The 72,089-nt window shown below is 35.0% G+C and overlaps 4 protein-coding genes across 6 annotated transcripts; 3 read left to right on the top strand and 1 right to left on the bottom strand.

The window, feature by feature from the left end:
* Positions 1 to 7,704: 7,704 nt before the first annotated feature.
* Positions 7,705 to 9,043, top strand: LOC108995450 (transcription factor PRE3-like). The gene is made up of 2 exons (XM_018971025.2): positions 7,705 to 8,127; positions 8,679 to 9,043. The coding sequence occupies exons 1-2, from the start codon at positions 7,999 to 8,001 to the stop codon at positions 8,826 to 8,828; spliced, it is 279 nt and encodes a 92-aa protein (XP_018826570.1). The 5' UTR covers positions 7,705 to 7,998; the 3' UTR covers positions 8,829 to 9,043.
* A 13,045-nt stretch (positions 9,044 to 22,088) lies between these two features.
* LOC108995487 (probable serine/threonine-protein kinase PBL3) lies at positions 22,089 to 30,736 on the top strand. 2 transcript variants are annotated; one of them, XM_018971066.2, is made up of 6 exons: positions 22,089 to 22,630; positions 27,883 to 28,223; positions 28,304 to 28,439; positions 28,769 to 28,905; positions 29,186 to 29,309; positions 30,020 to 30,736. In XM_018971066.2, the coding sequence occupies exons 1-6, from the start codon at positions 22,567 to 22,569 to the stop codon at positions 30,262 to 30,264; spliced, it is 1,047 nt and encodes a 348-aa protein (XP_018826611.1). In that variant the 5' UTR covers positions 22,089 to 22,566; the 3' UTR covers positions 30,265 to 30,736. The 2 variants fall into 2 exon arrangements, with proteins under 2 accessions (XP_018826611.1, XP_018826610.1); XM_018971065.2 differs by having other exon boundaries at positions 22,191 to 22,630; positions 29,989 to 30,736.
* A 2,111-nt stretch (positions 30,737 to 32,847) lies between these two features.
* Positions 32,848 to 37,959, top strand: LOC108995472 (vacuolar protein sorting-associated protein 29). Of its 2 annotated transcripts, none has more exons than XM_018971046.2 (4): positions 32,848 to 33,038; positions 33,215 to 33,369; positions 35,555 to 35,692; positions 37,346 to 37,959. In XM_018971046.2, the coding sequence occupies exons 2-4, from the start codon at positions 33,238 to 33,240 to the stop codon at positions 37,649 to 37,651; spliced, it is 576 nt and encodes a 191-aa protein (XP_018826591.1). In that variant the 5' UTR covers positions 32,848 to 33,038; positions 33,215 to 33,237; the 3' UTR covers positions 37,652 to 37,959. The 2 variants fall into 2 exon arrangements, with proteins under 2 accessions (XP_018826591.1, XP_018826592.1); XM_018971047.2 differs by having other exon boundaries at positions 33,026 to 33,076.
* A 2,609-nt stretch (positions 37,960 to 40,568) lies between these two features.
* Positions 40,569 to 42,569, bottom strand: LOC108995425 (galactose mutarotase). The gene is made up of 5 exons (XM_018971002.2): positions 42,314 to 42,569; positions 42,165 to 42,214; positions 41,855 to 41,978; positions 41,604 to 41,702; positions 40,569 to 41,384 (listed from the first exon to the last, which is right to left on the bottom strand). Exons 1-5 carry the CDS (start codon positions 42,504 to 42,506, stop codon positions 40,765 to 40,767), a joined length of 1,086 nt encoding a protein of 361 aa, XP_018826547.1. The 5' UTR covers positions 42,507 to 42,569; the 3' UTR covers positions 40,569 to 40,764.
* Positions 42,570 to 72,089: the final 29,520 nt, after the last annotated feature.

Raw genomic sequence — 72,089 nt, 5'->3', positions numbered from 1 at the left:
TTTATTCCATATTTTATTATTCGGTCATAGTTGTAATTTTGTCTCTTTTTCCTTAGCTGTGTAAGCCCAGTTTTTGGGCTTCAAAAGATATATTCAATTTTTATAAAGAAGCTCTAACTTGATAATTTATCTTAAAGTTTTCTCTCTGTTTGCATTTTTCTCAATCTCAACAATTTCTACAAATAGTGATTCCTTAGTTTAGGACACACAATTTTGACAAGAATTTTAGGGAACCTAATCCAACTCTTTTAACTTCCCGTTTGGATTCGAAACTCACCTTAACTCATCTCATCCCATGATCATTACAACTAATTTTCTTAATTCTCATGCAAAATATAATAAACAATTCAGCTTTTTCAAATTCTAAAATAATAATAATATTAAAAATAATATTCTAACAATATTTTATTCAACTCATCTAAAACTATCTCAACTCATCTCTGAATGCAAACATGAAACTTTATCACCTAGCTATATAGCTACAAACTGCTAGCTGTTCGTGTTCCAGCATAACTAGAGACTTACACCTACCGATCGAGCTAGCTCCATTTACACCATGATCACCGATATATCTATGGTGGAGATCAGTTACGTTAATGTATAAATGGTGTTTGTTCAAATAAATTGCTAACATGAAGGAAGAAGTTATGATGCTGTCATAAAAAGCTGGATGTTGAGGATCAACTAGAGAGAGAGTCTAATTAAGAACTATTTTAAATGCAAATCATTGATCAGAATGATCAATGATATATATCGATCTCTCGTTCTTAAAAATATACCCTACATTACGTCATGAGATACGATAATTGGTCCTGTCGATCATCGTTTGATCAATACCCTACATATATCTACACAACTTGGTCGGTGCTTCGTCAGTTAACTTTGACCGTTAGCCTTTTTTATTATAAAGCTATCCTTTCTATTATCTAAGCTCTCATCCTTCAGTACCGACGACGTAGGTGTGTATATGTGTGTGTATATATACATACATATATATATATAGGTATATATACGGGGATTCGACGATTAAATAAAGAATGCATGAAATTAAACACGAAGATATATAGTACTTTGGGTTATTATAATATACTGATTTTGAAGTACAGAGAGCAAGCATGAGTTATGAAGATCACTGTGTATGATGATCTTTCTTGGAGGACTCTCAAAAGTTACAAACTCTTCCCATTCCAAGCTCTAGTTCTGAAGAAACAGCCCCCACTTGATCTCAAATAAAAATAAACAAATAGGGTTTCCTCGTGACATTGAGCACAGTTCTCGCTGTCCATCCGATCCAAAGTTCATGTGCCCCGAGATTCACGCTGCTGCGCTGCATGCGCAACGTACAAGTACTACTACTTAATTACTACTCGATCCGTCAGTACGACTGCATATATGGGTTAAAACCCTCGTGACCAATCTATATGGAGCGGTGCTATGCTATTGTAACCAAAATTGTGTTCTGAATAGGGTTAGTATTGAATAGTATATTTCAGTTTTTTATTTTTTTCATATATTTTTTTAATCATCATAAATATTTAAAAAAAAAATAAAAAATTCACAACATCATTAAAAAATATTTTATTAATTACTAAGTACAAAAGAAAAAAAAAACCTCATACAGGACACTACTACTTATAATTCGAGACCCAAAACATTTCCGATCTATATATTCAAGCATATATATTATTAATTTGTTTCTGCCTCCCACCTTCACACGACTGGCTGTTTAATTAGTGCTTTTTTGAGCTTAAGCGCCAGAGATTTGCCTATCAATACTCGATCATCATGTGAAGTATCTCAGGAAACTTTCAGGAGCTTCTGCAAAGCCACGTGAGAACATTTGGTAGCTTCATAAAACAATGGCAAATGGATCAAGGTCGATCTGCTTTTTTTATTTATTTATTTAAAAAATGGGTCTTCGATCTTGTAATTATTTACTTCTAGGCTTAATTTGTAGCTAGCGATCGATGGTCTATTTTGCCTTCTCATTCATAACATGCTCAAGAGGAAAGAGATTCTAGAATTGAGCTAGATGTATTTTTTTATGTTTTATTAAATATTGGAATTTCTTCAACGATCTGTTTTTGGTTTTCAATATTATGCGGACTTTTCTTTTTGGAGTATCACTATAAGAAAAAAGAGTATTTGCGACGAATTATTTACTACGAGAATAACTATTTACGATAAAAATAAGCTCAATTTAATAGAAAGTAGTCATTTTCATAGAAAATACTTAGCCACAAATAAATAGTTTTTTTGTAGCGGGTCATGAGTCACCACGAAAACTGGGGATTAGATTTTCTTTTCTTTAGGATGATATATAACTACTTCAATCATGTGCGCTATTTTACTAGGATGTGATAGTCAAGATCACATCTCTCTTTCCTTTTCTTTTCAACTTTTTTCCTGTTGAAGAATTTAGGGCTAGCTAGCTTCGATCTGTTATAAGTGGAGATCGAATCAAAGATTCGTGGGATAAAGATCCCTTCTATGTTTAAACAATCTACAACAACAACAAGAAGATCAGATCAGTAATAATACACAATATAATAATATTTCTTTTACAACTTTTTGATGAAATGGCACTATGACGTACATTGGTTAGTCGTTGTAAAATATTATATGAATACATGATGATTGTTAGAGAGAGAGAGAGAGAGAGAGAGAGAGAGAGATCAGATGATTGAAATTGATCTGCCTCAGAAAGATTTTGTTTGTGCATGCATGCAATTGACATGCACAAAAGGGGATCCCTATTGTCAATTAAGATATTGTACATTGTTCTATTTTTGCCCATTAATAGTGGTACTAATCAAGTATTGTAAAGGGAAAAAAAAAAAAAGCCATGCTTTAAATGAATCCATTTATAATACTTATTAGAAGCAACTCATGCATATAGGTGATCGGATTTTCTACATATCTTTTGCCTTAAAAAATGGAACCGACTAATTAATTTGAAGTTTCTCATAAGCATTTGTGACGAATTATTTACGGCGAGAATAACTATTTGTGGCAGAAACAAACTCATTTTAATAAGAAATAATTATTTTCTCAAAAAATAACTGACCACAAATAAACAGTTTTATTGTAGTGTGTTAAAATCTAATTGTCAATGCAGGCAGTTGATAGCTAGCTTGATCAGTACTTATAGTTAGCCAGGGGACCACTTTTTTTAAAAAAAAAAATTCTGGCTTATATATAATTTGAGCCCTCTTCGACCTAATTTAAGCTTCAAATACATATATATTTAATGAGATTCCCATGCAGTACTGATCTTCCGGCCATTGAAAGGCCAAAAGTGCACTTATTTATAGATAATGATCATCATGTTCGGTGCCCGGCCAGGGCGTCTCTGGAAAAATATCAGAAGTACTACTTACTCTTGATTTAAAATTAGGTCAATCACGTACAAGAATATTATAGGTTGTAAATTCCATGTTAACATGCGTGGCTAGCTTGTTGGTTACCTTCCAACTTATTTTAATTAGTTAATTCATATGCTATATATATATATATATATATATATATATATATATATATATATATATATATATTAGTAAATTAAAGCTAAGAAACATTGGATTCCAAATGGGGTACGTGCGCATGAGCTAGCTATCTCTTACCTCGAAGGAGGGAATATATATATACATATATGTATATATATATATATATATATATCATCAAGACGATCGATCAAAAAATGATTTGGATGCTATTATTTTAAATAGGTTGTATATATATATAAATATATATATATATATATATTATGATTTTAATATAATATGCATACACATAATTAACAGGTCGGCACACAACTAATTAGAAAACAATTAAGAATCATGTGCACAGTACTCTTATATATATACGTATATTCCAGTACTCAGATTAAGCAAAACCTACAATATTTGCCCTACAATATTATTTGCAGCCATGTTGTTGCAAATTAGTTAATGAACATACATGAATAACCAAGAAATCTAATCATTGTGGTGAATCGTTTCACTATAAAGCTGCAAACTCTAGAAAGGGATTATATCCCATTTTGGGGAATTCAGATTAGCTATATATATATTTGCATACAATGAATGTAACATCCCGTACTTGGAGGGTCTGGAAGTTACTTCCTGTCACTTAAAAAGCATCATCTAACAATACATATATATACTCCAAAGACTCCATAAAGCATAATCACATTTTTTCAAACTAAACATACATGTTCCTCTACAAGGACATCAAGGGAACATTCTGACAAAATAAATCAACAACTCCAAAGTCTCAAATAAAAGTATCAACATCCAAAATATCAACTCAATGAAAATCAAATCTACTATGCCATTTGGTACTTAATCAAACAATCTTTAGTACCCTTTGGTACTTAATCTACTATGCCTAATTACTCTTGCCCATACTTCTTATTCTTGATTCCTGGCTAAACCATCCAAATCATTTGCAATATCAAATGAAAGTGGGTGAGTTATCAACAACTAGTAAGCAATGAACATATACCAGTATATAAACATGGACCGGTTATAGAATGCAGAACAAATCATATTATTAAAATATCAGAGCGATAGTTCAGAAATATTCATATATAAAAGTCATTTGACATAACATAAATTAGCATAGTTCAAAAATATTCATATATAAAAGTCATTTGACATAACATAAATGAGCATCATCATATCAAAACATATTACATGTTTAACCCCCACGGTAGGGTTGTGCTATCCGAGTGTGCATAAAGGAAAGTCTAGGCAGAAAAACACTTCATTTCCAAAGTGGGTGTACTAAAAATCAGAGATGCTGGTACCAACAAAATAACAGAGGCCACAGTTTTACACCCGCGGTAAGTTTGTAATGGAACTAAAATAGAAATAGAATGTCATGATAGTGGTTTTCAGATACAACATTTCATATCCTAACAGAGTACTAAATAGATACAAATCACATTCATATCATCACGTATAAAACTTTCGGATTTCATATTTACTCTATACAGTTGAGAAAAAAAGTGCCAAAGATGCTCATGTCTGTACTAGTGATGACAAAAAAGATCTTTTTTTTTTTACTCGGATACAACGAGTTATGCAGAAAAATAATCAAGATTGTTTTCAAATGTTTCATACCAAAATATGCACGTTTTTCATAAAATCAACCTTAGTCTGTGTAGGCAAAGTCTAGCATAGGAGCATTGCTTGCCTAACTCTCGTAGTGTATTCTCTACATTTTAAGGCCGTATTCTAGCCATGTCACAATAATCTAAATCAAAAAAATATTTGCTTATACGTCAATAATCCATACCAGCACATAAACCTAACTAACAAAAATTCTACCATCCTAACGATATAATAGTACAAGCCCATAACCAGTTAAGTTAAAAAACAGCTCAAAAACCGATATATCGAACAATCAACTAGTGCCCTACTTACTCTTGGCATTTCAATCAAACAGACATAGCCCACAATCACAAGATGTCCAACACAACAGCCACACGTATCAACCCCAAATAGCCTCACATGTCAACCTCAAATAGCCAACATCAACCTAAATAACCACACATATTAACCCCAAACAACCAACATTAGCCCAAACAACCTCCTCATAAATTCCTCTATCCACCTCACACAACCAAGAGACTCCCAAAATAGCAACCCAAAAAGAAACCCTATCAGTTTTACCATTCAAACATAATTCATTAAGAATTCCAACAATCACTAATCATTCATAGCACACACATAACAGTGCAAAATGGGCCTAATACTTTGGGTTCTATACCTAATCTCGTGTGGTGGCCTATGGAATTAGAGAGCAAAGCGATGTCGTGCAGGGACGTAACTACTAGTCTGTGAACTAGCAGCAACACCAATATTTAAGTTTTGAATTTAGGGATGTCAAGCAATGGAACAACTCAAACCGAACAAGCGGAAGGGAGAAACTAACTTTGCGGGGAAAGGTCTCCAGTGCCTTTTGTCCGTTACAATTCAAGACAAATCGAGAGGGGTGTATTTGTGGAAGTGAGGACTTGAGAGGTTAGAGAGAAAGAACATGTTAAATAGAAAAATGGAATAGAGAGAAGGAATGTGGGAGACTCGAACAGAGACTATAGAGAGGCACTTACCAGTGTCATCTATGGGAACCAAGGGCGACAACAAAACCCACGGACTATGGTGTTGATACTCTGTGTATAGTGAAGGAAAATTAAATCTTGGGCTAGGGAGAGAGAGCGAGAGAGAGAGAGCCACGAACAAGGGTAGCAAGGCTTACCCACTTGATGAGGGTAACCATTGACGACTTCTTGATAACGGCGAGACACGAGGGGGAAAAGGGTGGAGATGCCATCTTTTTTCATATAAGTCATAGATTTGCCTATTTTTTAAAAAAAAAATGTGTGGGGCTTACACACCCTATAGCTAGGACTGTACGTACAAATAATTCACCTTGGTCTTTTAACACCATTGTGGTGGATAAAACTTGTAAGTATCAAAATTGTTCAAGGTTCATGTGGTAAGACTATGGACTATGGTCCTAGGATTTACTTAGGCTGAATTTTGACCTAGGCCGTCCAATCTTTGTTCTTTTCCGCAATTCTGAATTAGTAACCATTCATTCTTATTCTGGTGTATAATCAAAGGAATTTGCAAGATCATGGACATCTAAAAACAGAAAACTGAAACAATCCGATATATCCAATTTTTTCCTTCAAACTTAGGTAAGTCTTTAATGCCTCATCATGATTGAAGTGTATTCACAATGATTGATTTACACTCAAACTATGTTGATACGATCCAAAAAACTAGTACCAGGTGCATATATACATTTTTAGACTATAGAATTTTAAAAAGTAATATTGATATTATTCATGAGGAATTATAACCTTAATTTGTTCTAAATTAACTCGTTTTAATAATTAGTATACCGGCCTAGTGAGATATTTCCATCTTGAATATATCCATCATTGAAGCTCGAGATCAATAATTAAATAGATTATAATTAAAAATAAAAATAAAAAACTAACTAGCACCCAATGCATGGCTCAGAATTTCATGTGATACTTCAAAAAATAATCATGAATGTGAAACATTAGATTTTCGATTTTAGCGTTAGCAGGCCAGTAACCTCGTGGAACCTATTATTAAATAAAATTAAAAATTAAAAAACAAGATGATAGATCGAGTAGGCCGTGTAACGTTTGGACCTTAAGAGGCCATGTGGCAAATCCTTGCATCTAGCTTAAGGTAGAACATGGGGTGATAGCTATCTAGTCTTGACTGGTCAAAATAATTCAACAACTCATCATGATCGGGTAATATCTCTAGCTCTGGCTAGCTAGTCCTTATACAATTAGATCAAGAGGCACTATATATATATATATATAGTTAACGTACAAATTAATTAAAAAGCTTAATCAATTCCAGTTTGATGCTTTGCAAGAAAAGCAATTTAAGATTGATAGGAATAAGAAAACAACATGATATTGCTTTGTGGAGACTGACACATATACACACACAGACAGAAAGAATCAAGTTTCTAGAGATCTGCCATACTGTCTTCTCACTGTGCTTTCCCAAGTTCAGTTTCATGATCTTATATTGGACTCTGGACTCTCTCTATCTCTCTCTCTCTCTCTCTCTCTCTCAAAACCCTATTTAAATAGAGCTTCAGCCCACTTCTTTCTCCCATGCAATTGTCTTCCCCACTCCCCACACCCACTACTTGTGTTCTTGTGCACATCTCTCTCTCTCTCTCTCTCTACTTCATATTCAGAGCTCCATTATCTCTATTGCCATAACTTGTCTCTAGAAATTGTTCTGATATCATTTGTCTTCGAAGTTCTACTACGTTTTGTTTTGCTGATATATACACATTTATAAATTCCTTCTTATTTGTCTCCAGATTGAGTTTCGATCGTTTTTCAGTACCTCTTAATTTTTAAGAACTTCCTCGATCTCAATTATTCATTCACCTTTTTGTCGTAGTACTACTGCATTATTAATCAACATGTCAAGCAGAAGGTCTCGATCGAGGCAATCAGGTGGCTCCAGGCCGATCACTGATGATCAAATCAATGATCTTGTTTCAAAGTTGCAACAGCTTCTTCCTGAGATTCGTGAAAGGCGCTCTGACAAGGTACACATGACATATATATTTTCATCATTCTCAATTTCTTTCTTCATATTCCTTCAGGTTAAATTTCTAGCTAGTTAGCTATATATATATATAGAGGAAATATTACACATATCATGTTACAATGCAGGTACTATACTGTTGATAAATAATCTCATATTTCTTATGGTCAAGATTTTGAACATATTTATAAGGAATGAACAATCATCTTTTATAGAACCGGTTTTATGAGATAAGTTAGGCCTATAAATTTCTTCATATAGTTAGTTTGTACCCAGGATTTGGGTTCGGTCTCCATATTGATCAGCACGCCGGATCCTTAACAAAAATAAGGGGATAAATTTGATTTGGGCATGCTTAGTATCAAGCAACTTATATTGTTTTACATATATAGGGCGCTGCATGCACTAGAAGATATATCAATTGAATAAAGAGACGTAGGTTTAGGTAGCTGAAGGTTTTTTGCGAATATGTTTATTGCATGATCAATGGATTCTTATATACATATAAATAAAAATTAATTAAGCATTGTGCATTATGATGATCATGTGCAGGTTTCAGCAGCCAATGTGTTACAGGAGACATGCAACTATATCAGAAGCTTGCATAGAGAGGTTGACGATCTGAGTGAGCGACTGTCTGGGCTATTGGAAAGTAGTGACACTGCCCAAGCTGCGATTATTAGGAATTTACTTATGCAGTAGTAGTACGTATGAATAAGTATGTAATTAGCTAGGGAGTTCCCAGCTTATGCCCACAGATCGATTGGCCTGCCAGCCGGCTCCCAGCTTTCTCTTTTGTAGTAGTACTCCTAGTCTCCTCAAAAAGATCGCTGAACTGATCATCATCATCATCATCGAACGATTAATCTCTTTGCAGCAAAGTCCTGCTAAAGAGTAATAAATTATAAAGAACTCCAGCATTCACATTGCTCTAGCTGATTTTTAATTTTCTGATCTGTCAGTAGCTAGCTAGGTTAAATTATCACAGACGGACTTACGTACGTATATACCCATAATCAAGTTAAATTGGAAACAAGAGAAATTAATAATAATTGAACCTTCTACTGTAATAGATTTATAAGCTTTGCTCTCGCAGCTGCTAGCTGCTTGTATTCATATAAAACGGCAATCTTCTAAACCACATTTTCTAATGTCTAAAGATAACTAAATAATTATGCAAACAAGATAAAAGAAATATATAATTAATATGCATATACATATATTAGTCGCAAGCATACAGTCCAGACAAACAGAATGTATCACACATTAATTCACTGCGACTTTAAGTCATAGACTTAGAGTCTATTTATCAAACTATATATATTAAAATCGCTTCAAACGGTTTCTCCTCGATAGAAAATGGGTGGGAGTCAATTTTTGACTCCGAATTCCTATTTATTTACTTCACTTATATTACATTTGTTTTTATATGATTGTTGGTCATCCTATAATTAAATCTAGAATCATATAATCACTTAATTTATATATGAAATCACTTGCATATACATATATATAGAAGCCGATCGAAGCCATTGATATATCATTCGTATTTATGATCGTAATAATTATTTGCAGATACACCCGACATGAACATTGGCCTTCGAAAGTAGTTTACAGATAGAAATTAATTAGCAGACAAAGGTGGGTACTTGATGATGATGAACTATGCATCATGCAATTCATGATCAATTGAACATTATTAATGTACTTCTTCATCAACTGCCCTCCATTAACTAGCTAGCTCACTCCACATAATTATTACCAAAATCACTGTTCTTGTGTCCTTGACCAGTACTACAGCCTTTAAATGCATGCAGTAAGAAATTATTGCCATATATCCCAAGAGAAAAGTACAATTTGATTAAGCAAACGTCCAAAACAGGGAAAAAAAAAAAAAAAAAAAAAAACAGAACTGAAAATATAATTTATTGATCATGATCAATTAGTATTTATTCCAAATAATTACTTATCATTTCAGTCATTATGTAACACATTAATTATGTTCCAGTAGTACTATATATATTTGCATGCATATAGTACATGATTATAATCAAGAGTTTGTTAATAGAAAAATTTTAGACATAAGTCTCACACCTTACTCACCACTTAAAAAGTATATAATTTTACTTTTTTACCATCATATTTTATATTTCAATTCAATATAAAATATGAGAATAAAAAAATAAAATTATATATTTTTAAGTGGTGTGTAAGAGTATGAGACTTATGTATAACGCAACTCTAATTAATAAGATCAGGATCGGCATTTTGAACTAAAACATGAGTGAAACCACAAAATATCCAGAAAATATGGGATTTGGCCAACACTTATATATTGCAATTGTTTCTTCTTCTCAATTCAATATTGTGTTTCAAATGCTTACAATGGGCCGGCGGGCTAAGCCCACATTATTTCAATTAAAAAATGGTACATTGTGGGCTCTGATATTGACCATTTATTTGGAATCTGATAATCATAAGTGTACTCAATCATTATATATAGATGCATGCAATTAGGGGATGAGTCGCTTTATTTTTTACTTTTTAAAATAAATAAATAAAATGCAAGGAGTTGATCGTAACTTGTCATGACATGTCGATCATCACAAATTAATTTTTTTCTTATATTTATTTCCAGTGATTGACACCCAATATCAATATATAATATATAGAATAATTCTTTTTATCAATTATTATTCATTATTTCACACCACATACTTTATGAAAAAAAAAATTACAGGCGTGGGGTGTGGGGCCGATGAATAGTGGCTGATGTATAGCAAAACCCTAATATATATTGTTCCAGGATTTTTGCTATACATTAGCCAATTTCACCATCACACCCCACATTTGACAGTTTTTTTTTTTCATAAAGTGTGGAGTGTGGGATATGGAATAGTAAATAGTGACTGATGAGAAGAATTATAAATTGTTCTATATCCATCCATATACCTTTCACTTTAGATTCTACCCTTGTGATTTTTTTTAGATTTGTTTTACATGAAAAGAAAGTTATTAAAGGGAGGAGATCAACTAGTACTCAAGTTTTCATTAATAGAATTTTGTAAAAAAAAAATAAAAGACTTTAGAAATTAATGCATGTCATGATCCTTTTTAAGTTTAATTTTTTTAATTTATAAACTCTACTTAAAAAAAAAAAAAAACCTACGTTTTTCCTCGATCGATTGGCAAACACATCTTTCTTAGAGCTATATGTAGAGATGGAACAAGAATTTAATTAGTAGGGCCAGATCATTTGATTACTGTCAAATTTAATGGTAGAGGTTTAGCCACGAGGTCAATACATATTGAGAATCAATTGGCAAGAAGCTGTCAACAACCATTACGTGAATTGCTCGAACAATCTATATATAATCCAAATTACTAGATATTATATAAATGTTTTTCAAAGATTAGAAATTCATCAAAGATTGCAGCCCGGCCATGCTGTCAATAATTGGATTGTAAAGATCAGCTTATTATAACATGCATGTGCGTGCATGTTTCCTTGAAATCTATATCGATATATCATGACAAGATGAAAGTTTTTACCAAAGTCTTGTTTCTTTTAACTCTTTTCTCCCTCTATTTTCAACAATATATTAAGACAATAATCCTTTTTTTCTTATTAGTGGAACTAATAATTAAGAGATATAGAGTCAAAAGTGCATGGTTTGAATCGAGTGCTATATATATATATATATGTATCTTTCACTAATTTTCATGCAACAAGAGGGTATTATTATATTTCTCATTTGAAGTGCGGATTCTACATCCATAAGACTTAAAGCGAAATTTCAACTAAAGAAATATTAATCTTTGCCTTAGGAAATAGGGTTGGTCGGCAAGCTGGTTCTCAAGCTCGACATCCGTGTAAGATTTGGAAGAAAATTAAATAATAAAATGATTGTTAGAACAGTACTTACCTAGCTTCGGTCTATTAAAGATACACAAGGAAACTTGTCCACGGCTGGCTAGGAAAATTCATATATGGCAACTCTACAAACAGCAACTATCCACAAATGCCCAGCGGCTACAAAATGCAAATATGGCAATTGCATACTAAGCCTCATATTTTCTTCCTATATATCCCAAAAATCGCTCTTTGTAGTGTTTACTACACTCTGTAAATGTCCCGAGCATTGTAAATATATTGATCAAAGACTCTCAATGGACTCACAGTGTGTGAGCCTTTTTCACAAATACCTCCTGTGCAATTCCATTTACAGTCATCATTGATCAAGTATTTATAGAGCCAAAGTTATTTGACTGTAAATCACTGCATTGTTGAAGTCCATGCCAAGTGGTCCACAATGGCTTCTCAACATGTAACTGCATTTGCAATTACAAATTGAATGCATTCATATAGGTGAGGAGATAGTATGTTCACCTATAAATTGAGGATCCCAGCGAGAGCCTAGATACACCAAGGAAGAAGAAAAAAGAGAGAGAGCCAAGAGAGCTCTGAGAGAAAAAAAAAAAGAGTTGAATTGAGTGGAGTGTGATTCTCCTCTTGTGTAATATTTTCTTGTATTCCACTATTTATTAGTGAAACACTTTTCTGTGCACGTAGGTAGTTGCCAAACCACATTAAATTCTTGGTGTCACTGTGTGCATGAGTGTGCTCTTTTATTTCTGTTTTTATTCATTCTGCTGTGTTTTGATTTCTCTAACAAGTGGTATCAGAGCCCTCGTTGGAAGGAGTTTTTATAGAAAACTCATTTTTAGTGCGTTGCTCAGTTTACAATTCTGAGCATACCACTGTCTTCGTCCTAGCAAGACAAGAAAAGCGGAGAAAATCAGAGGCCTAACGGACATTGCACGCACTTCCACGCACCGCCTGAAGATCGGAGAGTGAGCCCACTCTCGGCACGTGCTACACGTGCCCAGGGAGAGTCAAGCATGTGAGACACACGCGCTCGAGAGAGGTTTTGTTGCGTGACGCACACGCGCCTACACGTTTTTTGCGCCCCAAGCCCTGCACGCGCGACAGATTTCCTGTTTTTGGTCCTTTTGGTCATCCTTGTGCTATTTGAGGCTGATTTTTAAGAAACAAGACTCGTTTCTAACAAAATCAGGCATTCTGGACACAACGGTATTGTCCATTTTGCGATATTCCACCTCGAAGATCCTATAATTGCATTTTATACTTAGAATCAGTCTAAATCCATGGAGGATTCAGCATCAGGCGCCATGATAAAGCTGACTGCCTCAAACTAAAGTCTTTGGAGACCTCGGATGAAGAATCTCTTGAACTGTAAAGATCTGTCTGACCCCTTGAAAAAGGAAGGGAAGAAGTCAGATGAATTTATGGATCAAGTATGGAAAAAGATGCACAAGAAGACATCGGTCAGATCAGGTAATGGATCGACTATAGTGTCTTTCAGCACATAGCCTAAGAGACAGATGCATATAACCTCTGAAAAAAGTTTGAGGATATGTATCAAGCTAAGACTGCTCGAAATAAACCCCACTTGATGAGACGGCTTGTTAACTTGAAGTTGAAGAGCGACACCTCTGTTGCCGAGCACACTAACGAGTTTCAAAACCTAGTTAACCAGCTCGAGTCCGTTAAGTTGAATCTTGGTGATGAAGAACAAGCCCTGCTACTTCTCAATTCATTACTAGACAGTTGGGAGACGCTGATAGTCACCTTAAGTAACTCTACTCCAGATGGTAAATTTACCATGACGATGGTTAAGGATGCCTTGTTCAATGAGGAGGCTAGACCAAAGGAGACGAGCATGAAGCAATCTCATGTCCTTGTCACCGAGAGTAGAGAAAAGCCTTAAAGTAATGATAGAGAGAGAAATAGAGGCAGAAACAGAGAGAAGTCTCAATCATGTGGAAAGTCTAGCAGTAGTAGGAACCAGCAAATGAGTAACATGAAGTGTTACCATTGTGGCAAAGAAGGCCACATGAGGAAAAATTGCCGCAAGTTTTTAAGGGAGCAAGGTCAAAGCAGTAAGCTGAAGAAAGAAGATGGTGAAATTCTTGTCACTCTTTTGGGAGATGTGGAAATACTCTCCACCAATGACGAGACGTGTCTGCACATTGCAAGCCATGATGTTGAGTAGGAGTAGACACAGCAGCATCATACCACCCCACTTCCCATAGTGAAGTTTTCACTACGTACAAAGCAGGAGACTTTGGTACGGTAAGAATGGAGAATGCCAGTTCCTCGAAGATCGTGGGAGTTGGAAAAGTGCAAATAAAAACCAACATTGGTTGCACCATGGTGTTGAAAGATGTTCGACACATTCCTGACCTTCGGCTTAACCTGATTTCTGGAACAACTCTTGGTCGACAGGGCAATGATAGTTACTTCAGCAAAGGCACTTAGAAGCTGTCACAAGGTGCCATAGTTGTCGCTCGAGGATATATTTGCGGTATGTTGTACAAAATCTATGTAAAGATCTGTTCTGATAGCCTCAATGCAGTGGAAGACGAGGCATCATCGAATCTGTGGCACAAAAGACTCGAACACATGGGTGAGAAAGGGTTGGATACACCTGTGAAGAAGACACTTATCAAAGTTGCTAAAGGAACAACGTTAAATCCTTGTGAGTACTGTTTGTTTGGCAAACAACGCAAAGTCTCGTTTAATTCCTCTACGAAGAGAAGATAAGAGTTGTTGAGTTTGGTATACTCTGATGTATGTGGTCCCATGGAAGAATAGTCATTGGGAGGTAACAGAAATTTCGTGACATTCATTCATGATGCTTCACGAAATGTCTGGGTATATGTTTTGAAATCAAATGATTAAGTCTTCAAGTACTTCAAGAGTTTCCACGCCTTAGTGGAAAGAGAGATGAGAAATAAGTTGAAGTGCCTGCAAACGGACAATAGAGGAGAATATATTTCCAAAAGGTTCGCTGCATACTGCACCGATCGCAATATTTAACATGAGAAGACGATTCCATATACCCCTTAGCACAATGGTGTAGCCGAAAGAATGAACAGGACCATTATGGAAAGAACAAAATGCATGCTCAGTATGACCAAGTTACCAAAACTATTCTGGGGTGAAGCTGTTATTGCTGCCTGTTACTTGATCAACAGATCAACTTCTGCGCTATTGGAATTTGAAGTTCCTGAGAAGGTTTGGTCTTGAAAAGATGTCTTTTACTCTCACCTAAGAGTGTTTGGGTGCAAAGCCTTTGCACATGTATCAAAGGAGTTGAGATAAAAGCTCGATGTCAAGTCAACTTCATGTATTTTTGTTGGATATGGAGATGAAGAATTCAGATACAAGTTATGAGATCCAATGACAAAGAATTTTCAGAAGTATGGACGTTATGTTCCATAAAAACCAACACATAGGAACTGAAGCTTCCTCAACATCAAGAGAGCTTAATTCCTATATTCAAAATCCTGCACTATTACAGTTTGTCACAGATAATTAGGATATGCAGGATCTAGATCCAGAAGCAAAAGAAGAAGCTCAGGGTGTCAAACAGGGGGAGCAAGAACCCTCTCCACCAGAAGCTGGTGTACCACCACAAGAGTTAGATGGTGATGAACTTTCTTCGGTTGATGAAACTCAACCAAAAAGATTGGCAAGAGGCCGCTTATTGATTTTGTCAAGGAGATATACAAAATCAGACTATATTCTACTTACTGATGAGGAGGAGCTAGAGAGCTTTCAGAAAGTTCAAACTCATGCTGTCAGACCTATGAGTTGGTGAAACTTTTTGAAGGAAAGAAAGCCCTAAAGAACAAATGGGTGTTCAAGCTGAAGAAAGATAGCCAATAAAAGCTGATAAAGCATAAGGCTAGATTGGTTGTCAAAGGATTCCAACAGAAGAAGGATGAGATATTTTCTCCGATGGTGAAGATGATGCCAATCCGAGTCATAGTCAGCTTGAATTTGGAACTCAAACAAATTGATGTGAAGACAACCTTTCTCCATGAAGATTTGGAGGAGAAAATCTATATGGAGCAACCGGAAGGATTTGAAGGGTTTGAAACTCCAGGAAAATATCACTTAGTCTGCATGCTAAAGAGGAGTCTCTATGGCCTTAAGTAAGCACCGACGCAATGGTACAAGAAGTTCGACTCATTCATGATGAACTATAGTTACAAGAGATTTGTTGCAGATCAGTGTGTCTATATTCGAAAATTCCAGGATGACAAGTTTGTCATACTCCTTCTTTACGTTGATGATATGTTAATCATTGGTGATGATAGGTCCATGATTAAGAAATTAAAGAAGGAACTATCCAAGTCCTTTGGCATGAATGACTTAGGCCCAGCATAGTAAATTTTGGGTATGAAGATTGTTCGTGATAGGAAAGTCAAAAAGTTGTGGCTATCACAACAAAAATATGTTGAACAGATAATTAAGCGTTTCAATATAGGAGATGCAAAGCCAGTCAATACTCCATTAGCTAACCACTTCAAGTTGAGCAAGAGCTCATGTCCCTCTTCAAAGAAAGAGATTGAAGAGATGGAAGCAGTCTCCTACTCTTCAGCAATAGGAAGCTTGATGTATGCAATGGTTTATACCAAACCAGATATTGCTCATGCTGTAAGCATGGTGAGCAGATTTCTTTCAAATCCAGGAAATAATCATTGGAAAGTAGTCAAGTGGATTCTCAGGTACCTGAAAGATACATCGAATATGTGTTTGTGTTTTGGAGGAGCTAAATTAGTTTTGGAAGGCTATGCTGATTCAAATATGACAAGAGATCTGGATAACAGGAAATTGCTTTATCTAGAACAAAGGCAGAGTACATTGCCGAAGCAGAAGCTGAGAAATAGATGTTATGGATGACGCATTTTCTCCAATAACTAGTGGTTAGTCAAGAAGACTACAAGGTACATTGTGATAGTCAAAGTGCTCTAGACTTGAGCAAGAATTCAATGTGTCATTCTCGCACCAAGCATATTGATATCCGCTATCATTGGATATGCGAAGCCATGAAACAATAGTTGTTGAAGTTTGTGAAGATCCATACGAACGAAAATCTAGTGGATATGCTGATGAATGTGGTTACAAGTGAGAAGCTTAAGCTATGCAGAGACATAGCTGGAATGGATTTAGGTAAATGGGCATGGAGAGGGAGAATTGTCGAAGTCCATACCAAGCAATCCACAATGACTGCTCAGCAGATAATTGCATTTGCAGTTACAAATTGAATGTATTCATACAGGTGAGAAGATAGTATGTTCACCTATAAATTGAGACTCCCAGGGAGAGCCTCAGATACACCAAGGGAGAAGAGAAAAGAGAGAGAGCCAAGAGAGCTCTGAGAGAAAAAAAGAGATTTGAGTTGAGTGGAGTGTAATCCTCATCCTCTGTAATATTTTTTTGTGTTCCAGTATTTATTAGTGATGCTCTTTTTTGTGGACGTAGACAGTTGCCGAGCCACGTTAAATTCTTGGTATCACTGTGTGCGTGGGTGTGCTCTTTTTTTTTCGCTTTTATTCATTTCGCTGTGTTGATTTCCCCAACATGCATGTGGTCTACTTTTTTATAAAATGACTATGCACGACTTGTATATTTGAGACTTGTACTTAACATTCTATTCTTTTTAAGAATAAGTGCATTAGAATAAAATTAGATTGAAATCTAAATTTCAGAAAAGTATAACTTGGAGATTTGATGTTGTGTAGTACTTCAAACTTTGTGCCACGATATATAAACTCAAATCATAACAAATAATATGATTAATTTAGAAAAAAAAAGAGAAAAATATATTTATGGGTGATGTAAAAAAGAAGAGAAGCTAGAAAAACTATTGTGATTGGATTTAAATTGTGAGAAAAAAAAATAATGAATGGTATATAATATTTAAGACTTGTACATTTAGCACTATTTTTTTTAAACCCTTTCTTGTGACCCTTTTTATTATAACGTTTATTGCAATTTGTATAGACAATAATTTTGCACTTTTTTTATTTTTAATAAAACTTACACAGTTTTTTTGTTCTTAATCTTAGAAAAACTTTATTTCCAAGTAGCACAACTCCTTTTCTTATATTCGCCAGCTTTTACCATTTTATAAAAGTGATTTTATTTTATGCAAGAAATTCAATATCTTTTGTACGTGCTGATCTAAACTTATTATTATTATTATTATTATTATTATTATTATTATTTTGCATCTTGGGATCTTTAACATATTGCGCTGTCAGCTAGGGACCTTCTCATGGCCAAGGCCTTGGACTACACCCATAGTCGCACCTCTAGTAGATGTAGTACTGCCTTGAGGATCTCACAATAAGAATGTATATATGCATGGGGACAGACTATGTTGACAATCTCTCCTTTTTGTATCATTATTAGATGGAGAAACATTAGCTGACTTTAGCTCTTAGCCAAAATTAGGTAGACCATCTCCCCCACTTTCAAAGGGTGCAATGTAATAGAGAACATCAAGATTCATATTCAAACATTGAGTTGAGTTACAACTTATATTCACTAATAGTTTATTTATCATTATTCCAACTTATTTCATGCAACATGCATAATTCTTGAAACATGATTTTTTAATATTCTACAAATTTGAAGAAATAAATTTTGATTTTTTTGTAAATATTTTCATAAAGTTATAAAATCATAAGAGAAACGCAATTGTTCATGATGTCGTGTTTCGTGGCCTTGGCAACTCCACACTGTTAGGGTTGGGACTGGTTCCTGCTAAGATGAGGAATTGTGAGTTTGCGGTCCGTGGTACCTCCGACTCTCAAATTAGTTTCAGTGAGGTAGATGAAGAGGGAATATCAAGAGAGAATATTTTAAGGAGAATGATAATAAGAATGTATATCAGTGTCAACCCCTTCACTGGTTGCGGGAGGAGGTTATTTATACCCGACTGGCTGACCTTCATGGTAGTGGGCGTGCCAATCCGTATGGGATCGGGTGTCCCTGCCACCAGGATGACTATTGTTCCTAACACTAGGCCTGATGACGATTGTTCCTGACACCAGAATTAATTCACGCTATGGCGTACTAAGCCCGGCCCGAGACGCATTAAATGTGGCATTGCTGCTCTTCATGGCTTTCTTCGTCTCATTAAAGATGCGTGGCCTCAGCCAAACATCCCACCTCTCTGACTCGTTTGGGCGTCGAGATTCAGGGTCAGAGGATATCTGTACCTGTCGGCTAGTATGTGTGTCAGGCTGTCTCTTCTGCTATCCTTCTGTCAGTATAACCTACCTAACCATTCTTTCTCTTGGGCCTCCTGGGCCTGCTCAGCCCAGCCCAGACCTTATCCTTGGGCTAGAGCATGAGCCCTTCTCCTGGTCTGGCCCAAGGGATAACTCCTCTCACAGAAATAATAAATATAAAATTATTTGACAGCTTATAGAAACTTATATCAGTCGAGTAGACTTTTAACGAGTTGTATATACCATTTAATATTCGATCATGATTTTATATTCATAAACAACTCATTCAATGAATAATATAAGTCAAATTCAAATTTGATTGAATCGATCACGAACATCTTGTCAAGTAAGTAAACTTATTTACAATCCTACACAGAGATACATGCAGGCACCTTAGGCCAATGTCTTGAGCTAACTTAATGCTTTGAAGCCCATTTAATACGGCTGAGTAGTCACTTCCTACTAGACATGAGTACACATGATCACGTACATATTAAGCAAAACCATAAAAATAATGTGAAAAAGTCAAGAATGAGTTAGCTCGCTCGCTCGCTCTGCATGCACTTTGGATTTGCTTTCAAGAAATTCTTGTCCCCAGCTTCCTTTTTCTTTTGACCAAATCCACTTCCATCGATCATATCTAAAACTAAAAGCAGCATTTGGACCTTTTCTTTAATCAATTCCCCTGAAGAAACCTAAAGAGAACTGAAAAAGTATAGCCATCGTTGAAACAGGCAACGCCATTAATGCATGAATACACTAACCTCTTCTTTGACTTGTGGGATTAGTACTACATGCACCAGGCCGTCAAACTATCTCACCATTTTAAATGCAACATCAAGTGCAGTTGACTTCTTCCGCCTGCTAATTTATTCTCACATGAAATTGTTGTATGCATGCTCTATTCATCCAAAACTTATATATACAAGAAAAATAAATATTTGTGACGGATTATTTACGACGATAACGATTATTTATAATAAAAAAAATTATTTTAACAGAAAATAATTATTTTTATTAAAAATAACTCGTTATAAATAAGTAATTTTCTTATAATATTTATAAAAAAAATAATAATATTTTTCACATATATTAAAAAGAAATTGTATTTATTGACATCATCTTGGCATCATGCAGCATTCTTGTAAATTTGGGTGCATTGACATCAGGTTCTCCTTACATGTACAATAGAAATTATCTGCCCATAGTCTAAGTAAAATGGGGGGAGTAGGCCCATTAGGTAGACTTTTTATTATAAGATGTATTGTTTTCAAGGAGTAATTATGGTACGGAGGTTGAGTTGGAGTAGTTCCAATTGATGATACCAATGAAACCCCATTTAATTCCATTTGTGGGGGAGCTTAGAATTTTTTTTATAAGCCAATAAACAATTCAAATTTCAAACAATACTATTTATATTATTCTCAGGTACCTCAATTTCCTGCTTGAGAATTTGAGACGTAAGTTGGAAGGATAATCTTTGTTGAAACATATATGCATTTGCTTTGACTTAAATTACATTTTTATGAGCAAATGTATTATTTGAGGTATTTTCAAGTATTTTGTAAATAATAATAAAAAATTAATTATAGAATATTAAATAGTAGTGAATATTAGTAATGACAAATAGGTAAAAAAAAAAATAAATATTAATGAGGTATTCTGAGAGTACCTTAGTATCCAAACTAAGTTAATAAATGGGACACCTTAGACCCAATTTCAAACAGTTCAGATGAGATGAGATATTTTGAATAGTAGTTGAATAAAATATTATTAGATATTATTTTTTAATATTATTTTTATTTTAGAATTTGAAAAAGTTAAATTGTTTATTATATTTTTATATAGAAATTTAAAAAAATTATAATGATGAGATGAGATAAGAATTTTTATATATCCAAACTCAGCCAGAATTTATTTATTTTATGGAACAGGTGTTGCTCAAATTGGCCCAAAGTCAACAATTTCATGTCTTCTCTTGCATCATTTCCAACATTTAACATAAAATTTGAGCTCTCGTAGGTGTGTTTATCAATCTGTATAAGGTTTTAATACCATATAAAAAAAAATTGTGAAAATATTAATGTTAGTTTTATTTGAAGGTACGCATGAAATAGATTTTTTTTTTTTTTTGGGCAAGAAATTAATAACGTTCAGGTACTATTCTTGAGAGAGGAGTAATTTTATGTACAGTACTATTAAACCTACCCACCCACAATCCCAACATTTATTGGTTGTAAATTTTCATTTTTGCCTATTTAAGGCTATGTTTGGTAATAAAGATTAATGTCCCGTTTGATTTTACAGATAATCTCATTTTATCTCATATCATCTTAACATTTAAATATTATTAAAATATCATTCAAATATTAATTAAAATACAAGCACTTTTTAATTTTTAATTTTTAATTTTCAATTGTTAAATTTTTTTATCTAATCATTATAATTTTTTTAAATTTCTATACAAAATATAAAAAAATAATTCAACTTTTTTAAATCTCAAAATAAAAATTATATTCTAACAATATTTTAAATTTATAATATTTTTATTTAATTTTTTCTTTCATTTTTTAAAATGTCATGAAACATTATATATCAAATTATTTTAAAATTTTTCCGTTTAACCAAACGAAAAGTTTCTAATTGCTCCGTGTGCGCCCCTGCTTCTTTCTGCCAACCTGCTGGAAAATCCTATTCTCTCTTTTATAATTGGACGGTGACGAAGGAGCACAACCGTCGTGTGAACTGTGAGGATAACATCAGCCACTAACGGAAATTTGAAAACGAGGATGACATAGCAGAGTTATCGAATACTTCGTACTTGGTCGGGGCACTCGTAGGTGAAAATACAATTCTGACGCTACTTTCGGGTCATGGTATGAGGGCATCGAGGTCAATGATGTATCGGGAGGTGCTCCCCGCTATCTGAGCACGTCCTAACACGTTGGCCTCTTGTCGTTTTTCGTAATTCTCTATCAAGAATTCTCTCTCCGTCTGTCTGTTTTCACTTTATTTTATGCTATTGAGTTTTGCTGTTTTCAACTTTTCATTGCTTTCTCAACGTCGCTCTCTGGTAATCCGTGTTTGTTTTCCCACTCGAATCTAATAAAAAGACCTGGTTTTTCTCTGTCTTCATGTTCTTCTCTGGAAGCTCTGGGGAGGAACAAGAAGCCAGAGAAAGAGACATAAAAGTACCAAAAAAAATTGAAAGTTGGAGAGGGAGTCTTTGGGTTCTGAGATTTCTATATAGAAATTCGGATACCGTACTGTATGCAGTTTTTCTTATTTGGGTCTGGTTTTGACAAGTGTGTCTGTGCGTGTGTCTATGGGCAATTGCTTGGAACGTCGTTCCATGGTCGATAACTCTCCGAGCTCTCAGGCAACTTCCGGTAATGTTTCTGTGCCTTCTTCGTCTTTATTCCATTACATGCAAGTAAATAATCTATATGCTATGTTTATTGAGTTTCGTATTAGTCTGGGAATGAGAAGCTTGTTGCCAATCCGTATACACATCAATTTTGTTGTGGTTATTGTTTTGCTTTTGGTTCAATCCTGTTTTTCAGGAATGTAGAGCAGAATGGGGTCCGTTAAATCGTTTAATTGGACTTACAAGTGGGTTGCTTTCTTTGGTTTGTTGAGGTTGGCTGTGTTTAAGTTTGTACCTTTATTTATTTATTTAAATTTCTGTCGATTTGTTTCGACCTTTTCTTTATGACCGAGTCATAGCAAAATGTAAAGCTGTGGTTTTTCAACGTCTGATTGAATAATCTACTTGTTTACCTATCAAAAAAAAAAAAAAAAAAAAAAAAACGTCTGATTGAATAATTTGGAAAATGGTGAATATATCAGGGTTTGATTACTACAATGTAAGTTTTATCTGGTCTATGTTAGGTTTTAAGCAGAACCTTTAATGGGTTTCCAAGAAAGCGTCCATGTTCCTGGAATAGACAGTCTCTCATTGTATTGAGCTTCGTATGCTCTGTATCTGAAGTTTGCTGGATATAGCTTTCTGATGTTCATTCCGGCGGTCACAAGTGTGACTTTCTATTGGTGGTTCTGCTGATTATGCCCTTGGTTGTCATTTTGGGCCCTTTGGCGTTTGCATCTCAAAATTGTGTGGCCAAGCGTTTAAAGGATTTTCACACTGAGCATATACTGTACATTTTATTTGTGCTTTCTCTCGATTGCTATTATGGTTTTTAATGTTGTAACCAAAGTAAAAGAAAAACTAGTTTTTTTATTCCATATAACACTCAAACGGGTAACTTTTTTATGTGCTTTTTCTATTAATTGCAACAGACGATTCTTGCCTTTTTTTATGTGCTTTCATGGATGCATTTGTTGCATGTAGCAAATATTTACACTTTTTGGTAGATTCATTTTTATCTTCTTATGTATCATATGCTGGGACTAATCTTATTTTTTCAAGTTTGGTGAGGATGTCGATCCAAATTCTCTTAGTATGGATCTGAATAATAATTATATTATATGGCCAGTGATGCTCAGAAGAGTTTAATGTTAAAGACCAATTGGTGCTAAAAAAAATTAATTAAATGTATCATCTCAACTCATTGCAACCTTCACACTCTTTATGATTCATCAAAGCCTATGCAATGCTTCAGAATTGCCGTAGGGCACACATTCACCAGTGCTTTCTTCAATTGTCAGCCTAATCTAGTTAGCCATAATCTTAATCGATTGAATAAGTAATTGTTCTTATTTAGGAAATAATGAAGTTCTGATCTAAATCCTCTCTCTCTCTAGATATATATATATATGTATATAAATAGATAGACAGGAAAATATACTTTCCACCCTCAAACTAACAGGGGCTTTATACTTTGCATTTTGTACTAGTTGGTCTGATACATTGCACTCTTCAACTACCACTGATTGTCATATAAGACATTGTTCAATTTTGACCATTAAGATGGGTCAAAAAAATAGGTGGTGTGAGACAATCTCAATAGTTTCTAGTTGGATTGTAAAAGATGACGCACTTCGCAATTGTTTGGTAGCTTGAGAGTTTAAGGTGTTACTGTGTGTCAGTCTTTGTAGTTTAGGGTGCAAAGTGTAGGACTGCCATTAGTTGGAAGGTGAACAGTGTATTCCCCACCCCTCTGCCTAACATTATTCCATTTTATATAGTAAAATACTTCATTCCTATGGAAAAAATTATAGCTAAGTTGATTGTTACATTATGAAAGATAAATGGACAAGAGTCTGACCATACTATCATATCCTTCATGTACCATGCATATAAAGCTGACTTATGTGCAGGCTCATTTCCAATTCTTCCAATATGGCTCACCTTAGAACTCTTGAATATTTTAAAGCATTGATCGAATCTCCTCCACACCATTGCCCTGCAGTGACAAGTCTAGTCTCTGTGAGTTGATCTCTGTTACCATCCTCAATGAATCACTTTCAAGGATAATATCGGCTATCCCCCCATATAACACCAGTTGCAAGCTCCTTAGCCTTGCTAGTGATTCAATGTCGTCAGCTTCGTTAACCTTATGTTCCTTCCTACTTACTGCATTAGGATCATCCATTACTTCCACTAATTCAAATAACACATTGCTATATCAAGTCGATTATTGTAATCAAGTTAAAATGTTTTGATGAATGCTGTTTTATAGGTTGTTTTGGTGTAAAGATGTTTAGATAGAGAGTAAGAAAATTTTAAGAGAATTATTTTTTTTAAAGAAATCCTTATACCCAAACATGTCCTTAAGAATAGGGGTTCATTGTAACTACTGCAGCAACATAGCCTGCACAGCATGATGGCAATGGTTGTGAGGTGGCAGTAGCAACCCCAATGGTGGTTCTTAAATGAAATAGGTTACTGCTTTCAGCTTATTGTCCATAATGGTGCTAGTCATTGTTCTACTATAAGCCTATGGGGCAAATACAGAAATTTGATTGATGGTTTGGGATGATCAGAAGACGTTGAGAACTTATAAATTCATACAACTAATCTAGAAGCAAACTAAACCAGCTACGTAAAAATGGTTTAATACAAATTCCCAATTCTATATAAACACCACAACCAACAGAAAAACAAAGTAAAATTGTTTTACATTTGAAAAAAAACGGACATTTCAAATCCCATCCATGCTTGGGGCAGATTTTGAGGTCTTAAGAAAGGTCATATATGTATAAAGATTAACATCGGGACTAAACTTCCAGGTTTTAGGAAAAAAACTTAGATAAATGTTTCAGATCTGGAGAAGACTTGGAGTGTTTTTTATTTTCAGAAGTTTAGGGGACAAAGGACGGTTCTTACAAATTCTTTAGGAGGCCGAAGAAGGGGACGAGGGGGAGAAGATGTGAGGGAAGGCATTGATGACTGCTACTGTACTAACTTCTAAATTAAGGGCACGAGCCAAGAGGCAAGGAATTAGAAGTTGGCTACTTGATTTGATTTGTGAGTTAGAATGACATTTTAGCATGGGAAACATTAGTTTCCTTTTGAAAATGGTAAGTTTTGATGGATGTAAATTTTTAAAAGGGAATTTAATTAGTGTGAGAACCCACAAAATTTGAAATGACATACTTGGGATAAAACTGGCATTGGACATGCATGTTGACTATTGCAACTTGATATAGTGGTGAAACATAATTATTGACTTCAATTCCAACCCTACTACTTTCACCATACATTGGATTTGCAAAGAAGCTGAATGCTCAAGAAAACAATGGTAAGCTGCTTGTGTGATAGATTATTAGGAATCTTGCTGAGCACAATTCTAGAATCACTGTTTTATTTTATGATTGGACCCAATGGGCATACTGTCTTTTAGAACCCAAGAGAAGGGTGATTGGAATACATACATCACAGAATCCAATCCTACGAAGTATAAACATCAACCTTTGTTTCTTTTTTTGATAAGTAAACAAGTATAAACATTAAACATATACGTAAAATGTTCATGTCAAGTGCAAGTTTGAGGGATCAGCTTGTTGCAACCTTTTTTCTTTTTCCTATACATTGATTGAAAGGTCTCTATCAAGTTATCCCATTGGAGAACCTAGCATAATACTAAGAGATCAATGGAAAGCCATGAGGGTCGGTTTCAGTAATTATGGCCTAGTTTATACACCTGACACTTATTGAAACATGACCAGATTTGTCAAGTTTGTAATACTTTCAATCTACTCAATAATTTGAACAAGCTACTTTAGCAGGATACTGAAGAGATCAAAATGGAAAGCCATGAGGGTCGGTTTCAGAAATTATGGCTTAGTTTATGCACCTGACATATATTGAAACAAAACCAACTTTGCCAAGCTTGTAGTGCTTTCAATCCACTCAACAATTTGAACCAAGTGATGATCCAAGCAGGAGTGTGGAGGTGGTTCTCAGGTTTGATGTCTAGTTAGAGGGACATATTATCTAGGGATGCTTGTATTTTGTATTGAAAACTTGGTTTAGGCATCCATTTAGATCTATATTAAAGGTTACTTAAACGGAACTTGGTATATCATTCAATCTTAGCTTCAAAGAGCCATTAAATGTCTTAATGGACACACTAAAATACAAGCTCTCCTGTCAAATAAAAATATGGCGATAGTCTTGAGATGCATGGGTCATACTATAATTGGTCTCTTGTCGACATATAAAAAAATATTGATCTCTTGTATGTAACAAGCTTCTAGCATATTGACTAGCAGATTCCTTGTTTACTACAATTTCCATCTGAACTTAACTGTTCTTATAGGTGATGTTTAGATTTAGCATATCATTTTTAAAACAGAAGTTCAGATATTTGAAAGTTAGATGTGTCTGTGTCTTTAAATTGGAGATGGATGATTAATTTTGGTTCTAAGACTTGTCCTGTAAAAGCACAAGCACAAGAAAAATAAGCATAAGATCTGAGTAACCTCAGATCAACATCAGCTGTAAACATCCAGGGGATAAATATAGTGAATTTTAGTGATATTGGTCCCACTTTAGTACTGTTATATGAAGCTGATTAGCAGTTTATATTTGTAAAGTGGAAATATGACCAAATGGCAAGGGTTCTACATGATAATTTGATTCTCCATCTCACATTCCATCATTAGTTTTATGAATATTTTTTATGAATGAAACATCATATGATGATAAGTTGTCTTCATCATAACCGAACTTTAAACAACATTGATGAGTGAAACAAAGAGGCACTCTAAGAATAGAAGATTATTCACTGCATTTGCATTAATAAACTAAACTTCAGAAATATTTGAGTGTATAATCTTTTAAGAGTTGATTATTTCCTATAAATATTTGGATTTTGGATCCCCCTTTCATTGGCATGTTATGCATCTTTGTCTGAGGGTATGTTGAAGATGGTCTGTAACACTGATGTCACCTATTAATTGGGGTTTATGTTCAAAAGCTGACAGCCAATCATTAGAAAGTGGAAGTGCTCTGCTTGTTATAGAAAGTGGTAAATAATGTGTGCATGTGTTTGTATCAGACTAGAACTTGTGCTATTTGTTTTACACTACAGTTCCTAATCAAATAAATCATGCTTTCGGAACTAATTATATCCATTGCTGGGCTTCTGATTGTGTTTGTGCTTATATGCACTCTATTTTCTATTGGTGCATACTTTTTAGTGTCACAAATCATCAGACTACCCTTCCCTTTCAGGAGTCACAAAAGTTACCAGTAGAAGCAGCCGTTCTTTTGTTCCTTTGAGCCCATCAGTCCCAGCACATAGTGAAAAGTATAAATCTGGAACTCTTCCTACTCCAAGATCTGAAGGTGACATATTGGCATCCCCAAATTTGAAAGCCTTCACATATAATGAGCTTAGGAATGCTACTCAAAACTTCCGTCCTGACAATCTCCTTGGGGAAGGAGGATTTGGTTATGTTTACAAGGGATGGATTGATGAGCATACCCTTAGTGCTGGAAGGCCTGGAAGTGGAATGGTTGTTGCTGTCAAGAAGCTCAAACCTGAAGGTTTCCAAGGCCATAAGGAGTGGTTGGTAGGATCTTTGTTTCAACTGAATACTCCTTCTGTTTATATGTTTGCCTTGGTCCATCTATTAATTTCTGTTGGTTGCAGTCTGAAGTGGAACATCTTGGTCAACTTCATCATCCAAATCTTGTCAAACTTATTGGATACTGCCTGGAAGGGAATAATCGGCTTTTGGTGTACGAGTATATGCACAAAGGAAGTTTGGAGAATCACCTATTTAGAAGTACATCAACACTTCCGGTCAAGATAATCTTTAAAGCATTTTTTTATCCAGCATGATATACTATGCTTGTATTCCATCATTAAATTCGCTAATATCAATTAACAAGCTACCAAGAAATTGTTTGGAATCATTGAATTACTGGTTTTTACCCTACAAGGTATATGTACGTTTGTTAATAAATAAGTTAATATCTATTAATAATCAGGGAAAGGGTATTTCCTTGGTAAAAAGGAAGTATATATGAGAAACACCAAACCAGTAAAGGGAAAAAAATTAGATGCAAGAAATATGTACCTTGTATTGATAACATCTTACCTGCGTTATTTCAGGGGGTGCCCGACCTCTTTCTTGGACAATTAGGATCAAAGTTGCCATAGATACTGCTCGTGGGCTCTCCTTCCTGCATGACTCTGAACAACAAGTCATCTACCGTGATTTCAAGGCTTCTAATATTCTACTCGATTCAGTATGTTGATTAAAAACGGTAGTATTTTGGTGTGGTAACAGTAGGCTTAAGATCACATGGGTGTGAGATCTTGTTAAATATTACGGAAAAAATGGTGGAAAAAGAGGAAGTGAAGAAAGATGCAAATGATCAAAGTTTTGTTCCTTTCATCCAACTCAGTTTATGGAAATTCAAATTTACATACATCATTTATGCTTGACCCACTTGTATCACCAGCTGCCATAATTTTCTTATTGTTCCAAGTTTTGTTGCATTTCTAATTCCTTTTGTATCTATGCAGGAATTCAATGCAAAACTTTCAGACTTTGGTCTTGCAAAAGCAGGCCCCACTGGTGATCATACTCATGTTTCCACTCAAGTCATGGGTACTCGAGGCTATGCTGCTCCTGAATACATGGCCACAGGTCTGCTCTTTTCTGCCTTTTTCTTAACTATATTGTAGCATGCTTAAAGCAGTTGGACCCTATGTATGACTGGTTGCTGTCTAAGCGGCCAATGCTGTCCATTTACTAATCAAAGAATTGTAATTCCACATGTATGTCGATCAGAATTTGCACTAGAACTTGTCTTGTGCTCTAAACTCTACAGGTCTTGTGCATGATTAACATGCAAGTCGACTGGAAAATTGAGTGCTGCATCTTAAAGTTCCTATATTGTGATTTTATTTTCTACATATGTATTATAAACACACACAAACCCTAAATCCATCCCTCTACAGAGTTTAAACTACCACTCCTCCTACAAAAACCTGTTGCTGGTGAATGACTAGCTGTTTCTAGTTTTGATTCTCGAAAATAATCGCTGGAGCACTACAACAAGCTTTTATGGTATAAAAGCCATTAATAGTGTTGTTTATAATAACTGCACTCTCTCTTCACCAAGCTTATTATATGATTTCCCATAATAATGATGACCTTAATAGCTCCATGGCAAAAATCTGGGGGTTACGTCAATTTTCTGAGATTACTCTACTTTACAATATGTATTCTTTTAAAGAAAGAAATGTACCTACTTCATTACTTGGGAATGTCATAGCATCACCTTCTTGATACTGTACCCTAAATAATCCTTCTCTGTGATCAGGTCGGCTAACTGCAAAGTGTGATGTCTACAGCTTTGGGGTTGTGCTACTGGAGCTGCTGTCTGGAAGACGTGCTATCGATAAAACAAAAGTTGGTGTGGATCAGAATCTGGTGGATTGGGCAAAACCCTATTTGGGTGATAGGAGAAAGTTATTTCGGATTATGGACACCAAGTTGGAGGGCCAGTACCCTCAGAAAGCAGCTTATGCAACTGCTGTCGTTGCATCTCAGTGTATTAGTGAGGCCAAACTCCGTCCACAAATGTCAGAGGTTTTAGCTATCCTAGAACAGCTCCCAGTTGCCAAATACGCAAACAGCCCTACTTCTAGTCCTTTGCCAAAGTCCCCTCTGAGAAAGAGTCACCTTTCACCTCTTAATATGAGCCCCAGAGGATCCCTGCTGCCATCATCACATATACAATCCCCAGTTTTGAAATCCCCACGGGGACGATGAGCAGGAGCAGATTTTCCAACCGACTTCCTTAATGTAAATCCATTTATTTTTGGGCGCTCTTTAGTTGGTAGTTCAACGAGGACATTTTATGAGCTTCTTTTGTTACCGAGAGTATCTAAGATAGAATCTTTTCAGTAAGAGAGATTGTCCTCCTCATTTTCATCTCTGCCAAGCACTCAATAGCAATGTCATTATCGACATGTCTTGCTTTTCCATGCTCGATCTCACCTACACTGTCATGAAACTTAACTAGTTTAGAGAAATGATGTTACCATACTAGCATGGGGACTGCTGTTTTTTTCTAACATGCATGAAATGATAATTTTGCTTCCAATTGGCTTGTGTCATGTGTCCTATATCTTCAGTGTTCCAGTGCATTGCTAATTTGTTGCATTCCCATAATGTAAATTTTCCTGCATTTTCTTTTTCACCTTGATTGGCTTTTATTTTCTTCGTTGGAAGATTATGGGAGAAAAATCCTATCAGGCTGCTTGGTTTCCCAGTAAATGGAAGCCCTCCCTTAAAACAGTGTTTTCTCTGTCGGTTTTATAGAGAAACCATGTTACTAAAGCTGTACGATACTTCAATTGTTCGTGTTCAATGGGGGCAATACTTTTCTTACTCGTTGCCTGAATTTGTTAGCCATGCATTCAAATTGCAGGTAAAAATCATATATGCATTTGGTTTTCTTTGTCACAGAGCAAAAGGAAACAGAATAAGATCAAGTTAAGTACCTGTTAATCCACCTACATATCATATCAAAGTATTTAACCTTGCATGTAACCATGAAAGAACAAGTTATTCTCTTTAATTGAATGTAGTAGCTAGCAATTTTCATTTACCTAATGAAAACTCATTTAACAATAACGTTTGGTTTCGAATGAACTTTTACAAAGTTATATTATACATGTAAAATGAAATTGTTCTTTTGGCTAACCATCTTTAGATTGAGCATTCCCATCTAGCTCATCAAAAGGTGAGTAATTTGGTTAAGTTTGAACCAAACCATAACCAAATGCTTCAAAAGATCCTCACTTTGGTTGAATGCTTATCACTCGACACTTCAACACAGGATGTTTGCTGTTGCTGGGAGCCTTCAACTAGGATTGCTGACTTGAACTGGGAGTCTTCAACTGAGGTTCCTGGCGTGAGTTGAGTTGGTATGCTAACATCCCCTTCAAGCTGAGGGGCAGTACAGTGACTTGAAGCTTGGTTTTGAACTGGGAGTCTTCTACACAAAAAGATGAACATCTAAATGATGAAAAGAAAATAGAGAGTAGTCAATCGGAGATTCCTCAAAGTCAAGACCAATTAGAGCTTGGGACAATTTGTAAAAACCATACTCGTGGGGCCTGTCTAAGGCCATAGATAGCCTCGTAAAGCCTACAAATATGAGTAGCTTGGGTGGTGAGAATCGACAAATCCAGCTAGTTGTTCCATGAATACCCATTCTTCTAGCCTTCCATGTAAAAGAGGCATTTGATACATACAACTATCTAAGAGGCAAGTTGAAGTGAACAACAAGAGCAAGAATAACTCTTATGGTGCCTGGTTTAATAACAGAATCAAAAGTTTCAGCAGAATCCAAACCATCCTGTTGTTGGAATTCTTTAGGCACTAATCTAGCTTTAAACCTGTCTATAGACCTCTATTATTCCTTTTAAACTTGCGAATCTATTTTTATTTTTAATGATATTTCAATTAAAGGGTCAAGGATAGAGGCCAGATGTCATTGGTACGAAGTGCCTCAAACTCCTCTCGCACAGCTTACTGCTAGTCAGTAGACTTTACTGCTTGTGAAAATGATGTTGGTTCAGTGGGGATAACATGCAGTAGAAAGCACATAATAGACGTTATTTGTATTCACAGTCTATCTCAACTCATCTCACTACTATTCACAACTCATTTTACTACTATTTACAACTCATATTAACTCATCTCAACTCATATTCGAATCCAAACAACAGCGAGTTAGAAAGGTTTTTGGCTTGAGAGAGTTGGTCTGGGACCTGGTTATTAGTGAGTGAGTGGGCCTTCTAGACAGGTTGGGGAGAAGGAATTTGCCATTTGGTAGTTCAGGTGAGGCACTGATCATGGTGGAAGGTGCAGTACTTGGAGAAGGATGCACATTTACATAGAAATTATAGAATGTACATTTCCGAACACTTCCTTTTATTGTTGTAGTTTTGGCTTTTGTACGTTCTAAAATTATAAATATTATTATTTTTTTTACTCAGATGAAAATAAAATTGGACACGTCACACCATTCTAATAATTTAGGATATAAATTAAAATATTATGGCTTTGGAACGCAAAGTAAAATAAATAGGCGTGGATGAAAATTGTAATTAAGAAAAAAAAGAGGATTAAAAATTAAATATTAGCGGATCGATGCGGGTGAGTCATGAAAGCTAGGATATGGTTCCAAACTAGACCCATCAAAACGAGGCCTATGACCCGGATATCACAGAACATACCCGACCCAACACGCCCCATTCCGGTGCACTGGAACAAGTTACCGTTTCGATTGTCCTTAATACACCGAAGGACTTGTATTTTAATTTCCATGCCAGTTTCTTCAAATCAGTCAATCCCCCGGTAACGATCTCTTGCTCCCCCGATCTTTAACTACTTCAGTTTAAGTATTTGATCCATTCTAATAATTTTAGTTTCTTATCTGATCGCGGACTGTTTTCTTTTTGGGGTAAATTTTTTAGGTAATCAGGCATTAAATTATATGTTCGAGGATGATTAAACTTCTCTGTCTTTTGCAGATTTCCGAAGTGGCTTTTTGAGGATGGTTCTGGTGTTGGCCTTGGGGGATTTACATGTACCCCACAGGGCACCTGATCTGCCTGCAAAGTTCAAGTCCATGCTTGTCCCTGGCAAGATCCAGCATATCATTTGCACTGGAAATCTTTGTATCAAGGTTTGAATTCATGCCTTTGATCCATCTAATGGTTTTCTGGGCTTGTTTTATTATTTATTACAATGGGTTCCTGAGCTAGTTTGACTGGGTCGTTCTTTCTGTTTGGTTCCTCAGAAAATTTTCGGGGTGGGGGAAGAAAAAGAATTGTCTTCCGGGTTTTGTTAGTTTATTGTAGTCCTCTTTGTTAACTGGGCCTGGAAAACAATGGGTGAGCACAATCGAGGCTTATATAATTAATCGAATTTTTTTCCCTTTCCTTCTCTTTTATGCTTCTGCATGTTTAGAAACCGGAATGAGACGGACGATTAGGCTCAAAATAATTTTTGTTTTCTTTTTATATTTTCTCAGGAGCCAGAAAGATGGCAAGATTTTCTATAGAATTATAGGTCGTTGAATCCTTTGCAGCATTTTCTTAATTTGTAAGACGTATTCTGGGTATGCTTAGTGGGAGTTTTTATTTGTTTTGGAAGTAGTAGAGTCACTCCTTGGATCTTCACTTACGGTTCTGTCTGCTTGCTTTTCGTTATTGTTTGCGCCTAGATGTGTCTTTATTTGTTTTGTCAACAGTAGTTTAATGTAAGGGCAGCTCTAGATAGGTGGGGATGGCTTCAAATGATGGGAGGTTTGGGTGATACTTTACAATTGCGGTATTGGATTTTGCTAAAATGTTACAGAAAACAAAATGGCTCATTCAATCTCCCATGAAATGTTCAGAAACTCTGTTAATGAATCGCTTATGGGTATGGAGAAATGAAATTTGAAATTTCTTCTTTGCACCTACCCGAATATCTTTATTTAACAAATGGCTGTGAACCTCATCTTTGCAAATAAAGTCTGTATTCACCTCGATTCTGTGATATATGATGTTTTTTTCCCCTCTAAACGAATTGACGTTTTCTTTACTTTAAAGCAGTTCACCATTAGATCTCTTTGTAAAAGACATATCAAGTATTAACATTTTTCCTGTACATATTGTTCTAAAAGACGCCAACAGTTAGATTATGTTTTGGACCTTGCAAATTAAAAAACAGTCTTAGTAGAGCTGCCCAGTTTTTCTTGTAACCTGGTGCCAATTTTGCTATTTGCAAAAGTTGGTTCCTGCCAGGCTGTGGCAATTTCCCCAAATGGATTAGCGTATTACTCCCACAATATATTACTCTCACTTTAGATTTTATCCCCTGAGTTCTATTATTCTTTTTTGTTTACAAGTTTTTTCTGCACATTTTGGCATGAAGCCCTCTCTCTTTTTTAATTTTCTTTTCATAGTTCTTCAACAGTTCGAAGTTCTTCTATGGTCCAAATTTCCAAAGCTGAAATTCAGAATAAAATGGGTGATTTTTTATTAACTAGACAACCTTGTTTGTGTTTCTAAAGAGTTTTCAATCAGCAGCTATTATGTGATTCTGGTGTTGCACGTGTGTCATCTGGGAAATAGAATTGTTCCTAATTATATTAATGACACTCTGGTTAAACTGATTGAAATGTCTGGAAAGAGTTTGCTATGGGGTTCAACTTTTGGAGCTTTATATTTTGAAGTATAACTTGTTGCTTTGTTTTCTTTATTGGGGATTCAGATTCCTTCCATATGTGCTCTGTTTGTGGGTGTGTCATACATGCTTGTAGTCCCCCATCTGTGATTGATAGGTGATCAACCATCTGAAATAGGAATTCTGTTCCTAAAGGTGATTAATCAGGAGATGCCATTTGACATGGCATAGTTTGTTTTCCTCTTGATTTTGCTTATTGAATAATTTATTTTGGTTGCTTTGTGATTCTGATTTATGCTGTCCTGTATTTTTTTTTTTCAAGCATATGTAATTTTTTTGGCCCTTATGATTATTGTTGACTGAACAATGACTTTTTGCACCTGATTTGTAGATTGTCTCTAACATTTATTACTTAAACTAAGTTCTTGATTCTGTTGTGTATCTCATGCTATTCATTACATATTTAGTCTTACTGTTAAACTAAGTTCTTGCTTCTGTTGTGTATCTCAAGCTATTCATTACATATTTAGTCTTACTGTCCCGTACACTTTTAAGTATTTGTGCATGTTTCCCGACTATTTTTTCCAAACTACACAACTATAGTGAATGTGATCGTTTAGTTCATTTTGGCAATACTTATTAATTCCTGATTATGAATAATTAGGAACTTCCTTGTAATTTTCTACTGATACTTCCAGGAAGTTCATGACTACTTGAAGACTCTTTGTCCTGACTTGCATATTACCAGAGGTGAATATGATGAAGAAACACGCTATCCAGAGACCAAAACACTAACCATTGGCCAGTTTAAGCTGGGACTTTGTCATGGTCATCAGGTTTGGTTCCCTTTGCCTCTATATTGTTTTATAAATTCTTTGTTTCTTCATTGTCTCAAAGAATGGTGACAATTCAGATAATTGATATGCATTTCTTTATTGCTTTCAATCATTTTTTACCTTAAAGCATAATCTAATTTCGTTTTTCTTATAAAGAAGTGCAAGTTATTGTTTTTTTCTGTTAATTTTACGAGATATTACTTCCCATCTTTGAATCTTTGAATCAACTTAGGTATAAGGAAAATTAAGTTTAAGAGACCGTCGATTCAACATGAGGATGCTTATGATGATGGGTAAAAGTGATAGAAATTATAAGCCTGACATCATTTGTTCTGGTCAGATGCCTTGGAAAATTGTTTGTGGAAAAATAATAGTAAATGTTTTTGAGTTTATATTGTATGCAAGAAAACAGAGCTTATACTGGTGACCTCTTTGCGGTACTACCATGGTTGTTTCAAAGCTGATCTTGGTTGTAATATATGGATATTGATTAAATGTGCTGAGGTCTAGAATGAAAAAAATTGCACTTCCATGATGGTTAGATTCCTGAATTTTTCAATCACTGCATGATGCATTTTAAATGTGTTTTCGTTTTCAATTTGTTTTCTTCTTTCTGCACCGAGGGAACATTCTCTTGCCCATTCGTTGAAATTCACAATCTGTTGTAAAGAATAAGGTAGCATTTGGTAAACTGGCCAGGAATAATGGATTAGGCTAAATGAAATTTTCATGAATAAACTTTTGCTGAATGTATCCCAAAGGGTGGCATGTTGGTTTGGGGGCGAGCTGTATAAATTGGATGTTTTTTTTTTTATTGATAAGTAAACGTATAAATTGGATGTGTTGGGTTTGAAACTTCGCATTCACACTCTTGAGGCTATAAGACTTGGGACTTCCACTTAAATTACCCGAGAAGCACTTGCGGGAACTTCTTGTTGAGGGCCTGGGCACCCAAAAGTGCACCCCCAGGATTAGTCGAGACTTTGCCCTGGACACTGGGTGCCAATAAAAAACAGACTTTTGCTGTGTGCTATTCTGAAAAGTGGCATTTGGTATTATGCCGAAAAATATAGTCCTAAAGTTAAAAAGTAATGGGGGCCCATTGTCCACAGGTGGCTGGATTATTACTTTTTTTTTAAGTAAATGTGGGTGGGGGTGGCGGGTTCAGGGAAAAGTCTGCTTGTAGAAACCTGCCTGTCTCCCTATGTATATAAATATTATAATTTAGTTTTTATGAAAAATTGAAATGAAATTAAAAAAAAAAAAAAAAAATCTAAAGGACGCTGTAGTAGTTAGTTTAATTATTAGGGTTTGTTTCTTGTTCCATTTTCATTCTCACTTCCGTTCTTCTGTTGTTGTTGAGGGATCTGCTTCGATGATGATGGGGCCATGTAAAATGCATGTAAAACCTTGTCATTTCCTAAACTGTGAGAGGTTAGGTAGAATGACTATGAAACGCCTACTATAAACTAGAGTTATCAAACACACCAAAAGAAAGAAAAACAGACCTGCCTTAAAAATTGGTAAATAAATATTTGTAGAGATGCAAAAGGGCCCTGAGTCAAGAGTTTGCTATGAAAGTATATGATTATTCCTTGAAGTATTTGTATTTAAGCTAGTTGTGATGACATAATTATTTTGATTTATCTGAAGGTTATTCCTTGGGGTGACCTAGACTCGCTAGCCATGCTCCAGAGGCAGCTGGATGTAGATATCCTTGTAACAGGTCACACGCATCAATTCACGGCTTATAAACATGAGGGAGGTGTCGTGATAAACCCAGGGTCTGCAACGGGTGCCTACAGCAGCATCACCTATGATGTTAACCCTAGTTTTGTCCTCATGGATATTGATGGCCTACGCGTCGTGGTCTATGTGTACGAACTCATTGATGGAGAGGTTAAGGTCGACAAGATCGATTTTAAGAAGACAACCACTGCAAGTCACACTGCTCATTGAAAACAGCTTCTTTTGTAGTCAGTCATATAGACATTTTTCTTCATTTCTTTCTTTTATTTTTATGTCTTGTTGGGATTTCGGTAAATCTGGTACTGCTTCTGTGATGCATGGTGATCACATCATTTGTGTATGTGCAAAGATAGTGGAAACTCTCACCTTTTTTAACGATTTGGACACAGGATAGGCTTGTATGATTTCTCTGGAATCCGTTTGAATTTGCGATTCATTAGTGAACAAACTTAAAGCTTCTGGTTTTATATACAGAAAGTGAAGCTGAATAGTACTTGGCAACTGGGTATTGGATCCAACTATCGCATGGAGTCCTGGACTTACGTTTAACCCTGATTAGCCTCTGATTTTTGTATTGAATTCTATTCGTGTATGTAAGATGAGTGATGATCTACAGCTAGGCTAAGGATAATACAGGGCTCAAGGATAATAAGAGCATCATCCACTTCTAGACAGTCAGTCATCCACCGTTAATTCCAAAGTGACTATCACGAACAGAACGACAAGACAGTGTGATTTAGCCATCAGTTTTTGCAAAATGTAATAGTCGGAGGTTGAAACAATTCAGCCACCATGAGCTTGGTGGTGCTAATTGTAGATATGAAAAGGTCTTGACAACTTGCTCCATCGATGATTCCAATCAAATCTTAGAATGAAAATAATTAATACTCTATATGCATGTATTTTCGTTTTCTGCTGGTTGAAAACGTAATCTAGATACGCTCTTTTTATGCTGATATCTATACAAAACCACTTTTTTTTTTTTGAAGAAAAAAAACGTAATTTAGATGCTCAAAGTAGCCGAAGAGTTCCCTAGGTGCCAGCTAGGCACACATCCCCACTATGTACGCCTAGTCTTTGATAATCAAGAGAAATGTTATTTACAGTCGTGAGTATGCAAGCGTCGTGCAGTCGCTTTGAAAAAAGTGAATAAATATGGGATCCACATGAAAATAAATTAATTTTTTAATAGTAGATCTCACTCTTTTTCAAAACGACTGTACGGTATTTACGCATTTCACGACTGTATGTAGTATTACTTGATAATCAAATGGTAACTCATCAAAATCACCGTTAGTAAATCCACAAAGCCTAATTAAACCAAGAGTTGTGATATTCCCAGAGAGTATAATTTAATAAATTCTCCCGATAAGAGTACTAATATTGGCTTAGTCAAATACAATTCAGTTTCAAAATTTGAAGAAATAGAGATGGAATTATTTGCATTCGAGTAATCAAATACTAATGGCTTCAACTATGAGGTACAGTAATTTCTAAGTGTTTGTTTATATTTGAAGATATACTATTAATCTTCAAAAGTAATATTTTATTTTAAAATATTAGACCCAACTATTTTAATATTTCTCACGTTTTATTCTAAAATGTGTTTGTTGAATAATTGGGTTGAGGAAAAAAATTAGTTGGAAAATAATAATTTAAGTAATATTTAGTAATTATTAATTAACATATGGTTAGTGTAGGAAAAAAATTAAAAAAATATATTATTAAAAAAATTAACATTATATTATTATTTTGACTAATCCAATATGGGGTTATGGCTTGTATGGTTTTAAAATTATGGAAAATATATTAGTTTAGCTAAATTTTAGAGATAATTTTGATAAAGCCAATGCTAATGCTATGGTCATTTGGCTCTTTTTTCTTTTTTAAATTTTTTTCATACATTTTTTTTATATCCTTAAATATTTAAAAAAATTTACAATATCATTAAAAAAAAAAAACTTCTTTAATCACTATGTAAAAAAAAAAAAACCGTCGGTGACTTTTATCGGGACCCAACTCTCGGTTGCTGTATCATTTTCCCTCTACAAAATGTGATTATTTTATCATTTTTGAATTTTTTTAAAAGAAAGATTCAGAAGTTAAAAGAAAAATATCTACTCATCGATCTAAGATTGGAATGTGATATATATTATAATATAGTTTTAATTGCAAAAGGTTAAATCACAATTCAGTTGATTTTTACTCGCCTACATATAATGTTTTTGTTGAGACTATTCCTCACATAGAGATCAATTCAAACTCTACAACTATCCCGGATATCTCTCAGTCAAGTCTCTCCCAGGATAAACTCAAACTTAATTAGTTTGAATTTTCAAATATTATATATTATATATATTATCTTTTGAATATTTCGGTAATCATGAGTATTGCTATTATATATAAAACTTCGATACCATATATTATTTACATGGTATAATTTGATTTATTAAATTCAAATTTAAAATTTAACTTTTAAATCAAATTATATCATGAGGTTTACCAGCTTTAAATTATCGTTATCCATATTTGTTACCTTTTAACTTCGTAAACAAATTGGCTTAGTGGATAATTGCCGGTGAAACCCGGTTACAATATAAATAATGTTATAATGTAACAAATCACATCAAATACACTCATATCAATTTGTATGATTGTTTTTATATAATCTCTTTGTAGTTAGAGTATTTTCTTATATAGACTGACATGAAATCCATGCATGAAAATACCCTATCGCTCGGCCTTGTTCTTGGTTGTTTTGGTTGCCAACCACATCGATCAGCAATTCTTTTTTTGATATAAAGCACATACTCATTTCATTAAATTGAACTCAAGAAATAGAAGCTATATCATGTGTTGCAAGACTTTGAATCTCAAAAGGTCCATCTTCAATCCAGCGTTGCTCCCCATCCTCATCTTGTTGTACGTCGTAGAGCCAGTTTTGCTAAACAATCAGCTACTTTATAATCGCTTGCTCTATAGACAAAGTGATTGCTCTATATATAGACATCGATCAGCACTTCTAAATGGCTATCACAAGATGTTCAAATGGCTTAACATATATACGAAGAACGAGAGAAATAAAATGACTCGAAGAGAGCCATCGTGTTCAATGTCTTCTTGCTTTCTCCGAAAGTAAAATAAACAACACTTTTAGAAGTTATATGAGTCCTGTGAGGGACATTAAAAAAAAAAAAAAAAAAACTTATTTCTAAACATCATTAATATAACCTTTTTATTAACACGATTGGACAATGAATAACCAAAGTTCATGAATATTCGCACTATATACTTTACCCTTGAACTTTTTGCCCAAAAAATTCCTAATTAGCTGTGAATCTGTAAACCATGATATGCTTATAGGTCTCTCCGGGATTTACAATCTGTGAAGGGAAATTTGGGTGATTCACAGAATCAGGGAATCCCTGTGTTTCCAAGCAAAGACCGGCATATTCCTTATAAATGAAACCACCTTTCCCCTTCTCATCGTGCAGCATGTTACTCGTATAAAACTGCACACCAGGTGCACTTGTCCACAACTCCAGTTTCCTGCCCGAAACACTTTCCTGCACAACTGCTACCTTCCTCAAGTGAAAGGGACTTGCAGCATCTAGCACATAGTTTATGTCGTATCCATTGGGTAACTCTTTGAACCTGCTACCAATCGGTCTGGGTTCGAGAAAATCATATGCTGTTCCTTTGACGGAGAGGATTTCACCGGTGGGAATGAGTTGGTTATTAACTGGAGTGATATGTGACCCAAAAAGCTGGAGATTGTGGGATAAGATGTCCCCACTTGTGTGGCCACCCAGATTCCAGTAAGTGTGCTGTGCTAAATTCACCGGTGTAGCCTTGTTGAGAGCCTTAGCTTCCATCTTTAGGGCTAATTTGTTTGCATCAATGAGCATGTATGTTGCTGAGACAGAAACATTTCCAGGAAAGCCTGCATAAATTCATGACACATTATCCCTGGCAATGATGAGTATCATTCATGTTTCAAAACAATTTCGCGTCGATTTTACGAGCAAAACAACGATATGCTTTCACTTCATATATATATAGGTCATGTAACTTTTTTTTCCCCCTAAAAAGTTAAAAGAAACAATAAATACAAGCAATGAAGATCAAAACTGAAGAAAGGAGAGAGAGAGAGAGAGTATACCTTCCTCACCATCAAAACTGTCATACGTGAATGTTATATGACTATCTTTGCTGTAACTCTTTACTGTCCATATAACATCACCAAATCCCTTAGGGCCACCTGATATTAAACAGGTCAACTACTTTACTTATTCCAATATTTATAAATAATTCAGATTCCCAAATCGAAGTACAAACTATATATATATATATATATACACACACACACACACACACATTCACACACATATATTAGAGATTGAATATATATACCGTGGAGTGTGTTGTTTCCATCATTAGCAACTAATTTATATTTGGTTCCATTCAAAGTGAATTCAGCCCCTCCAATTCTGTTAGCAACTCGTCCAACAATGGCTCCGAAGTGGGTTGTATCATTCTTCGAATGTCAGACAGAAATTTAGTATTAAGGCTAGCTAGCAAAATATATATATATATACACGTACAAGCAACTGAAAAGGACATGAACATTTCAAATGATCTAAAGCTATATATATATATGTGATTAATAAGGAAGGAATTAAAGGGGAAAAATAAGAGAAAGCTGGAATCTGAGGAATCGCACCTTGTACTCCTTTACTGAATCGTATCCAAGAACGACATCATCTAGTTTCCCTAATCAAAGAAAATAAAACGGATTTATATACATGGAAACAAAAATCATGATGTTTTCACTCAAAACATAAAAGATCGATCGAGGGGAAAGCAACGAACCGTTTTTATCAGGGAGAATTACAGAGATCACAGTTGCACCATAGTTGGTGAGCTTCACAGAAAAATCTCCCCTCTTCAACTCGTACACTCCAACTTCTTCATTCGACTCGGTACCATTAATAATCTTAGCAAAGAAAAAGAACAGCAGAAAGAAGACATATGACAAGGTCGATACAGCTTTAGCCATGATCATAAACAGCCGCAATAATAATAACTAAAAGGAAAAATACACAAAACCAATGGTTACAACGTCAAAGAGCAGACAGCTGCTAGGTCAGCATTTATACAGAGAAGAGGAAGGAAATTTGTTTACGGTGTTTTCAGATAAGGATCACGTGCTTTTGAAAAATTTTCTGTTGGCGGAATTTTAGGATAACTGTTTGACTAATCAGTTAAGATAAACTACTTAGTTATCGAATATAAAATTATTTTTATTAATATTTATTTTTTAAAATCTTATTTATACACAAATTCCTCGTATTCTAGATATATAGTAATTAAAATATCATGAAGAATGAATATTAATGCATGATATAACTCCATGACCTCTTATCGTGACCTGATTTTCTCAGCTTCAGTCACCCAATGAATAGAAGGCCGCGTACTCGGTCACACAGCCCGTACGTACGTAACATAACTTTTCTATCTGGAGAATGCTGATCCAGAAATGTCTTGGATAAATTTTAAATAGATAAATTTTATATATAAATTTTTGTAAAAAAATAGACTATCTAAAAAATAATATTAAAAAAACTTTTTATTATTAGTAGAACCTTTTTTTTTTTTAAGAGACTTATCTGTGCCGTTGGATACGTGTTTTCGTAGTTGAATTTGAGATTCCGTACGTACGCACCTCGTACTTGTCGGACGCGAAGGCTTCTATTTTCCGGTACCTGTTGAACAGCTCCAGAACGGATGGGTGTGGAAGGCCATTTAACACCCACCAATAGAAACACACCACGTCATCACATTACAAATTAAAGAAATGAGACAGGTCGGATTCCTACACGGGCGAAGCAGAACCTACTAAATTTTGCTACCTTCGACACATTTTTCCCTTCCCTCCTCTAGGGCTGAGAGCCTCACCATGACCGCCGAGCTAGGACTTTGCAGTCGGATCTGGATTTAGATATTTGGATAAATTCGGATTCGAATCCGAATTTTAAAAAGCGAGCAGTTATCCACCCGGATGGATTAAAACCCGAGCGGATATCTAAATTTAAATCCGGATATTGAGATTTTATACTTTTTTTTTTCCTGAGTTTTTGTTTTTAAAAAACAATATGTTTTTACCACTTTTAAAATGTTTTTTTTTTAAAAGAACTTTTTAACACTTTCTAAAAGGCTTTTTCATCTAAATTTGCACCAATATCCGGATTTTATACCATGTTTTTTTTTTTAAAAAAATAAATATGTTTTTAACACTTTTAAAACGTTTTTTTCTTTTAAAATAAAAACTTTTTAACACTTTTTAAAAGGCTTCTTTATAGGCTTTTATGTTTATTATTTTTCATAGGCATTTTTTTATATAATAAATATTTTTTAATCATTTTTTTTAACCTTTTGTCACTACAAGGTTCAACAATTTTGCCAGCGATACATAATCGCTGGCAAAACACTACAAATCGCTGGCATATATCTACCCCAGTGATTTTTTAATCGTCGGAAATTCGCCGGTATTAACTCCCCACTTTAGTTCAGTACTCAGTATCAAACTTTTTTACACTAGAAGAAAAAAGGGTTAATCCAGAGCAATGATAATGTGAGCAAGATTCTTAGATTCTACCAAAAGAACTAATCAAAGTTATAATCAAAAATCCTAGTTAAAGTGTCTCATTATCTGATCAAACTTAATTAAGGCTGACAAATGAGATAGGTCTGATTAATTTAGAAATAATTAGATATATCTCAAATGCTAGAAATATATATAGTGTAATTTATTAAATCACATCTTAACAAGCACTTGGTATCCCTATTCTTGATCATTAGTAGCATTAGGACTACATGCACTCAAACCAGTAAAAAGAACTCATTCTAGCACACAAGATGTATATGAAGTCTATTGTGGGTAAATGAGGCATTTTCTATCTACATTTGGGCAGCAAAGTTTGCCCAAGAGGATTAAAGAAAAAAGGCCCTAGCTAGCACAAATCCAATTTCAAGAGCACAGAAAAATGAGAATATGTTCAATCTATCAAGACAACATTTTTATCAGTTCATGAGAATTGGAAACTTGCTGAAAAAAGAACCAAATTCGTACAGGGTCATGCTTGGGGATCATACTTCTGAAAAATTTCCTCAAGCCTTGTCACTTATCCTTAAAAATGATAAAACTTATGAACTATAATAAAACTTCATAGCATTCTGCCATCTCAGGCACCTGGCCTATTGTAAACTTGCCATAACTTCTTCTAAAAAACTCCAAATCGCAAATTCTTTAATGCATCGGAAACAACAGACTTAGAATGTTGATGGTACTGGCATGTATATATATAGGCTAATTATTTCGAAATTATCCTAAACTAATTTTGGAATACCCTAAGAAATACATATTGATATATTTTTTAGCTTACCTATATTGATTCTCAATTTTCACAAAGCAATTTGATTGACCTTAGAACACTTTTTTTTTTCAGTACCTTAATGAGGTGTTAAGTAAGATGATTTTAGATTCTATGGAAGGCATTTTTGTCATGCCCCAATTTTATAGATGACACGTATTTCCTAGCTCTCATTCTAACCCTCCTATGTGTCCTCTAAGCTTCTTTATTTGCATGCTCCTCTTTAATATCTGTAAAATAAGAAATTTTACAGGTGGAAGGTAAGTCCACGACTCGATAAGTATGATTGATTAAACTGGGTGTAATATATGAGCCTCATTTATTAAATAAAAAATAAGATTAAAATAAAAACGAAAACTAAAATCATAGTATTGAATGTAAATTAAAAATCTTGTACTATGTAGGGAAGCACTTCAAAAAATTTATCTACATAGGGAACTTTTCCTTCAAGGATAGCTGTCATTCCCACAAACTCTTCTCTATTTGAAATCTACACTTTCTCAATGTTATTTGGTATAATTATCCTTCCCATTTACTTCTCTGTTTAGGGTTTACACATTTTTAGTATCCTCTGGTATCGTTATCATTTCCAATATAACATAGTAATGGTTCCATACTAATATAAGACTCATATATCATATCCCACGATTAATTCCATAAAAAGAACGTGGCACATGTTTTTCATATAAATGTAATTGTACCATAAATCACATGAAGTTTCCAAATAAGAATATTCTTTGAATACGTCATGATAACATATATAAATGTCCACGCTATGAAACCACTATTTTCTTTTAGGCTCAGCCACACTTCAATACTATTTTGTCATGAGATGTCCCAATAAATTATTATGCAATGCAAATAAATTTTACTCTAATGTCACTCTCTTGGTGACTGCACCAGGGAATAGTCCCAGAAGAATACAGATTTCCTACTAATTACCGAAACACTAATCAATTAATATCTGTACATTCTGTTATGAGAACAGGTTCATAGCTCAAAACAAGTAGGACTATAAACTTGAGATTATCTATAATTTAGTAACAACTAATTAGTATAAGATGTATTGGCAAAATAGCAATATTTTACTGGGTCATTCAATGTTCGAGCCACGGACATGAGTTCTGTGAAACACAAAATGCAGATATTGAACGCAAAATTCGTGAAAAGAAACCCTAATTACTGGTACATTTCACAACTGCACAGATAGAAATTAGTCTAGCAAAAAAGAACTCCTAATTTTGTAAAGAAACCCGGGCGCAAAATCGATTCATTACCAAACTCCAACTGAGTAGCAGCCATACCTGTGGTGACAGAAGGACCCATGCTATCCCTCAATTGAATCTCGACCAAGCTCAGTTGGAAGCAGCTAACCCAAATCCCACAGGTTCAAAGAGACGAATCGCACGACTCCTAATCAGCTTCGGGGATACTATCTCGACCGTAGCTTCCGCGGGAGGAAAATGTGGTAAAGGAGCAAGCTTTGGGTGGTCGGGCGAAAGTGAAGATGAAATTGTTCGGGGGACGTGGGTGGAGTAGCAGCTGATCTCTCGGAAAGGCAAATGGAGATGGAATATTGCGGAAGAACAAAGAGAAGTGGAGGGGGAAAGAAATCGGGGGGAAAAACAAAATATCTTTAGGGGAATGGCGCCACTTACTATATTACGGCGAAATCGAGCGTTGCAACAGGTTTTTTCATTTACCGGCGAAATAAATCGCTGTTAAAAAGACTATTGTCGCTGCAACTCGATAAGTAACTTCATGAATCAGTTTTCTCAACGGAATTAAGCGGCGATTAAAAAATCGCCGCAAAAAACACTCTAATGCGGCGTTCTATATTGCAACACTAGAAAAATCGCCGGTAAAACCCTTTTTTCTTGTAGTGTGTATTGCCTATTCAAATTTTTATAAAACAAAATAAATAATAATAGACATCAACATACACAATACATTACATTACATTGTTGTTTACAAGGAACAAATAGTAAAAAATTTAAAAGCAGCAGCAAAGAACTATGGAAGAACATTTGATGTCGAGCTCCCTATCCCTTTTCATTGTGAGCTGTGGGAAAAGAACATGAAATCAAGAAATTAGTAAAAGAATCATATCCCAACTGATATGCATATATATTAGAGAAAAAATGAGATAGTGAGAAAGCATAATAAGCACAATGGCAGGCCATGGAAGATGCATAACACAATCTTTCTCTTCATCTTTCACATCCCACTATTGTCTTCTCTAAAGCTCATCTCAGAGAAACAGAAAAATAAATAATGGTGTGAAGAAATGAAGTTCATAGTTTGAGTCATGTGGACAGTTTTCTCATGAACTTCACACAAAATAATCATCTAAGTAGGTCATGAAGTTCACTTCTTGAGAACAGACAAGAGAAATGAGAGATACCTAAATGAGACTAGAGACAAAGTGAGGCCTAATAAACTGGAGTATGCATTGGGATTTCTTATCATATTTCTCCAGACTCAGATCCAAACCAAAAGGAAGGAAAAAAAAGTTTAATGCACGCAGTGGAGAAATAGAGAACTTCAGATTCTTGACATACAATATCTAAAGAAATGAATAGCAAGAAAAAAATTGAAATAAACTATAGATTAGGAAAAAAAATACAAACCCAGATCCAAACCAAAAAGGGAAAAAAAGTTTGATGAACATAGCCCAACATCCAGAGATCAGAAAAAAAAAATAGAAAAAAACCCCGAAATAGATCCAAACCAAAAGATTATCGAGAAATAGAAAGAACAGAACAAACAACCAAGAACAGATTCAAATCATTCACTATCAGCTATCTGAACGAGTCCAATATACAAGAGATCTATGAGAACTTCAAAACCAAGACAAACCAAATCTATACTATCAAATTTCAAAAACCCCATAAAACGTTCAAATCTATAATAGCAACCAAGATTCACAAACCAAATGGTTATGGAGTCAAAACAAAAACGAAAACCCAGATCTAATCAATCCATATATACAAAAATGAACTCTCCCAGCAACCAAACACAAAGAACATGGAGAAATTTGAAGTGCATACAGACCTGCCAGAGAATGACAGGGTTGGAAGTCTTCGCAAAAGACTCTTTGCGAGAAGAGGCTTTTGGGTCTTCTTTGCAAAATCAGATCTTGTCTTCTTGTTCTAGGATACAAAATTTGTAAATAAAAAACATAATGTATTTTCACTAGAAAAAACAAAACAAACACAGATACAAATCCAAACCCAAAGGGAGGAAAAAAGAAAAGAAAAAGAAAACAGAAAAACATAGATAAGCCGACATAAATTTAGATCTACAAGCATAGGAACTCAGATCTACAGAAACGTATTTGCTGGAAGATTTAAAAAAAAAACAAACGCAAAAAGCAGATCTATAAACACAGAATCTCAAATCTACAAATACAAACTTAGAGAGAGAGAGAGAGAGAGAGAGGAAACTATCGAGTAGAGAGAAGAAAGTGACGTTAATAGACGACGGCCACTGCTAGTCACCAGCGATGATGAATTTGATGAAGGATGCTTCGGTTTCGTTGGGGGGAGAGAGAGAGAGAGAGAGAGAGAGAGAGAGAGAGAGAGGAAGTGAGCGTCTACTGTGAGACCGACGACCCAAACGGGGAAAGGGGAAACGTATGGGTTAAATACTACGGGTTATGCATTTTAAGTTTTAACGTTAAAGCCGGTTATGGATAAAACACCGGTTAAATACCGGATCCGTAACCGATCCGGGCGGATATAATAATTTTGTATTCGCCCGGATCATCCAGATTTTCGGATATTTAACCAGACCGGAAACAAATCCTGTCTGGATGCACACCCTTATGCCTAGCTGCTACTGGACCCCCACATGCCGTTGAATCCTTTAATTTGCTTCATTTGCTTATTTCGCTTCATCACATTGTGTAAGAATAATGTGACATGAATGTTGAAGATGTAGTCAATGTAGACAATGCAGTGGATGTAGTGAATGTGGAAGATGTAGTGTGTTAATGCCTTAATTTGCACAACAGACCAGAAAGGAGAAAATAATCATCCCCAGCTCACGAAATGACTTGGACTTCGATACGGTATTCTTCGCATTCATCCATAAAATATGTATATAATAAATAAACTAAATAAAAATAAATATAGAGAGACACATAGATTTACATAGTTCGGCATAAAAGCCTACGTCCAAGGGTTGTTTGGGGCCGAAATCCATTATAATGAGTGATTTTAGAATCCCTAATGGCTTACACATCTCACAATACAATTGAGAAATTTAGGGGAGATCATTTGGAGTTGCTATCTGTGGTGGAGTTTGGGTGTAGGGAGCTTCTGTGGAGATATTTTGTATAAAGAGCTTGTCATATTTGTGGGGGACCTATTCCTTATATAGAGACCTATTTTCGTGGGGTGATTGAATCCAATTTGTCTTGCGAAGCATTTTCCTTTTAGAAGTTTGAGTCTCTTTCTTTTTAGGAGTATGAGTCTCATTCCTTTTAGGAATCTGAGTCAACTTGTATTATCTCTTTTTGGCTTTATCTCTTAACTTGATTTTCGACCTTATCTTGCGGCTAAATTATATACTGCTGATTTGATCCCTATAGATGCCCGCAATTCTTAAGGATGATTTACTAGACTAGAAAGCCTTGAAAATCTTCAAGTCAATAATCAGTAGAATAAACTTTGAAATTTGGTCACTGATTTCCTATTTGGTCCTTGGTTTTCTCTTTGTTTAGTGCTAAGTGGTCAGGAGCTTAGCTTGGAGAGATATGCGAGAGATGTACTTGACTGCCTTAGGTGTGAGCATGGAGCTCTGCTTGGGCGAGAGATGTAGTGGACCGTGTTAGGGCCGAGCACGGAGCTTGATTTTGGCGAAAGATGTACTCGACTATATTAGGGGCGAGCACATAGCTCGATTTTGGCTGGAGATGTACTCGACCCTATCAGGGCGAGCGCGGAGCTCAATTTTGGCGGGAGATGTACTTGACCCCAATAGGTGTGAGTGTGAAACTTGATTTTGAGTTTGTTTATTTGTGTAGATGTTTGTCATGACAGATTGTTTATTGTCGGCAATGAGTGCATATTTCCATAATTTATTTTTTGTGTGTATTTTTGTGAATGTTTTTACTTTTGTTGGTAGTAGTGAATTTTTTGTCCCCTTGGTGTAAATTATTGTTGTTGTTCTCGTTTTGTTGTTTGTTGGTAGTAACCCGCACTTAAGTGGTCATTAAGCTAGTTGAATCCATGGGTCCACATTAGGCAGTTGTCGAGTCCGTTGACTCGTTCTAGAAAGAAATCCGCGCGATGCGGTTGTGGAGCTCAGTGGTTCGTTCTCGAAGGTAGCTTGCAGATGGTGGTTTTGGCGCGAGCATAAACACTTGGTGTTTTCTGGAGAAGATGTTATGCTTATATTGTTGTCCATGTGAGAGAGGTCGGGTAGTCGAGAGAGTTTTCTGCCTGTTAGGCACATCGGAGATTGGGTGGTCTTTGACCTTTCCCTCCTGTTGGCTCGTCACGAGGGAGATCTGTCAGTCTGATAACTTGTCTCGCCTATTGACCCTCGACTAGAGATGAGTAGGGTCTAGCGGTCCTTGACCTTTCCCTTTTCCATGGGCATTACGAGTCTTTGGACTTATTATTGGTGTTTAAGGGTCACATGGTCTCTTGACCTTCGTGCTATTTTTCATGGGCACCTCGAGTCTTTTGACTCACCATTAGTGTTTAAGGATTGCATTGTCTTTTGATCTCCGCACCTTTTTTCTTGGGGCATTGCGACTTTTTTTACTCGTCACGGTGTTTAAGGGTCGCGTGGCCTTTTGACCTCCGCGCCCTTTCTCGTGGGCACTGTGAGTTTTTGGACTCATCATTAGTATTTAGGGGGATACTTGACCGCATTGTTGTGGCGGGAGGTTGAGTTCGACCACCTTGAGAGGATTTTACCAAAAACGAAATAAGTTGGTGTAATATAAATTACAAGTTTGAGATTTGTAAATCTAAGTCATTCCCCTAGAGTGTTATGAAGGTTGGCGATGCCTGTGCATAGCCCATGCATAGCCATGCTTTGGCATTGATGAAGGCCCACAATACCAAGCGGTCTATTATGATGAAAATATATTAAGATGCCTGTGCGGTGCTCGGGAAGGGCTTTGCGTGGGCGATTTCTCAAGAAATATATTTCTCGAGTGTGTAGCAATTCAGATTCTCTTGGAATCTCGAGGAGTTTGGGTGGGGAAAATCTCCAAAAACCAAATTTATTAGTAAAAAAATGAAATTCAAATAGCAAGTTTGAGAGAAACAAACCAGAGCAATTTTTGCCCTTGTTTTCCATTTTTTTTTTTATTGGAAGCTGTTTATTTCTAACTCGTCTGGAGTACATGGCAAAAAACACTGACGGTCTGAATGGTTGGCACTGGTGGCTTCACTCGGTCGTGGGGCGAGGAGCACTTGAGGGCGAGGAAGTTCTCCATGGGTGAGGAAATTCTTCATGGTCTAGTGTGTTGAAGGTCGATGAGGGTGGCAGGGAGCTGCCGTGGTGTGAAACCTTAGTCGCCATGGGGTGGCGAGGAGCTTCATGGCGTGGAACCTTGGTCGCCTTGGCTTGAAACTTAAACGCACTGCATGCTCGTTGCTCGCTAGAGGTGTTACCTTCTCGGTGAGGTCGTTATCTGCCACTGGTGTGGCGAGGACCATGGGAATGCTCAAATTTTTGGTGTTGTTCCGCACCTTTGTAGAAGCTCACCGGTGTCATAAATGATCGCCATTAGTCTTTGTTGCTTCTTATGGTGGGAATGTGGGTGCCTGCAAGAATACAGCATGCGGGTGGTTTGCCCGTTGGCTTTCAACCCTTGTGGTTTGCTTGTTGCCCACCACTATGGCGAGCAGATTTGCAGCAGGTGGAGTGTCTGTTGTTTAGGATAGCCATGATAACGATAGAGTGCACTAGCGAGTTGGGTGAAGGTCGTTGGGGGCCTCACTAGTTCGTAATCGGTTGGCAATGTCTTCCTTGTATGCTTTTGGGCTCCTAGCGGCAAGAATCTCTGCAGGGACAACTTCTGTGCTCGGGTTCCTTCTTGTCAGTGGCAGAAAAAAATGGCTGGACAGGTGGCAACTGTTGGTGGTCTGCCAGCTCAAGGCCATCTGGCTGGGTTGGGTAGTGAGAATACTTGAGAAGTGTTGAGGATGTTTGTGAATAGTAGTGAAAAAGTAATAATAGAATATTGAATAGTAGTAAAAAGTAGGTAAAAAGTAATGAATAGTAAAAAAGTAAGTGAAAAATAATAATAAAATAAAGAATAATAGTGAGAGTACTTGAGGTACTCTCACTACCCAAATGTAGCCACTAGTGTGGCTCTTCTCGGTATTCTAGACACATGTCGATGGTGACACCATTCCTACTGGTAGTCTGGAAGCTCAAACCATCTTGGTGTGGCTCTTCCCGATACTCCAGTTATCGTCAATGGTGACTCCATTCCATCACGAACAAGCTAGATCTCCTCGCACCAGTGACAGAAAATGGTGCGAGCGATGGTCAACGCCGAGCAAGTTGGTGTTCATTGGTGAGAACGTCGAGGGACAGTCGACGAGCAGTACCTTGTGGGTGGTGACTTCCTTGCTGGCGATAGAAATTTTCGGCAGCTCAGGTGGTGGCTGGTGGCGGTTTTACCGGTGCACGAATGCCTAGTTTTTGTTGATCTTCAACAGCATGAGTCCTCTGCCTACACTGATCCTAGCGTGAATTGCTTTCGTGGTTGAGGACCATCTTGCTGGCGACAAGGAGCTTCTGTTGTATGGGTGGTGGCTAGAGGTGGTAGAGGACCATTATGCTGGTGACAAAGGTCCGTGGTTGTTGCTGTCTAGCGAGTTGCTGGTGGGTGAAGCTGCCCGCAGCTTGCATCATGCACGAGTCCTCTGCCCTCCTTCGTTCATTGGATCCGTGCATGCCAACGAGAGGGAAGCACCTCGCCGGCAGTAGACAATGCCGGCAAGCCCAGTTGTGGCTATTGGCAGTCTTAACAGCCCCTAGGTAGCTAATGGGTGATCTCCCGCTAGTTGCTGGGTTCTTGGCATTGAGATATCGATGGGGAAACCCCATCGCCTCAGTTTTGATTCCTGGCGGGATTGTGCTGCACCACACAGGAGGTGGTGGACAGCAAGTCTACCATGCAAGGTGATGCTTGAAGGGGTCGTGCAAGTGCATCGGGCCGTGCAAGAGCACGTAACGTGCATGGCATACATCGCTATATGTGGTGGAGTTTGGGCGTAAGGAGCTTCTGTGGAGATATTGTGTAGAGAGCTTGTCAGATTTGTGGAAGACCTGCTCCTTATATAGAGGTCTATTTCTTTGGAGTGATTGCGTCCAACTTATCTTGTGAAGTCTTTTTCCTTTTAGAAGTCCGAGTCTCTTTCCTTTTTGGAGTACGAGTCTCTTTCTTTTTAGAAATTCTAGTCAACTTATCCTATCTGTTCTTGGTTTTATCTCTTACCTTGATTTTTAGCGTTATGTCGAGGCTAAATTATAGGCTATTGATTTGACCATACACAGTGAGTTTGATTTCCTCTTCTAGTAGTGGTCTTTTAGAGTCATGCTAAGAATGATGAACATGCTAAGAAGAACTGTCATTCAATGAGGTATAATAGCATGAAAATATCATTTTGTGTTTTATTTGTTTTAATCTAATAACTTAATTTTTTGTGCTCTATTGTTTTGTATGTATAAATAATGAAAATACAAGTGACAAAATATATCAAAAGTTGGACCCTAAGTGCAAACAGAAGGTCGATGTTTAATCCAGAGTTTTTACGATATTTGTTCCATTCTCCATGACTTCATTGATTTTTTTTTTTTTTTTTTTTTTTGGTTTTTTTTTATCCCACGGTGAATGACGTATATTTTCGATGATGGAGCTTTTTGACGTAGCGCATGGCTGCTTTTGGACAGTTGTTTTGCAAATGTTTTAGCTTGTAATAAATTCAAATTTGGGTTATATGTTGAGATTCTTGACATATTTTGGAATTTTATGAAAAGTTGACAGATTTTGTGCTTATTATGGTTTTGGACAGATTTTGCAATTTTTTTTGTGACAATATTAGGTCTGGACAGATTTTGTGCCCTTGATAGAGCTTGTATGTTCTGCTTTTGGACAGGTTTGGGTTAATTATATGTACATGGTCTGGACAAATTTTGGGATTTTATGTAAACTTGACGGACTTTGGGCTTCTTCGTGCATGGTTGTGGAAAGATTTTGCAATTTTTTTGTGCTAAAAGCCAAAAGATTTTTTTTTTTTTTTTGATAAAACGGAACTTCATTAAAAAAAATAGTAATAATACATCAATTGATATCAAACCATAGTGCATGACTAACAAAAGAAGGGATTTGCTCCCACTAGACATTAATACCACCAACATTCCATGCATATCTAGCTGGAGAGTGAGCTACCTCATTCCCTATCCTGTTAACATGTTGACCTCGAACTTTCTGGAAGCGCTTCATTAAATTCTTAGCTTCATTGATCAAGTTACCAGCACTTGCAAATGACTCATTTGTTGACTACAGCTCATAAACCACAAAGACAATCGCATTCAATGATTAACTTCGGTATACCAAGTATGAGACATAGCTGAAGTCCTCTCAACACAACAATGGATTCAATAGTGGCTGCCTCATCCATTTCCTCTTCATTCTGGCTTCCGGCCATCACAATTCCTATAGTCATATCCCATAGGACTATCCCAACTCCAGCTTTCCTCAAATCAGTAAACACTGCACCATCTACATTTACTTTGAGATACCCATATGGTAGAGCTTGCCATTTAGAAAACTTATACATATCCCTTCTTGTTGTTGTTTGCACATCATTGAAAGCTTTGCAAAGTTATCATAAAGCATGTTCAGCTACTTGAATAGGTTGTATCAAATTATGTTCCATCTGCAATTGATTCCGCCTATACCATAAACTTCAACACAGAATAAAAAATATAGTTAACTCAGCTTCACTTCCTTGCAGCATAACCATTCTCACAGTATCAATAAAAGTCAAAGAGGATTGAAAATTTTGTAACATAGGAAGAAATTTCTGTCACAAACTATAGTTAGAAGAACAAGTGAGCATAGCATGGCTAATGTCTTCTTCATAGACATGGCAGAAACCACTTTGAGTCTCCACAACAACCTTTCTCCTCCTGAGATTAGTGAGAGTTGGCAATATATCCTTACATGCCTTCCCTGCAAAATTTTTATCTTCCTGGGAACTTTCATGTGCCATATCCTCCTCCAAAGAGTCCTATCTTGCATCTGCAAAGAGGTTTTCCCATCACATCTGACCATTGAGTTCTGAATCAGCTTATAAGCACTATTGACAGAAAATTTGACATTTGCTTCCTTATACCAAATCCATCTATCCAAAACCTAATTTGGTAACAATTGGATCATGAGGATCTCCACTGTTGTATTTGGATTAAAGAGAGCTCTAACCAACTGTGCATTCTATGTTTTAGTAGTAGCATCAATTAAACTGTCCAATGTTTGTTCTTCATCAACAACTTCCCCATTTCTACCATCTAAAACAGACTATAAGAGTCTGGGCCATGTAACCAAGGGTCCTTCCAAATCTTCACTGTATCTCCATTACCAACTTGCCATCTACATCCTTCCAAAAGCCATATCCTTGCCTAAAAAATGCCCCTCCAAGCATAGGATGGAATAGGGCCTAAAGAAGCTTGGAAAAAAGTACAGTTAGTGTAATATTTGGCCTTGAAAATTCTCTGCATCAGTGAATTTTCATTTTGTAATAACCTCCACTCTCGCTTAGCCAATAGAGACATTAAACATGTGTAAATTCCAAAACCCCATTCCACCTCTAAACTTTGAAACACATAATTTCTTCCAACTTAACCAATAAATTTTCCTCTCATTACTCATTTGCCCCCACCAAAACCTCACCATCATCATCTCAAGTTCTTGGCACAAAGTCAAGGGTAATTTAAAACAGCTCAGAGAGTAGGTGGGTATGGATAAGACCACTATTTTTATAAGAATTTCTCTACCCCTTAAGAAAATAGTTTTTCTTTCCAATTCTGCAATTTGATCCACACCCTTGTGTTAATACCTTCAAATGCACGGGCTTTAGATCTCTCAACAAAACTTGACAACCCCAAATATCTATCATACTGCTGAAAATTATTAACACTCCATAAATGCAACAACTCTCTTTATTTAATAGCGGCCACAAAATCTGACAACTTTTCATAAAATTCGAAAATCTGTATGTTATGACTTTTTATAGCGTCCACAAAATCTTAGTAACGTATTTGTTTTGCACAAATACAAATGCACTTGTATGTTATTAATTTTGGACAGGTTTTGATAATTGAAATTCCGGACGTACATTATAAATCTCGACATTCAGTACTTGATTACATTCACTTGTATGGTTGATCTTTGGAATATATATAAACGCAGGAGGAATTATATATGATGGAGGCTGGTATATATTTGAATATAGCTAGCTAGGTTTCATTCAAATACAATCTTAGGATCGAATAAATTTTATTCATGCCTTTAATTCATGGTACGTAGTCATGATGTCACTTAAATATTAACACATGTAACTTTTGTATCAGTCATAACAAAAAATAAACATAAAAAGAGATAAATATGATATTTATTAATTACAACATATACCCAAGAGATCATAAGGAAAAGATATATTTTTGAAGAATTTTCTGTTGGCAGAATTCTAGGATAACTAATCATGTTGGCTAATTGGTTAATTAAGATAAGCGTAAGGCCAGTGAGCCAAGGGAAAAAGGTAAAGGTGCAAAGCTTGGATGTCGAAATGGATCACAACAATTAATTAATATGCATGATGATAAGTGGGATTATGGATGGGGTCTCGGAATTCTTATCGTTATAAATATATTAGTCATGTGTTTGTGCCACGTACGTTGTTACTGTATTTCTGTTCACTTTTCAATATTTCTGTATATAATTACCAATTAGTTATTAAAACACATAAATTTATAGAAGCCGTTTTAGCTAAAACTCTCATCAGTATATATATTTATATATATATATATATATATATATTGGATATTCATCATACAAATTACTAAATTTTATTATAAATATAACATTGATCGATGATCATCGGTACTTGATAACAAATTAAGGAGACATGAAAACTACATGATATATTTCATATAGATCCGTACACTTGGTGCGCGCCTTGCCTTAATGACGTTAATTGATGAAAATATATATACATAAGCTATAATATATGAAGGATTTCTGTCCCAAGGCTTTAAGGATGCCCGTCCCGTCCAGGGGGCCGAGGGCGTTTGTTGACCGTGCATCCGGACGGGGGGCCATGCGCTGGAACACGGCCACGGCCTCGGTTCCACGGAGCACCCGAAGGGGAGCAGTGCGGCGGTGAATTTATTAAACTAGACAGGGTATGAATACTGCCATGCTTTACATGAGTACTGATCTTTTGTTCTGCAATGAGACGAGATTCAAATTACATGTATACAATTTGAAGGAAATAAAATCAGGTATATATTAATAATGGTTCTTCAAATTTTAATTGCTTTTGTTTTGAAGAAAACAAGAGGTCGCGACAAATACGATCGAGGAGCATGCAGGCACAAGATCAACAGTTTGCTTACTTGAATATATAAAAATCAATAGTGAAAATTAATATATATATATATATATATATATATACTCACCGTGTTGATGATCAAGAACAACCGTGATTTATCGGGAGGCAACATCTCTAGCAAAGATGAACGATGCGATGATCAATACAAGGGCAAAGGAAACCTTAAAAGCCATATATCTTGAGTAATTAGGTAGGTCCGCCGTTGTTTAGATATGTAGAAACATGTACATACATGCAGTCGCCACTTCGAGGAGGTTGATTATCAGCTAGCTAGCTACGCTGATATTTGGAGCCAGCTATGAACTTGATCAAGCCACAAAATAATTTGGAGTCGCCACTTTCAAAGCAGGACCATGTGATCACACTGAAAGGAAAGGTTTAATTAAGTGGTACCCACCACAAAGAAAATTGGAACACATAAAATAAGTAGAGGGAAAAGATCAGGTGGCTAGTGGTACCATATCCAGACATAGATGCCTAGACGGTAAGAGGTCGGAGGTGAATTTTTAATTGGGTGGGTCTACGCCCACCTGGAGCTCTGGGTCCCCGCATTTTTTTTTTTACATGATTTTTTTAATATTTGTAAATATTTATTTTTAAAAAAATTCACTATATTATTAAAAAAATACTTAATATTCAGGGAGTAAAAAAAACAACTAAAAAAAAAAATTCCAGATGGAGCCCCAATGATAAGCCTAGTTTTTTCCTTTTTAATTTTAGTTTGAGCCATAACCCTAATTCCCCAATACCCATTCAATAAATTATATTTAGGTGGTTAATACCTTTATAGATATGATAATTATACTCATGAGTGTGTAAACGCTGTATAATAACTTTAAAAAAATTGAATATATACAAGATTCAGATGAAAAAAGAAAAAATTTTTTAATAGTAGATATTATTAATTTTCAAAGCAACTGTATAACGTTTACACACTTCACGACTATATATAGTATTACTTTACCTTTAAAGTAAATCCGTATTTAAACTCCATCCTTGAATCTAAACATCCATACCAAATAACTCAAGAGTTTTGTTTTCATTAGTCATCTTCCCCGAGCATTAAGTTGAAGGGGAGATGAAATTAGGCTTGGTTGTGAATCCACTCGGAAATTATTAGATTCTATTTACCAGAATTGCAGTAACATTACTTAAAAAACAAAACATCTAGCTTTGAACAAGACCAACGTGTCCAATATGTCTAACAAGTAGGCCTAGAAATTATGAAGGGCCAACAAAAGTCTTCTACATGCTGTCGGCAAGCTTCTCGGATTAAATAACACTCACAAATTACATTATATCTTGGAAGCCCCACTATGAGATTCGCTTTGGCTCACTTGATATTCGCTCTCCGATGTGCAAACGTACAGTATATATATATAGTACTATATAATATATATAGTATATATATAGTATTATAACTATAGTATAGTGTATATATATATATATAATACTATACTATATATATATATATATATTTTTTATAAAACGGATGTTACCCTTCATTAAGAGAGGACTTACAAAATTGACTTGAAAAACAAGTCAATTACAATTGTTAGTATCTTCTTAGTACACTTTCGTGACTGACATGGTCTAGTCCAGACAGTAAATCTCGAAAGACCTAGATCTTAGAGAAAATACCACCCATGTCCACCACAGAGATTATAAAGTCTCATACCCTGACTAAGCGGAGTAGGTATACAAAACCCCGTCAACGTGGAGGGGGGGACTAATACTCCATTCGGACCAAAGTCCAAGGCACTACTTTTTTTGAATTTTTATTAACCTAGAAACTACATTACACAAAGAAAAAACACTGCACCAAAAGAAAAAAAGAACACAGAGGCTGTTGTGGCGCGTGCAGTACACATTCCACTCTGGGAAGGGAACTAACAGTCGACCTTGGAGATCCCGAACTCATAGACTCCAGAAACGCCGCGCGTGGTGTTGGCAGAGGGCTCCCCAGTGGTGGGTGAAGGCCACGTGCCAAACAACACCGAAACTAAGAGCCGCGCATGCGGGCTACTCGCCGCTCCGTTTGGTGCCGCATTCGGTAGTTTTTAAGATCGGCTGCAGGGCAACACCATGGTGGGGCGCGTGCTAGCCTGTGGGCGGCGGGAAGACTCAGATCGACGGTTCACTCTTATTTCGCCTGAAAATACACAACAACACAAAACAAAAACTACAAAGAAGAGAAGGGATGGAGGAGGAGGAGGAGGAGGGGAAGGGAACCGAAGCTCCCCCCCTAAAGCCGGATCTGCGAAAGTGATTTTTAGAGAGAAGGGAGAGAGTTTTCGAGAGCGAGAGCCAATGGAATCAATATTTCTGTATATATAGTATATATATACACTATATATATAATGCACTATATATATACTATATAGTAATATTTTCTGGAATTTCAAGTCATCTGAGGGTCATAATTTGTATGACTTAAAAGTTTCAAATATATGACTTTCAATGGACACATATATCGATGTCTGAAGATACTTATGACCCACTTCATAGCCACAAACGCAACAACTGAAAGTACGCAACTACAACGTGATTACCGAGCTAGTTAGCTAGTCAGTCCTCTATATATACATAGTAAAACTGCATTGCTATTTACTGATCCAATGGCCAGTCTTGTTTTTTATCTCCCTCTACATGAAAAAAGTATTATACTTTATATATAGTTAAGTTATATAATTTTTTTTTCTTTTTTTTAAGATTAAGTTTTATACTATACTTATAATTTGAATAATAATCATATTCTAACTAAATTAATATGAATATATTATATATACTTACTCCATGTTAAATATTAATTCTCATTTTAGTTGTATATTAAATGTTTTTAATCTTGACTTAAATTAAGATCCTAAACTTATAATTTTCTTGTTAAATATATTCAATAAAAATTCAAAAACCATAATCACAATATTTCAAATCCATATCACTAAAAAGCAATTGTGTTGTAGTGATTCCTAAACAGGTTTAAGGTTCATGCAAAATCACACAAAATCTAACAAACAACATATACATATATACAACACAAGCTAATTAACAGAGTTATTTAGTAAGTATGCTATTTCTTACTTAGTACTTTTTTTATCTTATTTGTTTTATTTACTAAGTATGTTATCATGAATTAGCTTTTGTATAATATCTTATTAATTAATTTGTATTAGTATATTTAAATTAAATTCATGTTAAATCTATTATTTAATTATTAGTTATTTTACTTTTATTAGTTATTTACTAAGTTTATCTTATTTGTTTTATTTACTAAGTATGTTATCATGAATTACTTTGTTTTATTAGTTATATAGTATAAATTAGTATCTTTGTGCAATATAGTATTTGTTAAATTAGCTTTTTGTATAATATCTTACTAATTAATTTATATCAGTATATATAAATTAAATTCAAGTTAAAGCTATTATTTATTTATTAGTTATTTTACCTTAATTAGTTATTTACTAAGTATGCTATTTTTTACTTAGTACTCTTTTATCTTATTTGTTTTATTTACTAAATATGTTATCATGAATTACTATCCTAATTGTTAAAACTATTATTTACCTAATTGTATCTTCTACATTCACAATATTAAAAATTTCAAGATATTTTTTTAATTTTTTTTTTTAAATTCACAACATATTCACAATTAAATACCAATACAATCGAGGAGCATGCAGGCACAAGATCAACAGTTTGCTTACTTGAATATATAAAAATCAATAGTAAAAATTAATATAATATAATATATATATATATATATATATATATATATATATATATATATACACACATACATACATACTAGGTTTTGAAAATAGCTGCTTTTATGTAATTAAAATGTTATAGCCGCAATACATGATGCATTTAATTATTGCATAAATGTTTCAACTTTATGGATTAGAGTCTAGACTGTCCTTTTTAACAGCTCTTGTTTCAATTGACTCAAAATGTTATCATAGTCGCAAGGACGTGGACGCACTTAAAACTGCCTCGTCAAAAGTCAAACCTGCTGCCATTCAAGTTTTGTCATAAAAAGAGTAAATTGGGTATTATGAACTTTTTTTTTTTTTTTTAACAAACATATGTAATGTTGTGATTGGTTATAAGAATCTCCATTAAAATCTTTATCAGATCGTTATTGAATGTAATTAATACAATTTTTTGATATACATATGGCTGGTTATGAGATGAATTATTTTGTTAAAAATTGAATAAAATATTATTATAATATTTTTTTTTATTTTAAATTTTAAAATAATTAAAATAATTTATTATATTTTGTATGAGAATTTGAGAAAGTTATAATGATTATATGAGATGAAATGAGATAATTTGATTTTGTATAACCAAACCAACCCCAATTGCGACAAATGATATTCACAGTTACAAAATGTGTAAATCTCATGCATTCTTTATGAAAAAATGGATAAATTTAAAATCTACAAGAAAAATATTATTTTTTTAACAGTGAATCTCACTCTTTTCAAAAAAACTGCATAAAATTTGGATGCTTTAAGACGATATTTAGCATTACTCATATATTATAAGGTTGGCTAGTTTATTTTTTCTCAGGAGCACTCTTTTTGTTTATATTTTGCTAACATTAATTAACTATATATATAGTGATTTTATCAATTAATAAATGAAATTATTAACATATTTTTCCATTACTTTACCATGAATTAATGCTACTATATATATATATATATACTAGGTAAAAGTAACGTGCAATGCACGTTTGGTTAGTTTATATTTTAATTTTTTTAAGAATTATTTTTTTATTAATAAGGACATAATTTTTTGGTTTAATTAATTAACGATGTAATGTTTATTTCGTATAAATTAACATTACAAGTAAATGAAGAGCATTAATAGAAACTATATCATGGTCTTGTAAATAAACGTCGTCTATAGTCTTATGAAATTTATTTGAGATAATTTTAATTCTAAGATGATGATCCAGCATTTATCTCATCTTGCATTGCCTCGATAGAGAGGACATTAAAATGCTTATGTCTTTTCTCATTCAGTTTCTCTGGATCTGCATAAACTTGAATCTTCTAGATTTTTGTTGATAATTTTTTTGCAATGCTTTTAATATATGGTTGATGTTCCTACAAAAAAAAAAAAAAAATGAATAGCTTTACATAATTAATTAAAACCTAATTTTGTTTTTAATTAACTCATTATAATCAAATTCAATTTTTGAATAAAAGTTTTAAAAGACACCTCTCCAGAATTCTCCATCAACTCAATTGCTGAACAACCAAATGCCTCTTCTACTACTTCACCAAACATAATAGCAACTATCTTTCCAGTATTATCGTCCAGTTCAACATATGCCCTAGCACTTTAAATGCATAGAATATATTAATTTAAATTTGAATATTTTTGAATTCTAAATTAAATTAGATATTGATTGTAAATTTAAATTGTAAGATACGTACTGTGGTTTGCAGACCCCTTGATTTTTGCAATATATACAAACGAAGCTTTCATTATACTTATATCCAGTTCCTTTATTATAGTCAACACATGACATGTAATAAAATACTTGGTCCAAGTCAATCACTTTTATCTTGGCCTCTATCCAGATTTTGAGTTTCTACATTAAATCATAATCAATTTTTAGAATGAATGTTTGTGTAAATATTTTAATTTATTACTAATAAAATAATATTTACCTCCATGGGTTGCAGACCCTTCATCAACTTTGCAATATCGCAGTTCTTCACAATTTTGGTAAGAAATTCATGTAGGAATAGTAATTATTCTTTTTTTAAAAAAATTAATCATTAAGTAAACACTTACTTAATTATTAAGTAAAAGAAAAATTTTAAAAAAATACAATTTGGTAGAAATTTTCGGTAAGAAAATTATTTTTTAATATTATTAGAAAATTATTTTCTAATATTATTAATATTTTAATTTTAAAATATTTAATTTGTTTATTATATTTTGTTTTAAAATTTAAAAAAATTATAATGATAAATTGAAATCATTTGAGATGCATTTAGGTTCTATCACAATCCGCGTCACCCTCTGCAATCTCATCTTGGCCGTCCACTCCAACCAAGAAAACACAACTTAGAAGTGCATCCACCGTTCGCTTTCACACAGAAAAGCAGAACACACGGATACTGCATCCACTTTGCCCGCAACCCTCTCTCTCTCTTTCTATCTTACGGAAGAAGCTCCATTGTTTTCGGCTCAACAGATCCTCTCTCTCTCTGTCTCTGTCTCTCTCTCTACACTTCTCATCATGCATCCACTTTACCCGCAACCCTCTCTCTCTCTCTCTCTCTATCTTACGGAAGAAGCTCCATTGTTTTCGGCTCAACAGAGCCTCTCTCTCTGTCTCTCTCTTTCTCTCTAGATTTATCATCCCTCCCGATCACACCGTCGGCATCTACTCTCTCTCTCTCTCTCTCCCATTTAATTTTCTTTTTTCTTTTTCACTTTTGACGCAGTGGTTGTAGTTCTTCCACCATGTATTTTCTACTATAAATTTGATCTGCTTCTCTCGCTTAAGGGGTTTTTGTTCCGATTCCATTTCTTGTTACCTCAGGCTATAGTCTCGCCTACTTTTCAACATGGCTGGCGACAAGGGCATCAGTCTAGAGGGGATTATAAATGAGACCGTTCATCTGGTACTCTCTCTCCCTTCCTCTATCTCTCTCTCTGAATGAATATGTTTGGTTCCTTAGAAAACTTCTTTCAGTGGATCCTAAAAATTTTTCCTTTTGTTTTCGTTCTGATATGTTAAAGGAGTAAAACCAACTCAAGCAATATATGCATGCGGATTATTACTCGTTTCCCTCTATATTTATATCTTTTTGGAACTCATAAAATTTTCGAGCAATCCCGATTGTGTGTATATATATATTTTTCTTTATTTTTGTTCAATGTGTTTTGCTTATTACAAAAAAAGGGAAGGAAAAACCAGAGTCATAACTCAAAGTGTCTTATTTTGTTTTTCAGAGGAGATATGTTTTTCAGAGGAGATACACTTGGTGGTTGAATTTCATCTTATGTTCACTATCCACAAGATTTAATCTTTGATTGACTTTTACCAAAGAACAAGATTTGCATCTAGCTACCAGTTTTGAATTTGCATCTAGGAACCATGGTAAAATTTTTTGTTAATTTTCATTCAAAACGATTGTTTATTTTGATTTGGCTGTGTTTGAGTTTCATCTGATACACAAGAAGAGTATTCTGCAATCTTTTATTTTTTAGTCCTACAATTTGATTGCCATTTGTTAATGAACACTTGAATACTAATTTCCCGTTGCAATATGCCAACAGTTTTCCTCTGCTAACTTATCTGTTGGGAAAATCCAGGTAAAGATGATACAACAGTCAGCAGGAGCTTTGTTTGGGTTGTTATTCTCGGCTTGGTTGCTGCTGGGTTTGGGGGCTATGCAATTTACAAGTGCAGGATCCGGGTATGTCTGATATTGCATAAATCATGGATACATTAAAACAATCCTCTGAGTAGACCTTGATTCAGAATTGAGTAAAATTCACTTGTCACTTTTATGGAATGATCTTCCTATTCTATTATGATGGTGTTTAATCCTATGATGTTAGAATTTTGAATCCATGGTGTTTAATCCATGGTGTTTGTTACAAGTAAATTACTCTAGAATTTTGAATCTTATGATGTTAGAATTTTCTGTAAATTTATGTCTATTTCTCTATACAAATCCTGAAATTATATATTTGTAAACAGCAGAAAACACAAGTTATGTCGTTTTTTTTTTTACAGAGAACATATCAGGGTTGTGTTTGTGCTTCTAGACTATAGATATACTATAAACATTAGACATAAACTATAAACCTAAAACATAGGTAGACTATAGATATACTATAAAACACACAAAAGGTGGTTAGGCTGACCTTTTCAATGTTTCCTTCAAACTTTCATCACCTTTTCAATGTTTCCTTCAAACTTTATAACCACTGCACTGCTTCCAAACAACTGATTTGAGATAAACAGACCATAGAAGAAAGATAAACTATGAATATGCAGTTGTAGATATTGAGGTCAGAATATGATTTTTTTCATTCAAATAGTTAAACTTAAGATTGATAAAGAAACGAAATATTACCTCAAATCCAGCAGAATTTGTATATGTAAGTCTCTAGTAGCTTCCAAGAATAGAAAGATGAATACAAACTCAAGGAGAAACATAGGGAATGATGAATACAAACTCAAGAGAAAGGGAGAATTTCTTTGGCTCGGCTGGAGAGAGTATTTTATGAGAAGATTATTTTTTGGAGAATAGTATTTGTTATTTTTTAAATTTTATGTATTTGTATTTTTTTTATATGTAATTATTAATTGGGGATTCGTAACAGCTGATGCAAAATATAATGAATCTCAGAATGATATGCATGCATTTGTATCGTATTTGTATCGTCAGGAACTGATAAATGGTCTAATATATTCAATGATTGGGTGCGGTTTAATATATTCAATTCTCATAATTTAACAATCAATAAATGGTCTTAAAGAGTTAATAAATGGGCATAATCAAATTTGAAATACGGATCACGTAAAAGACCCAATCAATGGGTATCAATTTGGAAATAGAGCTACTTAACGGATGGGATGAACTTTTAACGGAGAGGAATTACTTTTAACGAAAAAATCATGGGAACTGTTAAAATAAGAATTGCCGTTAGATAGACTCTTTATATATATAGGTAGATATAGAATAAGTATATTTAAAAATTTTTACACCATATCCATCTACGTGATATAATTTAATTTGAAAGATAATTTTTAAAATATGAATTTTAATTATAAAACAAATTATGCCATTGAATAGTGTATGGTATAAACGCCTTCAAATAACACTGCTAATATATATATATATATATTATATTAATTACCATTAATTATATTTCATTCGATATCATTGGTGTTGGTGTATCCTTTTAACTAAGCCTGTTTTTGAAGTCGTTAATTAGTCGCTGTTAGGCGCTCAACCAGAATCATCATCGTCATGATAGATCAGCCATGCACCAAAAATACCGTCCAAAAACCAACCCTCCAAATCGACACTTATAATTAATTAGCTAGTATATTTTTCACATATACCATAAATATATAGAGAGATGTTAGAAACGATGTTGTACAAGGAAAATGATAAAATAACAACTATATCACAATTGGTTTACAGCTAAGTATTAAGTAATTTTTTTTTCTTGTACTTTAGACTGTTGCTAGGACAATCATTTTGAATTAAAGTAAAAATAAATAATTTCTTAATATGTTGTAGTTAAATTGTAGAATAGTTGATCATGTATCAACTAAGTAAACATTCAGCAAAACGATGCCTTAATCTTTTTCTCGTTTCTCTCTTCTACTTCTCTTTCTCTATAAAGTTTACAGACCCTTTGTTTTCACTGGGTGGAGGGGGCTCGAAGCTTAGGCTCCGACCACCTCCTCCCCTAGCTAGCCCTAGAGGCTTTTCAATTTATATGGTTTGTTGTTTGTCTTTCTTCCCTAAGTTTTTCTCTTGTTTTCTCTACTTATTGTCGATCCTCCCCGATCTACTGCCACCTCCGACCAACACTCAATGCCGGTTCAGCCTCTTTGGTCGCCGATCTTCCTGCTTGCGAAAGAAAAATGCACTTCTGCTCGGCACGTTTGACATATGAGCAGCCACAGTCATGCGGGTTTTTCAGTCGCAGCCGCATACCAGAGCGGCTTTGGTGGCCACGCGTGACCCCACCAGCTTCAGAGGCCTCATGTCCTTCAAATCTGTTCGTTCGTTCACCTCCTCAGGTGTGCGTGTCCTACACATGCTGCCACCGCTTGTGTTGGTCTGTTGTTGCCGACTCGGCTTAGATTCCGGCTGCTACCCTATATTACTGTTTTCCCTAACCAGTGATCTTATAAGAGGGATCGTGGACCTCTCCAAAAATCAACTCCATAAAATATGTGACAGTGCACCCGCCATCTTTGCCGCTTCCAGTAGAGGAACTACCATCTCCAACAGTAGTTTCATTGTTCTTTTTTTGCGAACACATTTCTGTCTTCCTATAAGATGGCGTCCTATTGTAGGACAGGGGTAAGGACCAAGAAATTGGTCCCAAATAAACCCCCCCTTCTCATGTATCACTACTTTACACTGTTTTCTATTGCTTTAGGGCGATAATTGGGAAATCTCACCCTCTCCTCATGTATCACTCTTCCTGTTTAATGAAATTAAATTGCCTAACAAAAAAAAGGAGTTGATCATGTATCATTATCCGTCATAATGTTAGAAACGTGAAAATGACAAGCGGATGCAATTGTACGATTGGAGTAGCTGATCAACAACTTCAATTATTGGATACAAATCAATACTGACTTCACCAGTTTCTTCCTCAAATTCAAAGAAAGAAAGATTCTTTGTAAACTCATGTACACCGAATTATACGTACGTAGTACTGCATGCGCAACTAATTCTGGATAACTAATCACGTCCTATTATTTCAAATTAGTTATTTGCAACCAATCCCTAAGGTTATAGTTTTAAAATGTGCAAATTTTACATATATTTTTTAAAAAAAAGTTGAATCTATTATTAAAAAATAAATTTATAAGTAGGTCTCACATTTATCAATTTTTATTAAAGGGAGTATGCAAAATTTATACATTTTAAAGCTATAAATATCATTTATCTTTATAACGAGAATAATTATGTGCAATAAAAATTGATTTATTTTTGTAGGAATTTGTCATTTTTTGAGCAAATAACTTATTATAAATAAGCCCTTTCTTTTGCGTGCGTGCACATTAGTTCTGCATTGCGTAATACAGAGATATTGATAAAAAAAAAAAAAAAGGGGTTCTGCATTGTTAATATTTAAAAAACAATTTGAAGTTACCCCTAATATGTGATCAGTGAGAGCACATATGATAAATGGTGCGGTCAGATAAGGTAATGACAAAAAACGTGTGCACGTAGAGACTTGTCATACTCTGACGCCGATTTGCAAGAATAGCATACGAGAGTTGAGTAGTGGAAAACTTATATTGGTACCAAGGTAAAATACTCAATTGAATCATCACCGTTTTGTGTGATCAAATGAGAGATGTTATTCTAAGATGTGTGATTACTAAACAGTATATCCCTTGGAATGATATTCTTTAACATGGTGATGGTTCCCATAAGGGGTGATGTTTACGGAATTGTCAATAGACACAACTTTTTGATTTAGTCAAAAGGTTGTGTCACTTCTTAAGGTTGTGACCATTGGGTTACCATACCAATAGTTGTGCCCTTTCACTATAGGATGTGTCACTCCTTAAGATTGTGACCTTTGGGTTACCATTGGTTAACCAATGGATTTACCCTTTGCTAACTGGTGCATGATGGCCTATAAATAGGGGTTATTGGTGCACAAATTAAAACACTCAATTCTCTTTGTTTATCACCAACTTGTGGGACAAATACCCTCACTGGAGTGTTACCATATTCTCATAATTCCGCTTCCATTTGTTATTTAATTTCTCTATAGTGGTATCAGAGCCAGATTATGTCAGGGAATTTTATCGCGCATTGCGAAGACGATAAATAGGCAAGTGCTTGGTTTGGCAACCACACTTGCATATTTTAATCATCTTCGTTTCCTTAAAAATCTGAGAGAGAAAATTTTTTAGATCACGGTGGGGGGTCTAGAGTACACTGGTAATCTTTAAAATCTTGTGAAGTGTTATTATTTTAAAGAAAATTATTGCCATTATTTTACACAAAGAAATAGTGAATTAAATAGCCCATTTGCACACACTGCCACTGTTTCGGCCAGTTGCTGAAGCCCCAACCCGCCATCGGACTTCGTGGACCTTAGGAGCACGTCGGAGTCTTCGTTGCCGACCACCAACTGGTCGAATGGAAGTAAAGACACGAGCTTCACTGTCTCTGGAACGCCCCAGTGCAAGGTTGAAGACAACCTAGGACCGTTTCGTCCAAGGGTCATCAAATTCAAAATTTTGGGGGACTAAACGATAGTGTCGTTCAGCCAAGAGAGGATAAAACAGGCAAAATGATAGTGTCGTTTTGCCCAATTCTGAAGAAAGATTTTTGGAGCCGAGCCACCAAGCCGAGCTGAGCCACCAAGCAAGCCGGTTCCTGAGCCGAGCCGCAAACAAGCCGTTGACTGAGCCGCCGACCAAGCCGTTAACCGAGCTGCCGACTTCGGGTTTTCTCCAGAACCCGGTTTGAATCGGCTGAACCGGTTTACTCATTTTCCTGAACCAGTTCGTGGCAAATTTGCTAAATCGGGCCGTTCGAGACATTTCAAGCCCGATTTGGCCCGTTCAAAAGCCGTTGTGCTCCAAATTTCAAGCACCTGTTGATCGAAATTATTACCAGAAATTCTTTGAAAAATATGAAACATCAAGGAAAGGTTATGGATATCCTCGATTGGGGTGTCACTTTCGTTATTCTCCTTATATAAAATATAATAGGAGAATTTCTAGGCTGCCACCTTGGATTAAATCTAAAGATTATTATTACTATTAAGTTTGTAATAGTTTTAATTTTTTCACAATTGAACTATTGTATTTAAATAGTACACATTTATTATTTCTACATTCTTCTTATTGATTAATTTCTAAGATTTATTATTCATCGCACCAAAGGAAAGTGTTGATCCCTCAGGGATAGAAAAATTGAATGGAAGAAATTTTGGAGCCTGAAAAAGGCATATAACTTTTCTTCTAACCCATAAAAGACCTTATATACATTAACAACACCAGAGCCATGTGAAGAAATTGTAGAAAATGATAAAAGTGAAAGTGAGAGCAGCGTTCCAAATAAAGATAAATGGATAGAACACAATGCATGAGCAAAAGTTTTAATTTTGCATTGTATGAGTGATCATATTATTCCTTTATTTGAAGACTATGAAACTGCTAAAGAAATAATGGATGCAGTTGAAGCAAAGTATGGTTTAAGGTCAGATACTTATATATAGTTATAGTTATTATTGGATAAGTATAACCGGACTTGTATGAAAGAGAATGATGATATTGGCGATCATGTACTTTGAATGGAGTAAATGACAAAAGAATTACATGATGCATGTCATCCTCTCACTGGCAAAATGCAAGTTACAACCATGTTAAATAATCTTCCTTCATCTTGAGATTACTTTATTACTTTTTTAACACAGAGTGAAAATGAAGTAACAATGATATCACTTCCAGTACTTTTAGTACTTGAAGGAGAAATGATGAAAAGAAAGAATAAAGATGGTGAATCATCCAATTTATTGATGGCTCAGGACAAGCGTTCTACACAAAATAAGTGAAGCCAAAATAGTTTAAGAAAAATAAATGGTTAAAAAGGAAACAAAATAAACCATTTTCTAGAAACTGTTTTAAGTGTGGAAAGAATGACCATTACAAATCACAATGTCCTAATAAAGGAAAAGCACAAGAAAGCAAGGAAATTGTAATGACAATCTCAGAAGTAATGCTAGTGGAACCAGCGACAGATTCATGGCGGGTTGACTCTGTAGCAACAAAACATATATGTAGGAACAAAGATATGTTTGTCAAACTTGAAAATAAACAAACGGGAGAGCACAGAGTGTATATGAGCAACAATACATACTGCGATGTCTTGGGGCATGGTACATGTAAGTTCAAAGTGAATGGTTCCGTTATTTTACTTAGTGATGTTCTATATGTACCTAGTATTCGTAGGAATTTAGTATCAGTACCTGTACTAGATCAGAAAGGCTACACAATTGAGTTTAAGTCTGGAACCGTTGTAATAAGTAAGGGTAACATATCAGTGAAAGGTGTGAAAGATCACAATATGTATGTACTGAATGTTGATATTAATAAAGTACCCATTTTTGAGTAATTGAAAGTGTCTACAAATTGTGCATATTTATGGCATTTAAGATTAGGTCATATAAATAAAAATAAAATGATCAGAATATGTAAAAGTGAATTAATACTACAAACAAACTCAGATAATTTTGATATATGTGAACCATGTATCAAAGAAAAAATGAGTAGTAAACATTTTCCAAAAAGTTGGAAATCCACGGATTTACTAGAAATTATACATTCTGATGTTTGTAAACCTTTTAAAACAAAAACCCATAGAGGAATGAAGTACTTTATTACTTTCACTGATGATTATTCAAGATATGAGTATATCTACTTACTCAAGCATAAATATGAAATAATTGAGAAATTTAAAGAATTTAAATTAGAAGTAGAAACCCAGTTGGGCAGACCCATTAAAAGTTTGAATAGTGATCGAGCAGGAGAATTTGAAACTTTAGATAATTTCTGCAAATTGAATGGTATAAGACACATTTATATTATGTCATATAAACCTCAACAAAATGGCATTGCAGAAAGGAGAAATAGAATTCTATTGGATATGGTGCGATCAATGATGGCATATGTTGATCTACCAATACATTTTTGGGGTGAAGCATTATCGACTGCTATATATATATTGAATAGAGTTGAACCTAAAGCGAAACCTCTTACACCTTACGAGTTATGGACGAGACATAAACCGGATTTAAGTA

The sequence above is a fragment of the Juglans regia genome, chromosome 2 (genome assembly GCF_001411555.2).
Source record: "Juglans regia cultivar Chandler chromosome 2, Walnut 2.0, whole genome shotgun sequence".
In the NCBI taxonomy this organism is placed as follows: domain Eukaryota; kingdom Viridiplantae; phylum Streptophyta; class Magnoliopsida; order Fagales; family Juglandaceae; genus Juglans; species Juglans regia.
The sequence above is the reverse complement of the archived record's forward strand: the minus strand, read 5'-3'. Positions and strand labels throughout refer to the sequence as shown.

Coding starts and splice junctions, on each gene's coding strand:
- LOC108995487 (XM_018971065.2), top strand. CDS start 22,567: ATGGGCAATTGCTTGGAACGTCGTTCCATGGTCGATAACTCTCCGAGC. Junction 28,440..28,768: donor GGAGAATCACCTATTTAGAA/GTACATCAACAC, acceptor GCGTTATTTCAG/GGGGTGCCCGACCTCTTTCT. Junction 28,906..29,185: donor CTAATATTCTACTCGATTCA/GTATGTTGATTA, acceptor GTATCTATGCAG/GAATTCAATGCAAAACTTTC.
- LOC108995425 (XM_018971002.2), bottom strand. CDS start 42,506: ATGATCATGGCTAAAGCTGTATCGACCTTGTCATATGTCTTCTTTCTG. Junction 42,215..42,313: donor AATTCTCCCTGATAAAAACG/GTTCGTTGCTTT, acceptor TTCTTTGATTAG/GGAAACTAGATGATGTCGTT. Junction 41,703..41,854: donor TGGAAACAACACACTCCACG/GTATATATATTC, acceptor GTTTAATATCAG/GTGGCCCTAAGGGATTTGGT.
- LOC108995450 (XM_018971025.2), top strand. CDS start 7,999: ATGTCAAGCAGAAGGTCTCGATCGAGGCAATCAGGTGGCTCCAGGCCG. Junction 8,128..8,678: donor GTGAAAGGCGCTCTGACAAG/GTACACATGACA, acceptor GATCATGTGCAG/GTTTCAGCAGCCAATGTGTT.
- LOC108995472 (XM_018971046.2), top strand. CDS start 33,238: ATGGTTCTGGTGTTGGCCTTGGGGGATTTACATGTACCCCACAGGGCA. Junction 33,370..35,554: donor CTGGAAATCTTTGTATCAAG/GTTTGAATTCAT, acceptor TGATACTTCCAG/GAAGTTCATGACTACTTGAA. Junction 35,693..37,345: donor GACTTTGTCATGGTCATCAG/GTTTGGTTCCCT, acceptor ATTTATCTGAAG/GTTATTCCTTGGGGTGACCT.